The 72,089-nt window shown below is 33.8% G+C and overlaps 1 non-coding gene and 2 pseudogenes across 1 annotated transcript; 1 reads left to right on the top strand and 2 right to left on the bottom strand.

Moving 5' to 3' along the window:
• The first annotated feature begins 19,156 nt into the window (after positions 1 to 19,156).
• On the top strand, positions 19,157 to 21,679 carry LOC105064468 (vasculin-like; annotated as a pseudogene).
• Positions 21,680 to 45,860: 24,181 nt separating this feature from the next.
• On the bottom strand, positions 45,861 to 45,965 carry LOC123615148 (U6 spliceosomal RNA). The gene has a single exon (XR_006722704.1). It is a non-coding gene; the product is annotated as a U6 spliceosomal RNA (small nuclear RNA).
• A 6,169-nt stretch (positions 45,966 to 52,134) lies between these two features.
• Positions 52,135 to 53,046, bottom strand: LOC105064470 (repressor of RNA polymerase III transcription MAF1 homolog pseudogene; annotated as a pseudogene).
• Between the last annotated feature and the right edge of the window lie 19,043 nt (positions 53,047 to 72,089).

Raw genomic sequence — 72,089 nt, 5'->3', positions numbered from 1 at the left:
ATTTAATTTTTACCTTTTAATCAATTACATATGGTTCCATTTTAAGCCCTTTAAATGATTCTTTTAAATATTTTTATTATTGTTTTTAAAAAATCCACCTCATTTCATTTTTATTTCTCTTGGTTTTGATCTCCTGTTATTGATTACACACAGGTTTCAATTTTCTTTTGCTATTTTCTCCTTATTAAAGGTTTTTAAAAGATGTCTCAACCCAATTCCTATTCTTCTTCAACTTGCTCTTCTATTATTGATTATACACTGTTTTGAAACTTTTATTTCCTTTGTTTTTTAAAATTTGTCTTTTTATTTTATCTTTTTTATCTATTCTATTTTCTATTACCTTTTTAAGTTTTACTTTTTAAATGATTGTAAATGCTTCCAGTTTTAATCCTTTTACATTTTTCTTTAAAATATTTTTATTATTATTATTTTTGAAAATCTACCTGATATCATTTTCATTTCTCTTGGCTTTGATCTCCTGTTATTGATTATACACAGGTTTCAAATATTATTTTTTTGTTCTTTTTTCTTTTTTTTTAAGGTTTTGAAAAAGACATCTTGTCGTGAATGCTAGTCTGATTCAAATTGCTCTTCTATTATTGATTATACACTGTTTTAAAACCTTTTTTCCTTCTTTTAAAATTCTCTTTCTCTCTCTTTTTTAAAAGTTTTATCCCTGCAAAAATGTTACATAGGTAAATTAAAAAAAATCCTTAAGACCACAATAGATAACTGATGCTCCATAAGCCACAGTGCCAGAGAGATATGAGCAAGATGAAGAAGCAGAGGAACCACTCCCAATTAAAAGAGTAAGAGAAATCCCCTGAAAGAACAATAAATGAAATAGACATTGATGGTCTACTACATCAAGATTTCAAAAAAGGAGTGATCAAAATACTGAAGGAAATAAGAAATAGTATTTAGATATATAAAATATGTCACAAATGAAATTGAAGCTATAAAGAAAAGCCAAGTAGAATTGGTAAACTCATTGGCTGAGATGAGAGCTGAGCTAAAGGCTGTATAATGCAGACAAGATTATGCAGGGGAACAAATAAGTGATATAAAAGACAGGAGAATAGAAACTACACAATCAGAACAGCTAAGAGAAAACCAAATAAAAACTAATGAAACCAACATAAGGGAACTATGGGATAATATAAAGCATGCCAATCTCCATATAATAGGGGTTCCAGAAGGGGAAGAAAGAATAAAGGAGATTGAAAAGATACTTGAAAAAATCATGACTGAAAACTTCCCAAACCAAAAGAAGGAATCAGATATCCAAGTACAGGAAGCTCAGAGGGTCCTAAACAGGAAGAACTCAAACAAACCCACACCGAGACATATCATAATTAATATGGGCAGAGTGAATGATAAAGAAACGATCCAAAAGGCAGCAAGAGAACAACAAAGAGTGAGTTACAAGGGAATCCCCATAAGGCTCTCAGGTGATTTCTCTGCACAAACACTAGAGGCCAGAAGGTAATGGCAAGAGATATTCTAAGTCCTGAATGAAAAAAAATGCAGCCTAGGATACTATATCCAGCAAGACTATCCTTTAGAAAAGGAGAGATAAAGAATTTCACAGGCAAGCAAAAACTAAAAGGGTTTAGCAACATTAACCCATGCTAAAAGAAATACTGGAAGGTTGACTCTAAATAGTAAAGAAGCTGGATGCTACAGAAATTAGAATCTTATAACTGGAATAGTGATAACTACCATGAATTACAAATAGAACAAACACAAAATTGTAAAAGAAGACATCTAAATCATTAAGAGTGGGAGAGGGAAGCAAGAAAATATAGAGTATTTTTTTCTTTCTTTCAAAAACTTTTTGTTATCAGTAGGAAGGGCTTGAGATTATATTACTATCTGTTTATTAAAGCAGTTATAGTAATGTGCTAATACACTTATAAAAAAAGAGTAACCATAAGCCAAAAACTTACAAGCGAGTCACAAAAACTAAATTAAATCCATGATAATACAAAGGAAAATTACCAAACCACAAAATGAAGAAGAAAGAAACAAAGAGGAAATAACAAATCAATTGCAACAATAAGTTCAAAATGGCAATAAACACACATCTACCATTAATTACTGTAAATGTCAATGGACTAAACTCTCCAGTGAAAAGACATAGAGTGGCAGACTGGATAATAAAGAAAGAACCTTCAATATGCTTCATACAAGAAACACACTTTAAGGAGAAGGACACATACAGATTAGGAGTAAGAGGATGGAAAAAGATATTCCATGCAAATGGAAAAGCCAATAAAGCAGGTGTGGCAGTACTGATTTCAGACAAAATAGACTTTAAAACAAAGGCCATAAAGAAAGATAAAGAAGTACATTTTATAATGATTAAAGGATCAATTCAAGATAAGGATGTTATACTTATTAATATATATGCATCAAATATAGGGACACTGAAGTACATAAAACAATTAACAGAGAAAAATGGGGATATTGATGGGAATACAATCATTGTTGGAGATTTTAACACTGCATTAACATCACTGGACTGATCTTCCAGATAGAAAATAAATAAGGGAACATAGAAATTAAATGATACAATAGAAAAATTATATTTGGTGGATATTTTCAGAGGATTACACTCCCCCAATAGGATATACATTCTTTTCAAGTGCACATGGAACATTTTCTAGGATTGATCATGTACTTGGGCACAAATCAAGCCTTAACAGTTTGAAGAAACTAAAAATTATCTCAAGCATCTTTACTGACCACAATGCCATGAAACTAGAAGTCAAATACAGAGAAACAAAGGAGAAAAAAAAAAGAAAGCATGGAGATTAAACAACATGCTATTAAAAAAATCAATGGGTCAATGATGAAATCAAAGTTGAAGTTAAAAAAAAATACCTTGAGACAAATGAAAATGAAAACACAACCACACAAAATTTATGAGACACAACAAAGGCAGTGATAAAAGGGTACTTTATAGCGATACAGGTCTTCCTCAAAAAGGAAGAGTAATCTCAAATAAACAACCTAACCCACCAGCTAAAAGAATTAGAAAAAGAAGAGCAAAAACTCCAAAAGGCAGCAGAAGTAAGGAAATAATAAAGATCAGGGAGGAAATTAATAAAATAGAGATTTAGAAAACAATAGAAAAAATCAATCAAATCAAAAGCTGTTTTTTTTTTTTTTGAAAGAATAAATAAAATTGACAAACCTCTGGCCAAACTCACAGAGAAGATAAAAGAGAGAGTACAAATCAACAAAATAAGGATGGAAAATGGAGAAATTACAACAAATAACAGAAATACAGAATATCATATGAGAACAGTATGAAAAACTATATGGAAGCAAAGTGGATCACCTAGAGAAAATGGACAAATTTCTGGAAAGATAGAGTCCACCAAGACTGAATCAAGAAGAAACTGACCACTTGAAATAGGCGATCACTAAAAGTGAAATCAAATTAGCAATAAAAAACCTCCTTACAAATAAAAGTCCAGGACCAGATGGCTTCACTGGGGAATTCTACCAAACATACAAAGAATTTATACTAGTTCTTCTCAAATTCCTCCAGTTGATTAAAAAGGAGGGAACACTCTCAAACTTGTTCTATGAAGCACGATCACCCTGATACCAAAACCAGGCAAAGACACTACCAAAAAAGACAATTACAGACAATATCACTAAAGAACATAGATTTAAAAATTCTTACCAAAATATTAGCAAATAGAAGCCAACAGCACATAAAAAAGATTGTACGTTATGATCAAGTGGTGTTCACTCCAGGGACACAAGGGTGGTTCAACATACGCAGATCAATCAATGTAATACATCACATCAACAAGAGAAAGGACAAAAACCACATGATCATATCAATAGATGCAGAAAAAGCATTTGATGAAATTCAACACCTATTTATTATAAAAACTCTCACCAAAGTAGGTATAGAGGGAACATATCTCTACAAAAAAAAAAAAAAAAAAACAAAAAAAAACAACAACAACAAAAAAAAAACCCCAAAAAACCCTATATATGATAAACCCACAGCCAGCATAGTACTTAATGGTGAAAAACTCAAAAGCTTCCTACTAAAATCTGGGACAAGACAAGGCTGCCCACTATCACCATTCCTATTCAACATAGTCTTGGAAGTCCTAGCCACAGCTATCAGGCAAGAGAGAGAAATAAAAGGGATCCAAATTGGAAAAGAAGAGGTAAAAGTGTCACTATTTGCAGATGACATGATACTCTTGAAAAGTCCACACAAAAACTACTAGACCTAACCAAAGAATTCAGGAAGATAGCAGGTTACAAGATTAACATTAAAAATTCATTTGCATTTCCTTACATTAAAAATGAATCAACAGGAAAAGAAGTAAAGAAACAATCTCCTTTAAAATAGCACCCAAACGAATAAAATACCTAGGAATAAATCTAACCAAGGAGGTGAAAGATTTATACATGGAGAAGTTTAAAACACTGATTAAGGAAATTAAAGAAGACTGAAAAAAATGGAGAGATATCTCATTCTCCTGGATTGGAAGAATCAATATTGTTAAAATGATCACACTGTCCAAGGCAATCTACAGATTTAATGCAATCCCTATCAAATTATCCAGGACAGATTTCACAGAACTCGAACAAATCATAATAAAATTTATATGGAACCACAAAAGACCTAGAATTGCCAAAGCATTACTGAAGAAAAATAAAGGCTAGAGGAATAACTCTCTCAGACTTCAGACAACACTATAGAGCTATAGTAATCAAGACAGCAAGGTATTGGTACAAAAACAGACATATGGAATGGAACAGATTAGAGAACCCAGAAATGAACCCACAAACTTTTGGTCAACAAATATTTGACAAAGGAGGCAAGAATATAGAATGGAATAAAGACAGTCTCTTCAGCAAATGATTGGGGAAAAATTGGATAGCATCCCTTACACCATTCACAAAAATAAACTCAAAATGGATCAAAGACTTAAACAGAAGTCAAGGTACAGTAAACCACCTAAAAGAAAACATAGGCAAAACATTATCTCACTTTCATCTCAAAAATGTTCTCCTAGGGTGGTCTAATCAAGCAGTAGAAATAAAAGCAAGAATAAACAAATGGGACCTAAATAAACTTACGAGCTTCTGCACAGCAAAGGAAACTGTAAGTAAAACAAAATGACAACCTTCAGAATGGGAGAAAAATTTTGCAAATGATGAAACCAATAAAGGCTTGATCTCCAGAATATATAAGTGGCCCATATGTCTTTATAAAAAAAAAAAAAAAAAAAAAAAAGCTCAATCCATAAATGGGCAGAAGACCTAAACAAGCAATTCTCTAATGTAGACATACAAATGATCAATAGGCTCATGAAAAAATTCTCATATCACTAATTATCAGAGAAATGCAAATCAAAACTACAATGAGGTATCACTTCACATGAGTCAGAATGTCCATCTTTCAAAAGTCCACAAATGACAAATGTTGGAGAGTCTGTGAAGAAAAGGGAACCTTCCTACACTGCTGGTGGGAATTCAGTTTGGTGCAGGCATTGTGGAAAACAGTATGCAGATTCTCCAAAAGACTATGAGTAGACTCACCATATGACCCAGGAATCCCGCTTCTGGGCATATATCCAGAAGGAACCCTACTTCAAAAAGACACCTGCACCCCAATGTTCATAGCAGCAATATTTATAATAGCCAAGACATGGAACAACCTAAATATCCATTGACAGATGACTGGATAAAGAAATTGTATATTTATACAATGGAATACTACATAATGCCATTTGCTGCAACACTGATGTCCCTTGAGAATGCCATTCTATGTGAAATAAGCCAGAAAGAGAAAGAAAAATTACATACGAGATCGCTCACATGTGGAATCTTAAAAAAAAAAAAAAGAAAAAAAAGAAAAAAGAACATAAATACAAAACAGAAACCGGCTTATAAACATAGAATACAAACTTCTTGTTGCCAAGGGTGGGGTGGGAATGGACAGACTGGGATTTCAAAATTTGTAGATACTAACAGGTATATGCAGAATAGGTAAACAAGATTATATTGTATAGCACAGGGAAATATATACAAGATTTTGTGTTAGCTCACAGTGAAAAAATTGTGACAATGAATATATGCATGTTCTTCTATAACGGAAAAATTGTGCTCTACATTGGAATTTGACACAACATTGTAAAATGACTATAACTCAATTAAAAATATTTAAAAAAAGAAACAAGCTATAAACAGTCCTGATTTAAAGAAGTTATAGGAAATAAGAAAGATAATACTTTAGGCTTTTATACCAGAAAAATAGTCTTATTTTAGTGGCAAATTGGTCATGATTTTGCAACCAGGAAGAAGGAAATATAATCATGTTTTTTTGGGTTTTCAGCCAAGGAAAATTGCATAATACTGCAAATCTATTAATGTTTTGTAACTTTAAACAGTACATATAATGGTAAATGGTATTACCTTATAAAAGTAAAGGTAAAATATAGGCAAAGCCAGAGAAGTAAAGAAGTAGAAATGTTTGAGAAAGAAAGTGTAAAGGAAGTAAATACTCAAATAACCAAAAGAAGAGAGAATTGGAGATTGCTGATGACGTTTGTCAAAAGAAAAAAAAATTAAGTATAATATCAAGTTTACAGAGTCAGGAAAAACATAACACATAAATGCAGGACATTCTACCTTATCACAATGTATACATGCCCCCCCCCAAAAAAAAACCTTTAAGACTGAACACCTTAAAAATAAGCTATAAGGAATAAATTTAATAAGAGGAAATCAAAAGAGGAATGGAATGCTAACAAGAATAATTATTATATCTTAGAAGATAACCCAGGCTGGAGGGTTCCTCAGGGAATGTACAAAGACAATAGATTAGAACTACTTCTTTCATAGTAAGCACACACGAAGATCAAAGTGGAGTTTTGGGCATAAGAAGAGCAACCTGCTAAACTTTGTGAAAGCTGGGAGAGGTCTATGTTATATATAAGATATATAGGTGCTCAAAATTGATTTTCTTAAAATACTGCTGAAAGGATGTCTTGCTTGTATAGCAGAGAGCAAAGTGTTGTTTTTTTGTGTGTTTGTTTTTTTCTCTGTGAAATCATACTTCTACTCCTGCTATTCTGCCTCTCCATTCCTAGGGAAAATGTAAGTACGAACAAGTTTCTTATTAGTACAAACTTTATTCTCCTACGTACCAATATCATGTGAAACAATTGATAGTGCAGGAATATCTGTGCAGCCAACAGATTATAATACAGCTATCACAATTTTTCAAGGAGGTAAAAAACAGATTTAGGGTATTATATGTTATGAAAAATATTATGTTAAGAAGCCAATAGGGATTATCTAATGTAGTGAATTAGTAGATAAAATTTATAAACATATTACTTAAATAAATGAAGGGAACCAAGTCAAAAAAGATGAGTTGAGTAGTTGCCTCTGGGGATTGAGACTGGATTGTAGAAGGCTGCATTTTATTTAGCTTATCTGTTTCATTTTTATTTTAATCATTACATTATTTTCATTAAGAATCAATAAAATTAACAAAAAGATCAAACAACAAATATTCCAATCCTTAAAGCTAAGAATCATTATATCTCTCTGGTATTACTTGAACAAATTGGCTGTTCTAAATATCCTAATTAAATTTTTACCATGAAATGGAAGAATGCATTGATTAGGAATCATCTGTACCAAACTCTTTAATTGCTTCTAACTCCATCCTCTGCCAAAACTGTGATTCAATAAAGATGGCTCAGGATTTTCCTCAGCTTGAAAGAAAAAGTCTTTCCTTACCCAATCCTAATTTTTCCCAAGGGGTGTTGAACAAAGTACTTAACATCTTTTAGCTTTGCATAATAAAATGAGATGATAATAACTACTTTGAAATATTACTGGAAATATAAAATTATATATACATTTAATCAATAAATGTTGATTATCTTCATTTAAATAATTTTATAATGCTTTCATTATGTTCGGAAAGCTTAAGCAAATTTAAAACTGCTTTAGGCTTCTTAGAGTGGCAAAATCATAAAATCATACTTAGTAAACATTCTAATGCACAACTGCCATGGGCAAATGGAAGCTTTGAGATCATTTAACTCTCTGGTTGCTTTATTTAATTCTTCTTTCTGGTTTTATGTTATACAATCTAAGGATCTTTTATATTTTATGTTCAGGGTTCTGATAAATTGTAGTGCATTTTTCCTTCCAGTATTATCCACTTCAAAGTAAACAGATCAATTGTGAATGAATGTTCCTCTTCGATAACAGTTTGTCAGCTATTCATTCACTGTTAAGTCAATAAGGAGACTGACTTAGGCAGTAAAAATTTTTAACAGTACTTTTAATTCTTAAATTGTCTTCTTTTCGAATATTGGCCTTGGCTAGAGAAAAGGGCATGCATTTTGGGAACACCATATTTCTTCCTGTCTCACAGTTAATAAGGCACATGAGGCATTGATGGGGGCTTGATCATGCATACAAAACAGGCAGCCAGAAACAGGCATATTTTTCTCTTGCAGTGAAACCATCTGCAGCCAATCCCAGCAGGTTTTCCTTCAGGGCCATGAACAAAAGGCAAGAATACAGTGTGTTTCTCATTCTCCTTCATACAAGTGAAGCAGAGGCAAGATTGAGGAGGGAAAACTAAGCTAAACATGTGCAGGTGTATTTTCCTGGGTTATTTTCCATTTTTCCAAATCTTGACTTTAAATTGTGCAATTAAGGAGAAAAAGCATTTCAGATGAAATTAAATGCATTTTCATACATTAGAGAAACAAATCATATGTGGAAAGATGTACATCTGCCAGGTCTTGATTTTAATCATTTATTTGATAAATATTTCTGGACAAACAGACCTAGTCATGAACAGATGTATCATGTTTCTGTTAATAATCTGAGCTAAATAAATATCCCTTTGCCTTGCCAATTATTCAGATTTAGAGTTTTTCATTTTTCTTTTTTTCACTAGAAGTTTATAGAAGCATAAACCAATAGTTCAAGAATGATAAGGATCGTCATTATGTTGTTACTGTGGCTGAGAGTGCATGCCAGTGCTTTTCTGAGAGCAGTTGAACAGAAAACAATTCAATAAACTATCCTTGGAAGTTTCACACAGATTGTGGATGGCTTTTAAAACTGTTTCTCCTTTTGACTAAGGGACATGTAGATTTTCATTGCTTTGAGTGAGTGTTTGATAGAAATTTTCACTACATCTAATAATCATTTTCTCACTAGGCTGTAAAAAATTAGGAGATTATGTTACTCATAATCAAGGTGATATTTATCAAGCATATAACTTATGAATTTCATTGTTATTGGTAACTGGCACTTTATTCACTTATAAAACATGCATAAAATGATGTATTCTCACTTAAGAAATGGATAATTCAAGAGCAAATAACAGAGTTTCAGTTATCAGCTAATTATAATCATTCAGCATTGAAAGAGGCAACTGTGGGTGGAGTTATCACTATGAAAGAAATGCACCTAAAAATGTAATATGAACTGACAAACAGAAAAGAGAAATATCTTTTCTTTATAATAAATTCATCAAACCTAAACTGAACAAATTTCTGAAAGTCATGACTTTTAGCAGAGTTTAGTGTTTCAAACATGAGAAATATCATGTAATTGAGCATTATGTACCAGTATTATTGTCCAAGAATGTTAGCAAGTTTGAAAAGACAATAGTATGTCTGAATGATGAACATGATGAATTTATAAATTCTTGAACTGTGTAAATAAGTGAGTTTTTTCCTTAGTCTAAAATGTTTCCCTTTTTGTGATCCTTTTGAAATGTGAGAACAGTGGTTGTACATACAGAGATATGTAATGATTTTAACTTTGTATTAATGATAAAAATAAGGTTTAACAATAGCAAATTAAAATTAATGTCAAAATAGATAAAATATTCTAAAATTAGATAAAATGAAATATATATTGAATTTTTCCAAGTCTGTCTCCAGAATTGAAGAATGTATGCTTTAGTAGCAAAAATATCTAAGCCTCATTTATCTTTGAATTTCTAGATCAAATGTGTAGTGCCTGACACACAGTAGTTGCTAAAAAAATGGTTTACTGGGTAAACTGAATGTATCAATGGTAAATGTGAACAATGATAGGCTCAGTTTTCTCCTTCACATTTGGGAAATGAGCAATACATAAGTAAAAGGAGTAGACAATTAACTAAATAATACCCATCTATTCTGAATTCTTGCCTTAACATAGATTTATACCTTCTTGAAGGGGATATTCAACTTTAATTTGTGACACAAAAGACAAAATGAAAGCAGAAGCTATTGCCCATACATTCTTTAAATGGCAGAGAAAATTCTACTTGAAGCAAGACAGAATCCCTACAGGATGTATCACTGATATTTGTAAATTCTATGTTCTTTTCTTTGATTGACACACAGGAACTTCATTTAAAAAAAAAATACATAACTTCCCTGTCATTTTCTCTCAATTTTTTCCCTATTGTCCACTCCTTTTCTCCTTCCTACATACATCCCTTTCTTTATTCTTTTGTCCTTTTTTGTGCATTTACATATTTACATGAAGTTGGTATGAATTTTTTGAGTGATATATTTTCAAATTAATTATGCAAATATATATTTACATTGCAGAAAGAATATACCATTCATGAGAAAGTAGAAAATTGTTTTATTCAGGCTATTGTAATAGTGATGGCACCAAAAATGCACAGGTGCCTGTAAGATCAGAAGGTATCATCAGTATGGTGGTTTTGCTTTGGACATATTTTTCTTCTTGAGTTATAGTCAGTTACAATGTTGTGTCAGTTTCTGGGGTACAGCACAATTCTTCAGTGATACATGAATATATACAATATATATCCATTTTCATATTATTTTTTGCCATGAACTACTAAAAGATATTGAATATATTTCCCTGTGCTATACAGTAAAAACCAGTTTATTTATTTTATATATACCTGTCAGTATCTGGAATTCTCAAAATCCAAGTTTATCCCTTCCCACCCTTCTTCCCTCCTGGTAACCAAACGTCTGTATTTTATGTCTGTGAGTCTGTTTCTGTTTTATATATAAGTTCATTTGTCTTCTTTTCTAATTTTTATTTTTTTAGATTCCACATATGAGTGATATCATATGGTATTTTTCCTTGTCTTTCTGGCTTATTTCACTTAGAATGACATTCTCCAGGGTCATCAATGTTGCAACAAATGGCATTATGTTGTCATTTTTATGACTGAGTAGTATTCCATTGTATAAATATACAACTTCTTTATCCAGTCATCTGTCAATAGACATTTAGGTTGTTCCATGTCTTGGCTATTATAAATAGTGCTGCTATGAATATTGGGGTGCAAGTGTCTTTTTAAATTTGGATATATACCCAAGAGTGGGATTCCTGGGTCATATGGTAAGTCTATTCCTAGTCTTTTGAGGAATTACCATATTGTTTTTCACAGTGGCTGCACCAAACTGCATTCTCACCAGCAGTGTAGGAGGGTTCCCTTTTCTTCACAGCCTCTCCAGCATTTATCATTTGTGGACTTTTGAATGATGGCCATTCTGACTGCTGTGAGATGATACCTCATTGTAGTTTTGATTTACATTTCTCTGATAATTAGTGATATTGAGCATTTTTTTCATGTGCCTATTGATTATTCATATGTCTTCATTGGAGAATTGCTTGTTTAGGAATTCTGGCTATTTTTGGAATGGGCTGTCTGTTTTTTCCTTCTTAAGCCATATGAGCTGTTTATATATTCTGGAAATCAAGCCCTTGTCAGGTTCAACTTTTGCAAATATTTTCTCTCATTCTGTAGGTTGTCTTTTAGTTTTGCTTATTGTTTCCTTTGCTGTGCAAAAGTTTGTAAGTTTAATTAGGGTCCATTCACTTATTTTTGCTTTTATTTCTATTGCTTGGGTAGACTGCCCTAAGAGAACATTGCTGAAATATATGTGAGATAATATTTTGCCTATGTTTTCTTCTAGGAGTTTTATTTCGTCTTGTCTTCTGTTTAAGTCATTAAGCCATTTTGAGTGTATTTTTGTGTATGGTGTGAGGGAGCATTCTAACTTCATTGATTGACATGCTGCTGTCCAGTTTTCCCAAAACCATTTGCTGAAAAGACTGTCTTTATTACATTGTATGTTCTTGCCTCCTTTGTCAAAGATTAATTGGCCAAAAGTTTGTGGGTTCATTTTTGGTCCCTCTATTGTGTTCCACTGATCCATATATCTATTTTTTGTACTAATACTAAGCTTCTTTGATTACTGTATCTCTGTAGTATTGTCTAAAGTCTCAGAGGATTATGCCTCCAGCCTCATTTTTTTCTTAAGTATTTATTTGGCAATTCTGGGTCTCTTGTGATTCCATATAAATATTACTACAATTTCTTCTAGTTCTGTAAAATATGACGTGGGTAATTTGATAGGGATTGCATTAATTCTGTATCTTTCCTTGGACAGTATGGCTGTTTTAACAATATTGACTATTCCAATCTGGGAGCATGGGATATTTTTCATTTCTTTACATCTTCTTTAATTTCCTTAATCAATGTTTTGTAGTTCTCCATGCATAAATCTTTCACCTCCTTGGTTAGGTTTATTCCTAGTTATTTTATTATTTTGGGTGCTATTTAAAATGGACTGTTTCTTTACTTTCTTTTCCTGTTGATTCATCATTAGTGTAAAGAAAGGAACTGATTTTTGTACATTAATCTTGTAATCTGCTACCTTTCTGAATTCTTTCATTAGTTCTAGTAGTTTTTGTGTGAAACTTTTAGGGTTTTCTATGTATAGTATCATATCCTCTGCATAGAGTGATAATTTTACCTCTTCTTTTCCAATTTGGATCCCTTTTATTTCTTTTTCTTGCCTGATTGTTGTGCCTAGGAGTTCCACGACTATGTTGAATAGAAGTGATGAGAGTGGAAAATCGTGTCTTTTCCCAGATTTTTTTAAGAAGATTTTCAATTTTTCACTGATAAGGACTATGCTGGCTGTAGATTTTTCATAAATAGCTTTTATTATGTTCAGATTTGTTCCCACTACCCACTTTGTTGAGGGTTTTTTATCAAAAATGGGTGTTGAATTTTATCAAGTGCTTTTTCTACATCTATTGATAGAATCATGAGGTTTTTGTCATTTTTTTTCTTGATATGGTGTATTACACTGATTGATTTGCATATGTTGAACCATCCTTTTGTTCCTGGGATAAGCCCAACTTGATCATTGTGTACGAACTTTTTAATGTGTTGTTGGGTTCTATTTGCTAATATTTTGGTGAAGATTTTGCATCTATGTTCATCAGTGATATTGGTCTGTAATTTTCTTTTTTGGTAGTGTTTTCCTATGGTTCTGGTATCAGGGTGATGGTGGCTTCATAGAATGTGATTGGGAGTATTTTCTCCTTTTTAATCTTCTGGAAGAGTTTGAGAAGGATTGGTAAGGGTTCTTCTTTGTATGTTTGGTAGAATTCCCCAGGGAAGCCATCTGGTCCTGGACTTCTGTTTGTAGGGAGGTTTTTTTTTGTTTGTTTTGTTTTGTTTTAATGCTAATTCAATTTCATTTCTAGTGATCAGTTTGTTCAAGTAGTTAATTTCTTCTTGATTGTCTTGGTGGACTGTATATTTCCAGAGGCTTGTCCATTTTTCTGGGTTATCCATTTTGTTTCCATATTGTTGTTCATAGTATTCTCATATGCTCTTTTGTATTTCTGTGGTATCTGTTGTAATTTCTCCATTTTCCTTTCTTATTTTGTTTTTTGCACTCTCTCTTTTCTCTTCTTCATGAACTTGGCCAGAAGTTTGTCATTTTTGTTTAGTCTTTCAAAAAACAGTTCTTGGTTTGATTGTGTTTTTCTATTTTTATCTCTATTTTATTTATTTTCTCATTGATCTTTATTATTTCCTTCTTTCTGTTGACTTTTTTTTTTTTCTCTTCCTTTTCTAATTCCTTTACCTGGAAGGTTAGTTGTTAATTTGAGATTCTTCTTTTTTGAAGAAGGCCTGTATTGCTCTAAACTTCCCTCTTAATATTGCCTTTGTGGCATCCCATAAATTCTGTGTGATTGTGTTTTCATTTTCATTGGTCTTAAATTATTTTTGAATTTCTTCTTTGATTTCATCATTGACCCATTGGTTTTTTAGTAGCATGTCATTTAATCTCCATGCTGTCTTTCTTTCTCCTTTGTTTTTCTGTAGTTGATTTCTAGTTTCATGGTATTGTGGTCAAAAAAGATGCTTGAGATAATTTCCATGCTCTTAAAATTTTTGAGGCTTCTTTTGTGCCCAAGTAGATAATCTATCCTAGAAAATGTTCCATGTGCACTTGAAAAGAATATATATTCTATTTTTGAGTGCTGTAATATTCTGAAAATATCAACCAGTCTAATTGTTCTATTGTATCATTTAATTTCTTTGTCTCCTTATTGGTTTTCTGTCTAGAAGATCAGTCCAGTGATGTTAATGGGGTGTTAAAGTCTCCTAGAATGATTGTATTCTCCCTTTATGTTTGTTAGTATTTTCTTTATGTATTTAGATGCTCCTATATTGTGTGCATGTATGTTAATGAGTGTAATATCCTCATCTTGTATTGCTCCTTTAATCATTGTAAAATGTTCCTTTTATCTTTCTTTATGTCCTTTGTTTTAAAGACTATTTTGTTTGAAATCAGTATTTCTGCTCCTGCTTTCTTGTCATTATCATTTGTATGAAATATCTTTTTCCATCCTCTCATTCTCAATCTAAGTTTGACCTTCTCCCTACTGTGGGTCTCTTGATTGCAGCATATTGTAGGTTCTTGTTTCATTATTCATTCTGCCAGTCTGTATCTTTTGATAGGAGCATTTAGTCCATTGACATTTACAGTAATTATTCATAGACTTGTGTTTATTGTCATTTTCAATTTAGTTTTGCAGTTGATTTGGTATTTTCTCTTTGTTTCTTTCTATTTCTTTTTGCGGATTGATCATTTTTATTTGTATTATCTTGGTTTCTTTTCAGTATTTATGATTCTATTGTAAGTTTTGGTTGGTGATTACCCTCCTTCTTATATGTAACCCATTACTATATCTGTCTGTTTTAAACAGATAGTATGTCTGTTTTAAAAAGATAGTAATATATGCACAAACTCATCCTAACGAGAACAAATAATTAAAGAAAGAAAAATGAAAATAAACTATTTTCTTGCTCCCCTTTCCCACCTTTAATGATTTAGATATCCTGTTTTACAATTTAATGTTTATTCTGTTGTAATTCATTTTACATATCACCTTTCCAATTATGGTTTTCTTCTTTCTGTAGCATCCTGTTTCTTTTCTATTCAGAGTAGATCTTTCAATATTTCTTTAGCATAGATTTAGTGTTGCTAAATTCTTTTAGATTTTACTTCTCTGTGAAGTTTTTTATCTTTCCTTCTGTTCTAAAGGATAGCCTTGTTGGATAAATTATCCTAGTTTGCATCTTTATTTTTTCATTCAGGGCTTTGAATATATCTTGCCACTTCCTTCTGGCCTGTAGTGTTTATGTAGAGAAATCAGCTGAAAGCCTTATGGGGATTCCCTTGTAACCAATTCTTTGTTTTTCTCTTGCTGCCGTTAGAATCATTTCTTTATCCTTCACTCTGTCCATCTTGATTATAATATGCCTTGATATTTGTTTGTGTGTATTCTTCTTGTTTGGGACCCTCTGTGCTTCATGTACTTGGATATCTGATTTCTTCTTTAGGTTTGGGAAATTTTCTGTCATGATTTCTTCAAATACCTTTTCAATCACTTTTCCTCTTTCTTCTCTTTCTGGGACCCTTATTATGCATAGGTTGGAACACTTTATATTATCCCATAGGTCTCTTATTTTATTTTCATTGGTTTTTATTTGTTTTCCTCTCAGCTATTCTGATTGGATGATTTCTGTTGTCCTGCCTGTAAGTCATTCATTTGTTCATCTGCATTATCTAGCCTACTTTTTTACAGCCTTTAGCTCAGTTCTCATCTCAGCAAATGAGTTTTTAAAAAATTTTTTATTGACTCCTCTTCATAGTTTCAGTTTCTTTTTTGACATATTCTCTCTATATATACACATTCTCTTTTAGTTCCTTCAGTACTTTGGTCACTCCTTTTGAAATCATGATCTAGTAGACTATCAATGTTTATTTTATTGATTGTTCTTTCAGGGGATTTCACTTTTTTTTTTTTTAATTGGGAGTGGTTCCTCTGCTTCATTTTACTTATATCTCTCTGGCACTATGGTTTTTCAAGTATTAGTTATCTACTCTAGTCCTTAATGATTTATTTATTTATTTAAAGTGGAAGGGTAAATAAAATTTTAAAAAATTTAAAAGAAGAAAAAAATTTTGAAAACAGTATAATCACTAACAGAAGAACATTTCAGAAAGAAATAAAAATCAAGTTGAGATGAATTTTAAAAAACTGAAAAGTAGAAAAAATACTTGAAAACCATATATAATCAATAACAGAAGAACAAAGCAAAGAGAAACAAAAATCAAATAAAGAGAAATTAAATAAAACTAAAAGAAAAAGAAAAGACTTGAAAACAGTATAATCCTTAACAGAAGAACAAAACAAAGAGGAATAGAAATGAAATTTAGACACATTTTAAAAAATCATCATAATAAAAATATCTTAAATGAAAAATTTTAAAGGGAGTGATAAATAGAAACTTAGAAATTTTTTAAAAGTAAAAAGCAAAAAAGTGAAAAAAAGAAAAGAAAAGAAAGAAACGTGGATGTGTCCCCATGGAGGCTGTGTGTTCTTAATAATTTTGTTGAGAGGTTCTTCTTAAGTATGGGTGGTTACCAAGTCTTCCTTCTGTGCCTTTTTCCTGTTATCCCTTTGGTTTTGGTTGTCATCAGTAACCTGGTAGCCCGAGCCTGCCCTGGCTATTGAACAGTGCCTCCTTTTTGTTTTGTGATGGTCATTGTTTCTCCCTTCACCCTTTTATGTGAACTCCGCTTGCTGTTTCCAGAGGCGCTCTAGTCATGCCCCTGATCTGTGCTGCTCCCAGTGCAGGTAGGCAGGCAAGTTGCACCCCCTCTGACAGCACACTACAGTGCTACAGTAGTGCACTGTATGCAGACGGGTTGTGCCCCTCCTCAGTTGCAGCTCCCCACTCTGACTCTCCTCTGTGCTCCATAGGCAGCCTTGGAGAAAACAGCCACACCAGCCTTCACCCCTGCTCTGTGGCAGAACTCTATTCCTTGTTCATTTGTCTAGAGGTGCAAGTTCACAGAAGCACCAGGGCAGAATGTTCCCATCTGCCTGGGGCCATAAACAAATCTCAGTCCCACCTATGGATTTGTGGAGCCCTTAGGTATGGATTCAGGTTTTGACCCCACCTCTACCTGGTTGCCCAGCAACAGAGGATATGGTAGCTTTGGTTGAGCCCCACCTCTCATCTCCCAAGAACATGCTAGTAATGGTGTTGGGGGTCTGCAGAGACAAAGGCTAGGGCTCCCTTCCCTAAAGGCACACCAGTAATGTTGCTTTGCTTTTTTTTTTTTTTTAACGAGGGAACCATGTTCTGATCTGTATATCCTCCCAGCAATGGTGTACAGCACACTGCAATCCCTCTTGGTTGCCTCTGTACAGTTGTCCTGAGTCCTGTGCCCAGCTCAGGCAGTCTGTCCTGTCCCACACCTGCTCTTTTGCTTTGAGGGCTGGAGTCATGTGGACATTTTGTGTCCATTTATGTTAGTTCTATTGGTCAAGTCCCATTCCATACACATCTAAGCCTCAGAGGCTCCCCGTCCATCCTGCTGACCTCTCCATTGGAGAGGGAGAGACCCAGCAAACAAGTACAATTCCTCCTTTGCAGCTCCCTCCCTAAGGGACTGATCTGGCACATTTTCCTTTTTCTTCCTTCATTTTTCCCTTTCTCCTACCAGATTTGTGGCATATTTTATCTTTTGAAGAAGGCAATGTTCTGTCAAATTTCAACAAGTGTTCTGATTGGATGGGTGGGTCAGTGGATATCAGTTTTGGTGCATTTATGGGAAAGGGTGAGCTGTGAGCCTCCTATTCCAACTTCTTGGCCCTTACCCTGCTTTAGACTTTTATAGGAATTACTTGAACAGAAAGTTATAGGTGGGGTGCTTTTACAGTTTAGATTGTTTTTTAAACAGAGGAAATCTGAGTCAGGTAGGAAAATTTTATCTCTATTTTGTAAAGTTAACAAAGACCACCCAAATAAGAACAGAAAAAAGGTTATTCAGAGCTTGCCATTGCAACTGATTCAGTCACTATCAATCACTTGCATTTGACAGAGGCACAAGGGTAGATAGGGTAATTGTAAAATCTTACTGTGGAAAAAAAAGAAGGCTTCAGTTAGGCCCTGATTTCAGACTACTGGCATTGGAATGCTGTAATCAGAATAACTAGAAATGAGGCATTACATGTCATGGGTTTTGGGTGCATATTTGGCTTTCTCTCTTTGGTTCTATATAGGGAAACTTTCAGTTATTAATCAAGTTCTGGCTGTGTAGGACCAATTGTAACAGGGGATATTGTTTGGCTTTCTGGACTATTTTGTGAGAGATAGTCTGATTTCCCATAAATCTGAGTTATACATAATGAATTGTTTTCCTAGGCTAGTTACTGCAGTTGGCAGACTGTCTTCCTAGACTCATTGCTACAGATTGTTGGTCAGAGATTTATTTTATATATGGTAATTTTATATGTGGTATTACAATTGTCTGTTTCATATATTCTGTCTCACAGTGTCTGGCTAATTTCAGCAAGTGGAGACAAACTATTTAGCTAATTATTTATAAGACAGTGAATGGGAACTCAGAGAGTCTGTACCCTGCCATAACACAGGTAAATAAGATGGTCATCCATGAGTCTCATCTAAGTCATATGGGAAAAGAGAGTTCTTTGCAGTAAGCTATTTCTTACCAGGAAAATTTTAGAAAATAAATGTTGTGGATGTTAATCATCACTGTTTACTGGGGAAATAGGATTCAGGTAAAGTTTATCATTATTAATTCAAGGTATTTTTAGAAAAATATAATCAAAGCAAAATAGGATCAAAGAGATTTAAGAACTGTCATAGAACAAGATAAATGTAATTGTTCTTGACCATATTAGATAGAAAGGAGTCTCTGAAAATGGGAGAATAACAACCATCAAAAATGTGTGTTTGGTGATGATCTCAAGGGACTTAGCCCAGAACATTGCCCATCAGGTCAGCACCATTTTGGGACCAAGACTGGTTGTGGAGGAGGGAAAAGCCATAAAAGGGGATTATTCAAATTATCAAAAACCTCCTCCTGGAACTGAGCACAGTGGCACCTCCAGGCCAGAGGCACCTCTGGTGTTGCAGAATGTGATTGAATTATTCAGATATGAAGGTCATGTTGTAAGTTTTGTGTAAAAGATCCTGGGATATTTCAAGTGGCAATTTTGGAATTACAGAGTTTTTGGATAATTTTGCCCCAGAAGTTTATTAAACTTGACAAGAATCATCTCTGAAGTGAATTGATAGTAATGAACAATTCTACAAACTACTTAAAAAGAAAACCAGGCATTTCTTCAGTATTTTGTTTCAGACAGATATATAACTGGGTAAAGTATTTCAGCTGGTAGTATTTTTTGTTCCCCTACCCCTCCCTTATGGTTGGTGTTCTTCAGCCAGAACTGTAAGATATGTTTGATTGGTGTACTAAGTAGTTTCAGCAGTTTCAAATTACTATTTAAATATTGCTGAAGTTTCATGGCAGTTTATTTTTATTTTTATCAAAAGTTTTAGGAATTTTTGACATCAGCCCTTTTCACGTCAAATTGTGACAACTTATCTAAATGAAGACATTGAATGAATATATAATTTTCCCTTTTATGTTTTATTTACATCAAAGTTTATGATGTTGTAGTTTCCCAGCCCCATGGTAGTACTGAGATGGCTATGTATCTCGGTTTATGCTGATGTTTAGAAATGCTTTTCAGATGTGAAATGTTCTTTTTGTTTTTGCTTTTTGGCTTATAAATTGGATATTTCAACTGGAGTTGATAAGTATAATAGTAGCAAGTACATGAAGTAATAAAGAAGACTTTAAAATTTTAAATTCAAGGAACTTGGCTAATTCTGGAAATAGAACTTTAAAACAGAAGTATGGGTAACTCATTGAAATAACTCTATGTCAAATAGTCATAGACTGAGTATCTTCAGAGAACTTGGATATTATTTCAGAGGATACAACATTTTTTAAAAAACCTGGAAAACAAAGATTACAGAGTAAAACCCAACACCTTCTTGTTCAGTCCTGTTGGAATTTGGACTTGCCATGAGGTGTTGAAGTCTTGTTTCATTGAGTTGGAGAGACCGGACCTAAGCGGCACAGCATGACTTTGCTCCAGACTCATTTAATTTTCCTACCCCACCATCATCAACAGAGTCATCACTGAATTTTGAAAAGTATTCTGAAAATGTTTCAGGGACAGAAAATCATTATGATGTGACTAATCAATGACACAACTCTTCAGATGGCTTTGATTATGGTATTGGATGTCCTGATGGAGGTAACTTTGGAAGGAAAGGAAAAAAATAAAAGAATGGTTTACACATGGAATAAATGGTACTGAAAACATAAATCATCAAGGGAGATACCATGGTGGAAGTTCCTGTTCTCATAACAGTATTTTCCATTCTGGAAAAAGCCAAGGACTACATGCAAACAACATATCTGACAATGAAATGGGAGTAAAGAAGATGAGAGAGAACTCAAACAGTTTGAGGCTGAGTATTTTCTGCCTTTAAATCCTGAATATGAGAGAGAAACAAATCAGAACAAATCTTTAGCTGCAGATATATGGGGGTTGATCTGAGGATTTTGAGCAATAGTTGAAAAGATCTTTCAAAGGAAGATGTGCTCTTTATTGTGTCTTAGGTGAACTAAAAAGTGTGTTTGTATCAGAAAAAATGGTCAATTGTGGCTTGGTTAATTGTTAAATTCCCAGTACTTTCCATAGGAATATGTTGAAACTTTCATTGTATTACACTTCTCTGTTCCTTTCTCAGTTTACACCCTGGGTTCCCAAATATTATTTTCCTCATTGCAATATTTAAAATAGCCATGTTCCTGTGGAAGACATGAGAATTTTAAGATGGACTTCAGTAGAGATTTTCCAGTGCTATTTCTTTCAAGAATATCTCCTGAATCCTGAATCTAGAACTCAAAGAATGCTGGTCATTAAGAAAAGTAATATGAAAGACTTACAGCTATCTGGATTTCCAGTAGTAAGAAATTTTCTATCACAGGCAGTTAAGAATGGGGCTGGTCCAAGTGTTTATAAAGGCTTAGTCCCTAAACCTGTTGCTCTACCTGCAAAACCTACACAATGGAAAAGCCAAACTAAAGAAAATAAAGTTGGGACTTCTTTCCCTCATGAGTCTATGTATGGTGTTAGTGACTTAAATACTTTTAAATCAACTGCCAAGAATTTTAGCCCATCAACAATTTCAATTAAAGAGTGTAATCACTCAAATTCCTCTTCATCTGTTGACAAACTTAATCAGCAGCCTTGCCTAACCAAACTGACATGCATGCACACTGATAAGAAGAGTAAATTTTTGAAAGTTTTGAAAAGGGACAGAGTAGAAGAGGAACATGCAGATGAGAGCCATGCTAGCTCAGAAAAGGTTGTTAAAGGAGATGGACTGTCAAGAAGATAGTGAAAGTGATGAAATATGTGCTCCCGTAATGGAGGATTACTTTACTCTAAATAGAAAAGAACCAGGAAGCTATAGAAATGAGAAAACCATAATTGGAAATGCAAGAACTACAGCGAATTGCAAGAGAATAAACATGAAAATGTAAATAAAAATAAAAATATCAAAATCATAAAAGATGGGAGAGGGGAACAAGAACAAAATGAACTCATACAATTCAATTCTATGCTTCAATTTCAAATATAATATGCAAATCTCTATTCTTCAAAACCTTATAAAATGACTTTCTGGACTCTATTATCCTAAGTTTAATACAGCATTCAGAGTGCATCATCTCATCTACATTGGCAGAAACCATGCCATTTTTCAGTTATCTAATTGTTGATTTATTTCCATTTTGTTTATTTTACTTTCTGTGCTATTATTTTAGTTTTGGCCTCAGATACATTCTTTCATATTAATCCTGCATTTGACTATCTTTCAACTTTCTCAGGCACACATGGTGATGGGGTTTAAATCAATTTATCCTTTGATATTATGGCCTATTTCTTATTCTAATGCAAGTGACCAAATTGCTGTTTATTTGTCTGATGACTGTTATCAAATATTTCAGCATGTGAGTTTCTGTTATTCAAGGGAATTTAAGTCAACAAACATATATAACAAGCATGTTTGAAAAAGAAAAACTATTCATGTCATAACACTTTATAATTTTAATTTGGAAGATTTGTTGCAGATGTTACAGATATAATAAAACATACTGTCAGTGAAATAGAAACCTGATTCCAGATAGATGACTTGACATTTTCAAGGTCTCATAGCTATTTTGAATGAACTAAGTATAAAATATCAAATTCTTTAATATTTCTTTTTTAACACTGAAAACAACTAATCTATTTCTTGCCCCCATTTCTTTAACTTGGATTATCAAAATGAGTTTAATAAAACCCTGCAAACTAAATACCACATTATCCATAATAACACATATCTCAAAGTTTATATTAAATTGAAAGATTGACCCAAAATGCTAAGAGAATAAGAGGTCATGGCTCAATGTAAAATCACCATGGAAACAGCTTTCATGGTCAATTTGTAGGAAGATGACAAAAGGCAGTAAATTGTGACTTCTTTTATCCAAAGCACTGTCTATGAACTTTACAGATTCTATCTCTGCTTTCATTACGGTATTTGTCTAAGTTTTTGTAGATTTCTATTCTGACAAGCACAAAAGTCTGCACTAAGTTGAACCTGTCATTTGTGATGAGGCTGTTGAACAGAAAAGCAGCATAGCAGTCTGTTTATTCTTGAGCCACATTCAGCTAGATGACAACTCCTATCTCTTTGAGATGGTGAACAGGCGAAACTTAGGAAAAGTGGTATCTTTCAGTATCCAAGCTTCCGCTAAGAACCATGAAGTGAAACTTATTGATTAAGGTCATGTGCTTAGCCCATGGCATCAATTTTTCTATAAGTTAAAAGATACCTATCTAAATATATATATAGAGAGAAATAGACAAAATAATATTTCAAGCTAATAAATAATATTTTCAAATCATAAAAAATCTTTAAAAATTGTACAATTCAGATATTAGTTTTTCATTGTTATACAATTTTATATAGCAGCCTTTATGATAAACTTTATCTTTTTTATCTTATGTAAATCAGGGCTATATCAAAAGAATGATTACTTTTTATTACTGTGAGACTACATTTTACTATAAAATATTTCTATCTGTGTTTTACCTATTGAATAGAAGAGTTAAGTATACTAGAAACTGATCTTTAGTCACTGCAAGACATCAGTTTTGGATGTTTTATGAACTTATAAGTATATAAATAAGAGTTTTATTTTCACTAATTATTTATTTATATGAATCTTCATGTATTTACATAGAAATTTATTTCTATATAGTTTCCAAAAGAGTACAATATTTAGTTTTTCAGACTTGGGTGGAAAAGTATATGTTCTCAGATTGGGACTGACATACCAAGATAAGACAGAAATAGTTTTTGATAACATACTGATAAAATAGTAAGATATTATAGTCTTAAAATAAATGCAACTTATTTACCATTATTATTATCTTTTTGGTTCTCAGTCTTAAAAGTTCTACATTTCCAGTTTGCTGATAGATTACTTTAGTCCAGTGATAAATTATAAAACTTGTTGTTTAGGGACTTGCGAAATTTTCTATATTTTTGGATATTCAAGGTTTTCTGTACCTCTATCAGAATTATCTTTCTACTAGATCTAATAAACAAATTGTTTAGTGAATTAATTCTTCTTATCAAACTAATATTGTCTAAATGGGGAAGGTGGTAAAAGCATTCCATACTCTTTACTCATGATCTGTATCTTAAAATATTTTGAGTCTTCAGGATACTTAGATTTTAATTTAAACTTATGGCTAAATATCATGAAGTCAGTACAAGATCACATAACTCTGGGAAAAAAAGAAGTTCTCTTCTAATACTTCACATTTATTTGTTTTAAATATCAAAGATCAATAGTTTGATATTCAGCTGTTTCTAATTTTAAAAATAATTGAAACCTCTAAGAACTTGAAAACATTGATTGGTATTTTAAAAACTGTTAAAAATTAAAGGCCAGATCATTAATTAATTCTAACTCCAACTGCTTTTCATATTTAAAATAATATTTTAGATACTAGAAGAAATTTTTTTTCCCAGTATATGCATTCCCACAGAGACCCAAAATAAATCTCCTATTTTTAAAGAAAAACCTCTTTTAATAGGAAAAAGAAGTACATGTTAGTTTAAAATGCTCTAGTATTCATGATAGAAAAAAAAAGCTAACTCAAAGATCTAACAAATCAATTGCAAATTGATTAGATGTTTAGAATATATATTTAAAACCTAATATAACATAAGGAGATAGATAAACAATTACCTAATGAGAAGATTCCTTGTTAAAGCACAAAGATTCTTCATTTGGTTATGATAGCTTTTGAAAATATTGTGACAATTTCTGATTCACATATATGTTAAGATACATTAGAGAGCATTATCTGTTCTCTAAAAGAGTAACTAATGAGATGATTCTAGTCTATGGATTTTTTTCTTAGATATTTTGTATCCACACAGGTGTCTGAGTAAAAATTTATTTTGAAAGCTATAGTGTGTGTATGTATACACATGTACTTAAATAAAGGCTTTAGTATAAAAATGTTGCTTCCTTGGATGTACTATATTTTATAAAATTGTCTTTAAAAAAATACAGTTCATTTTCCAAAGTTTTAAAAGAAAATTAAAATTTCCAAGAGTAACATCTTTATAAAAGAAAAGTTACACAAATGTATTCCATTAATAGAATAACCACAAATATAGGAAAAAATTCAAGTGACTTTGAAATAAAATTATTAGGCTGTGGTTCTTGGCAAGATTGTCTTAAATGTGTAAGAAAGGGAGGTTAAGACAAATTATAGAGTCACATTGCTAGTAGTCATGTAAAACTATTTTTCTGAGATGCAGATGAGTAATTATGTTGGTGTCTATTTAATATGGGAAGAAAAAGATAATGATTACATATACAGTTATGAATTAAAATTTTACATTTGAACTAATCATGCATTTTAGACTTAATACGTATTTCCTAGTTCTCTTCCTTGAAGAGGCCTAGAATCACTGACAAAACCAAAGGGAAAAAGCACCACTAAGGTCCACACTGTAACCCCTAAATATCATTTCTCATCTGATTAACTTAGCAATTCTTGGATTTCAGACATGAGAAGAAAGTGTACAAAATAATTTGGGAACATTCTCTCATATCAAAAGAAAGATTTTATGGAAAGAAACTGAAAATTTACAAGAGTCATGTCAACAGGATTCAGGAATCAAATTAAATAAGTTTTCATGAGATAAATTTGGCTACGTTTAAGCATCAACAGGGATAAAAAATGTTGGATTTAAACACATAAAATGTTAAAAACCCATGAAATCATAATGGCACTCAAAAACAACAAACAACCTCATCAAGTGATATCAGTTGTGCTCTACACTGGAATTTGACACAACTTTGTAAAATGATTATAACACAATAAAAAATGTTAAAAAAAAGTGATATCAGGAAATGAACTATTATTTAGGAAAATAATAAAGTTTCTTAGTATTCTTTAGAGTAATCAACTAGTTGAGTAGAGATAAATTAGCATTCTTAATCTGGAACTCCCTGTCTGCATGGAGAGGTCAGTGGGGACAGAGAGGGAACCTCTGAGGCTCAGATCTGTGCAGAGCAGCCCTTGAGTAAAAGAACTAAGTGAAATGGGCACAAAAGTTCCCTGAGACACCCAGTGCTAGATGCCAGCCAGCAGGGATAGGCCTGGATGGCTGTCTGAGCCAGGTGGAGGACTGGGGCCTACTGTACACAGGCAACCTCAGGAGATTGGAGTACACAGTGCACCATGGCTGGGAGTGTATACAGAACAGAATAGCCTGGGTCTCTCATTTAAAAAAGAAAGAAATAAAGAAAGAAGGCAATACTGTGAGTGCACATTGAGGGGAGGGACACAAAAGAGCTGGGCCCTAGCCTTTGTCTCCACAGAACTTGTGGCACCATTGCTGGCTCATTCTTGGGTGAAGATGGGTAGGGCTTGACCATAGCCACCATATTCCCATCTCCTAGTCAGAGGTGAGGTTGAAACTTGAATGCATACCAAGGGGCTCTGTAATTTCATAGGCTGGACCTGTGCCTCTAAGATAAATGAGCACGGAGTGGAGTTCTGGCACAGAGCAAGGGTGAGGGCTGGAGTGGCCATTTTCTGTGAGCCCACCTACAGTGATCAGACACTGGGCTGAGAATTGTACTGACCTGATGGGGTGACCTGTGGGACTCTGGACAAGCCAGTGGAGTTTGCACAGCATAGCATATGCAGGAGCAGTGATTGGTACTGGGGAAGGTGTTGACCTGATAGGGCACCATGATCCAGGTGTGAGACCCAGAAGTCAACAGAAATGCACTAGTAGCTCTGAGGGCAGAGAACCTGGGGACACCAGAGCAGCACTATGACATTTCCATAGCTAAAGAGGGGACAAGGGCAGAGTCAATGAAGAGTACTTAAAGCACTCTAACCCCACCTACTATGCGCCAAAGCACAGAAATGGGTCTGGAAGCCTCCATTTCAACAAAAGGGAAAAGGGCCCAGTCCCTTTTAGGGCTGTGACAACCACAGAATGAAAAGGAGACCCCGCTCAACAACCACGGCAGTCTCTAGTCACCACAACTTTGGCTACAACCCCAATCAAAGGGGTAACAGCCATCACACATGGAAGAAAGGCATAGCAACCATCCATACTGAAAACACACCTTGGAACAATATTATTACGGCACAAAGTTTACACAGGAAAGTATCCTTTAAAAAAAAAAAAAACTCTTCAAAACCACAGTAGATGATTGATACTCCATAGTCCATAATGCTAAAGAGATATAAGTAAAATGAAGAAGCAGAAGAGCTACTCCCAATTAACAAAATAAGAGAAATCCCCAGAAAGGACAATCAGTGAAAGAGACCTTGATAGTCTACTAGATCATAACTTTATAAAAAGGAGTGATCAAAGCACTGAAGGAAATAAAAGATACTATGAAAACAGACAGAGAATACTTTGAAAAGGAAATTGAAATTATAAAGAGGAGCCGATTAAAAACAGAAATCTCAAAGACTGAGATAAAGCTGAGATAAAGGCAGTCAAAAGCAGACTAGACAATGCAGAGGAATGAATAAGTGACTTAGAAGACAGGAAAACACAAGTCAAAAGTCTACAAACAATAAATTCTGGAGAGGGTGTGGAGAAAAGGGAACCCTCCTACACTGTTGGTGGGAATGCATTTGGTGCAACCATTGTGGAGAACAGTATGGAGATTTCTCAAAAGACTGAAAATAGACTTACCATATGACCCAGCACCCTAATTCAAAAAGACACCTGCACTCCAATGTTCATAGCAACACTATTTACAATAGCCAAGACATGGAAACAACTTAAAGTACATCAACACATGACTAGATAAAGAAGTTGTGGTATAATTATACAATGGAATACTACTCAGTCATTAAAAACAGTAAAATAATGCTACTTGCAGCAGCATGAATGGAACTGGAGAATGCCATTCTAAGTGAAGTAAACCAGAAAGAGAAAAATATCATATGATATCACTTGTATGTGGAATGTTAAAAAAAAAAAGGACAAACAAACTTGCAAAAGAGAAACAGACTCACAGACATAAAAAACAAACTTATGGTTACCAGGGGAGGAATGGGGTAGGGAAGGATAAATTGGGAATTCAAGATTTGCAGATACTAACTGCTATACATAAAATAGATAAACAATTCTATACTGTATAGCACAGGGAACTATATTCAGTATCTTGTAGTAACTTATGGTCAAAAAATATGAAAATGAATATATGCATGTTCCTATATGACTAAAGTATTTTGCTGCACACCAGAAATGTACACATTGTAAGCTGACTGTACTTCAATAAAAATATATTAAAAAGAAACATTTGAATCAGAAAGCTTTCTTTTGACCCAGAGATATGAAATTGATCCTTCCACAGAATAATGTACATAGAGCTGACCAGAATGTAATGATCTCAAAAGTAAGAGAGTAAAGGACATCAGTGCAAAACAAACTTTATTTCCCTTTAGCTTATAGAATCATACATATGAAAAAGAGAGACTTTTTTAATGAAATATGATCAAGTTTTTATTATATTATGTACCATGTAAAATGTTTGAGAAGTGCTGTTTTGTAGTGCCCCTGACTAATCATGTGTTGCGTATAAAGACTGTTATTTCAGTACAGCATTTAAAATGAACATATTTGTTTGATAATTTGTCCTTCACAAATATTTACATAAAATAATAAATAAAAAATCAGTTTCCAGCTCTTTAAAAAATATATTTTTATTTTCTTTACTATGTAATTCTTTCAGTGCTTAATTGATTACACATATTATTTAGCGCTACATTCATTAAATGAAGACATGCATTATTACCTCCAATAATTCAGAAATGAGACCTGAATGGGAATTTTTGAGTATGAAGGAACTTGATAGCACATATGATTCCCTTTATTCCCATATGAAGCAGTTCATAACATCATACTGATTGATTTAATTGTTCATGCTTATTATTATATTTTTTATTTCAGTGATTTTTCCATTTTTTTATCTGAAGGACTTAGTGTTCTAAAATAGTCAGGAAGTGAAAATATACAACAAAATTGTCATTCCCTGCAACAATTAAATGAACTTTTTTCTCTCTGAAACAAATGCAACTACAAGAATTTCTCTATGCAAATACCACGCTGAACTATGGCCAATTCATTCTTCCCAGCTGTGTTCATGATGGACCCACAGGCTCTGCAATTCTTTTCCTACTAAAATTGGACAATTTGGGTAACTCAAAGAAGAGCTGCTGCTCACTGACATAGTAAGTGACAAGCTTACCTTTGTAGAAACAAATGATAATTCCTCTTCCCCACACTGAAACACACACCTTTACAAATCTGTCAATCACTAGGGTTGAAGGAGCCTGTATTATATTTCAAACTTACCTAGAAAATAAAGTAATAACACAAATATGGCAATCTTTTTTTCAGATATTGGGCATCTTGTCAATTTGAGTACTACTGTCAAAAATTAAGACCTAAAAAAATTAAGAATTAAGACCTGATTTAAAGGTACAAAAAGAAAAGTTAAAATTATGAATTCCCCCCAAAAGATGTAATTGATAGACATTTAGATTTATATAGACAATCTAAGTAGTAATTTTTTATGCCTTCTGAACAAATGTTTTGTTGCATATTTTTTGAGGAAAAGTGTACTATCAACAATGGAATTGTCCAACTCCATTGTCTTTTTAAAAGATAACAGCAGTGTTCTCACTCTGATATTGAATGCTTTGAAAAGCCAGACCTCATCAGTTCTAACAATCGTTCTGTGGCTTACACCTTGCACACTGAATACACTGCACTTAAAGGTTTCCCTCATATTTCTTCAGAATGATATGCTTCTTTCCATTTATTCATAAATTTATAACTTTATTCTCTATTTTTCTGCAATCATTTCACTGTCACAAAACAGTTTAGATTTTTCCCCTTTTCTCTATTTTTCTCTTATACACTTTAGCTGTTTTCCATAAACTTAAAACATTCAAAATTATCATTGTATAACTCTAGGTAATACTTTTAATAGTGTGATGAAAAATAAGTATCATGGATAATGATGTATATAACTAAGATTTACAGTCTACTATTCACTATTATATGAGTAAATATTATAAAGATGAAAGGTACTAAAAATTTATTAAATCAATATATATTCTTTATTTCACCTGATTTTAAATTCTAAATTGTTATTATATAATGTATTTTGATTATTAAAATAGCAACTCTTTCCAGCTTAACTTTATATTAAGGAGTAACACAGAATTTGTAATAAGTTCCCGCAATCTAGGTCCATATGAACAGTAGCAAGGATTGGAAATTTGGTACCATATAACACAGTAAAAAGCACCTGAACTAGAAATGGCTGAGAAGACTGGCTTGTGTGTATTTCAGTTGTTACCAAACATTAAGAAATATAGAATCTGGATGGTCAGTCTTTTGGGGATATTTCACCTATCTTGTGACTGTTATATTTCACTTATAGTCTTTAACTGTTTTAGCTATATGAGAATACCAGTTCTATGATGGTAGTATTCTAATTGTGCATTTTCTATGTTGTCAGTATTTCAGTAAGGGCATCTTGGGTCCAGAGTAGGAAGATTATAGACATATATCCAACTTTTAAATTATGGAAATCTTGGTAGAAACATGATAGATTTTGAATAAATAATTTAAAATTGTTTGTTGACAATGTATCTATTCATTTTCTTTTAAATGAACTGTTTCTGAAAGGAACATACAGACTAACCATTTTAGAGTGTGGATATTTTCTTTAAGAATACTAATTTCCTAGAAAGGAATTTTAAGTAATTTCTATGTAAATATGGATTCATATGCTTTGAATAATTCAAGTAAGATCTAATTGTTCTGATTTAAATTTTCTGTCTCTACAAACACTATGATTCCCTAAGTGGGAACATTCCACTTATATTTCATAAATTATAGTAACAATGAATAATATAACTGTGAGTTTAAAAATAAGAATTAAACCATTATGTCTCTAAAATGCATACAATATTGTCAAATTGAAAAAATAAATCTGCACAAATTAAAATATGCTAAAATATGGCACATGTTTAATTTATATTTTTACTATTCTATATAGTAGATGTCATTCATATATATAATTGGCTTTTATGAGTTATTCTGTTTGTTTTCTCATAAAATATTTTGTCAGTAGTAAGCATGGCAATTCAAATATAACAGAGCAAGATATATTAGAATTTTTTAATACTGTAGCTATTCTTCTTCTCAAAAGCCCACAGAGTGTTAAGATATTTTCAATACAACAGGTCAAAAATTGACATATCCTTGTATGAAATGTCATTCAACTAAATGTCTCTACTTTCACATGATGGACTTTTCAAATCAAAGTAAAATCAAATGAATGTAAATACACTAAATACTTAACTAAGTCTTGGAGTTACTCTATACATTCTTTGGAAATATCATAGGCAGTTCATTGGAATGAATCCACTACTATGCATTTTTATATAAAGAATGTGGTTTTTGAAATGTCTAGTTAATATCCATCACATCATAATTATAAATATTTCTTTACTTGTGATGAGAATTTTCATATCTACTCTCTTAGGAATTTTCAAACATGCAATACCATATCGTTAAGTGTAGTCACCATGCTGTACATTATATTCCATGACATTTATTTTATAACTAGAAGTTTGTACCTTTTGATCCCCATAGCACATTTTCCTCACACTGCCTCCATCTCTAACAATGACCAATGTGTTCTTTGTATTATGAGCTTCGTTTGTTTGTTTACATTCTTCATGTACATGAGATTGTACAGCATTTGCTTTCTTTTCCTGACTTATTTAACTGAGCGTAATGCCCTCAGAATCTACCCATGTTGTCACAAATGGCAAGATTTCCCTTTTTATGGCACCAACAGTGCACAGGGGTTCCCTTTTCTCCACATTCACACCAGCACTTGGTATTCCTTGACACTTTGACAATAGCCATTTTAACAGATGTGAGGTAATATCTTATTGTGGTTTTGATTTGCATTTCCCTGGTGATTAGTGATGTTAAATACTTTTTAATATCTTTTGACTATTTCTTTGTCTTAGGAAAAATGTTTATTCAGCTATTCCACCCATTTTCTAAATTGGATTTCTTTTTGCTATTGAGATAGATGAATTCTTTATATATTTTGGATATTAACTTAGTTACAATTTGCAAGTTCTTTCTATTTTGTAGGTTGCCTTTTCATTTCGTTGATGGTTTTCTTTCCTGTGCAGAAATATTTTACTTTGACGTAGTCTCAATTGCTGACTTTTGCTTTATTGTCTTTACTTGTGGTGTCAAATCATAAAAAATATCATCACCCAGACTGACGTCAAGGAGCTTACTGCCAATGTTTTTGTCTAAGAATTTTATTGTTTTGTATCTTATGTTCAAGTCTAATTTCTGATTAGAGGAGTTTGTAGCCATATAATTTTTTTAAAAAGCCCCTTTCTTCTCTCTTCTCCTTTTAGAACTCCTATAATGCAAATGCTGATTTGCCCAATGATGTCCCATAAGTCCCTTATCCCCTCCTGCTGCCTATTTTTGCTGTTAATTGGATGATTTCCATTGCCTTGTCTTTGATTTCACTGATTCTTTGGTCTGTTTAATATAGTCTGTTGAACCTGTGTAGTGTATTTTTCAGTTCAGTTTTTGTGTTCTTCAGCTGTGACTTCTATTTTGCAATTTCTTATTTTCTTTATCTTTGCTGACATTTTCACATGTGTTTATACCTTCTTGTTTTTTCTTCCAAGATTGGTAATCATCTTTATGACCAATAACTTGAACTCTTTATCAGAAATATCACTTGCCTTTGTTTCATGGAGAATTTTTTGAGGTTTTATCTTTTTAAAAACATATCCCTCTGTTTCTTACTTTCCTTAATTATATGGTTTGGTTATGTGTATTAAGATAAAAGAGTTACCTCTTAGTCTTGAGGGATGACCTCATGTAGGAGATAAACTTATAGTTCAATTCTACCCTAACTTTTGATTGTTTTCAGAATGTTGTTATTGTCTAGGTAGCTTATTTTATTTTTAGTGGCTCCCAGGAGTTGAGAGTATGTCAAGACCTGTCAGTGTCCCAGAGGGGAGAATCTCAGTCAACACCTAGATTCAAGCTGAATGAAAGCCAGAACCCCTCAGGCAGCAGCTCTTAAAAATATATAAGTATGTGTAATCCCATGAGACCATAAGCCTAAATTCCACTGGCCAGAATTAGATAATGTAGACTTGTCCCCTGGAAAAGAGTTCCAGTAATTGCCTTGCCAAATGAGTGTTAAAGATTCTTCCTTGGGAGAAACCAGCAACCTAGAGTGAAACAGAGAGAGAGCGAGCAAAAAGATAGTACCTACCAGCCTACATCCTTGGGAAACCTTCAGAAGGCCTCTAGATCTATGTCAAACCAGATGCCTTCATCTTAGGTCAAATATCTAGGCAAGCAAATATTCGTCTTTCACAGAAAGAATGAGGTGTTTCAGCCTGCTGTTTGCACTGTTCCCTGGGGACTGTTGCCAGTCAAAATCTGTTTCTCTGTTATTTACAGTACTAAGGGACCCAGAGGTGCAAGCCCCATTGGCCACCAAAACAGGTGAAGAATGGGCTTTCCTTAGGCAGCAGCCACATAAGTCAGGGAACCAGATATAAAATCCTGGGCAAATACACCTGTGAACAAGCTCTTCCCTGGGAGATAATGGCACTTTTGAGGCAGTCGAGGAATAATGTGAATATTGTGCCTGACTTTCAAGGTCTCTGGAGAGGGTTACAGTAGGCTTTTGATTATGTGTTTAAGTAGAAGCCTGCCCCTCAGGCCACAGCTATGAAGATAAGCTAATAGGCCTCTTTCAGAGAAAGAGTGTATACTCTTGTGTACCCTGATGATGGTAGCCAGCCAAGAACTCCCTTTTTGTTACAATTCCATGGAACCCAGGAACACACACCTCATTGATCACCAAAGCCAGTAATCTAGAGATGTCCACTTGATGCAGGAAAAATGGATCTGGGGTGTGAGAAAAGCCATGTCCCAGGTCTCAGTTGAGTCCCTGGGCATGTGCCCCATCAATTGTGGATCCTTGCCTTTATGCAGGAAATAATTCAAGAGCAAGCCACAGTTGAGTAAAGGTAGATTTATTTAGAGAGATACATACTGCATAGAGTGTAGGCTGTTTCAAAAGGCAAGAGAAAGGCCACAAGGTATTGGGTGCTCAGATTAGAGTAAAAGTAGTTACAGACTCCACAGATAGTGTGTGGGCCATCTCTGAAAATGAAGGAGTGAGAGGCAGCCACAAATCCCCATGTTGCCTGTTTTTATGTGCTCTGTAGCTTCATATGCTAACAAGTGGGCAGACCATTTTAACTACCCTGGGGAAGTGGCTGGGATTCCCAGGAAGGTGGCCATTGCCCACTCTTTGACCTTTTATGGTTAGCCTCAGAACTGTTATGGTGCCTTTGGGCATGTCATTCACCATGTTAATATATTACAATGGGCATATAATGAAGCTCAAGTTCTACTAGAAATAAAATATCTCACCATCTTATGCCTCAAGGCCTAATGCAAGTTGAATCTTCTACCAGTTTAATCTTAATTGCTGCACCATTCCTTGAATGGCTGTGCCCTGTCCCTTTGCCTCCTATCTCACATAGACAGCAGCCACTCAATTTGGGTGGTATAAGATCCTCTGTAGGAGATACTAGTGTGCTGGAGTGAGGTAGAGGGAGATTTCTAAAATGACATCCACCATCCTTTATTCCCTGAGAACAGCTCAGTAGGCCCCTAAATATGTACCATAACAGAAGGCCTCCCCTTAGATGGAAACTCCAGGATAAGGAAATACGCCGGTTTCACAGAGGAGTGTGTTTCAGTCTGTTATCTGTAGGGATAGCAGAAAGCTAGGAACTATCTCAGATTGTTACAGTTCCATAAGATCCAGAATCACAAGCCCTGCTGGCCAACAGAGCTAGGCTAATGAGGGGGCATCCCCTGGGTGTCAGCTGCAAAAGATTTGTCATCAATGCTAGTAAAATATCCCTCCAGAAGATACTGGAGCTCTGGAAATCAGCACAAGGGAAATGCAAAGATGGCGCTTGTCAGCAGGAGCAAGTCAGAGAGAGAATAAAAAGGTGCTTGACAGCCTCTGTCCCTGGAGAGTATTTCAGTAAGTCCCTCAATTTAAGGCCATCACTTTAAATAAGAAAATGAGCCTCTTTCACAGAAAGTCTGGGCACCTTTAAATTGGCTTCTGCTGCACTGAACCTTGGGGTGGGTAAGTCCACACAATGTTCCTTTAACTGTTTCTCACTATAGCCATGTGGGTCTTGTGGACATCAAACCCCATTGTTTTTGAAAGTTACAATTTTTGTGGGCTAGTCTCTCAGGTGGAGATCTTAAAATTTGGGGTGCCTGATGTAGTATTTATACCTTTCATTCCTCAGGGAGAAGCTCAGGGTTTTCAGTTTCCTTCTGATTATAGGTCACTACTTTGGGAATGGGGTTTATGATGAGACTCAGCTTCTTCAATCAGCTTTGATAATGTGTTTGTTTGTTTGTTTTGTATTTATCCAGTTTACTGGAGTTTCTTAATTAGTCTTGTTACCCCAAAAGGTAAAGATGCCAGTTCTTGTTTTGCCTCAAAGATAAGATTTATATATGGAAGATGGAAATCATTGTGTAGCAAAAATATTTTTAAAAGATTTATTTAAGAAAGGAAAAGTACACCTCCAGGAATGAGAAGTGGGCTGATTCAAGGAAGGAAAATTGGTGGCTTTTGTCTTCTCTTTCTTTTATATCCTCACTTAGAGGTTTTTTTTTAGTCAATTGACAGCTCTTATCTTTGGAATGCTTAGTCACATTTGGTCTCTTTTGCATATGTCCTTACCATGATGTATGCAGAAAAACCCATGGGGGACCCTAAATTACAATGTTAATTATAACACAGTGAACATTGGGTGATGTCCGGTCAAGTCCTTTCTGCTACCTCACAGTCATAGCTGTAGGGTTTTAACTGGTTTCTTGTGGGCACTTATTTAGAAGAAGTAAAGTCTTTTTATGCTGGAGGTGGGACATACTTCCATCTTCTGGACCATCCTCCCTCTTTTCCACCTATCTGCCTTGTGCCTCCACTTATCTAACTACCTAATAGTCTTACGGTTTTTTCTAGAAGAAATTATTTCACATATAACTGTAGATTCAGTGTATCTTTAGGAGTAGATAAATTCAGTATCTTCCTACATCAACATCTTACACTGAAAACTTTAGAAACTTCAGATATTATGGTGTACTACTTCATTCTCACAGCATTATTCCAACAGGTTGTAGATTTGGGAAACAAACACTAAGATGGAAATTTGTGTAGATAAGTTGAATGGATAGTGTTCTCAGAAAGAACCCACTGAGAAGGACAGGAAAGGGCAAATAGAGAAGTTGAGTTCTATTTTTTTTTCAAATAATTCTTCTCAGTTGGCGTCAGCTGGTCTCCCAGAGACCACTTCAGATTTAAATGAAAGAAAGGGATACATAATTTGTACCTCTTTATATAGATCAACCATTTTTACAGCTGCTCACTGAAGGGACCATGTCTTTGATCAAAGAAGTACCTTAGACTGGGGTAACTGCTGGGGAAATATTCTGCCGTGAACCATCAGCATGTCATGCTGCTGGCCCTGGGGAATCAATGCCTTTATTTTAAAAAGGGAGGATCTGGATGATGCACCCAGTGCAACTCCTACAGTTAACACCTTACAGCATTTTTGAAGTATATTTAAGCTATGTTAGTTACAAGTGTACAACATAGTGACTTGATTATTCTATGCATTACAACATGATGATCAAGGTAAGTTTGGTATTTCCATACTTTTTTCCACAGAGACTGTGACAATTTACATTCCAACCAACAGTATACAAAGATTCCCTTTTCTCCACATCCTCTCCAACACTTTTTTCTTTTTAGACTTTTTGTCTTCTTCCTGAATTTAGAGAAAAGGCTTTCAGATTTTCACCACTGAATACTATGTTGGCTGTGGATATATCATAAATGACCTTTATTATATTCAAATATATTCCCTTAATGCCCGTTTAGTGAGAGCTTTTATTTAAATTATGAATGGATGTTGAATTCTGTCAAAAGCTTATTCTGCATATATTGAGATAATTATGTGATGTATATCCTTCCTTTTGTTAATGTGGTGTATCACATTGATTGATTTGTGAACTATCCTTGTGACACTAGAGTAAATCCAACTTGATCACAGTGTATGATCCTTTTTATATATTGTTGGATTTGATTTGCTAATGTTTTGTTGAGGATTTTTGCATTTATATTATCAAGGATATTGGCCTGTATTTTTCCCTTTTTTTTTTTTTTTGGTGTTTTTTTCTGGTTTTGATATCAGTGTAACAATGGTGGCTTCACATAATAAATTTGGGAGTGTTCTCTCTTCTTCAGTTTTTTTTTTTTTTTTTGAATTGTTTGAGAAAGATGGGCATTAGTTCTTTTTTATGATTGGTGGGATTCCCCTATGAAGCCAGTTGGCCCTGGACTTTCACTTCCTGGTAATGTTTTGATTCCAAATTCAATTTCACTACCAGTAACTTGTTTGTTCACATTGTTTTTTCTTCTTGATTCAGTTTTAGAAGGTTGTATGATTCTAGAAATTTGTCCATTACTCCTAAGTTGTCCATTTTTTGGGCATATAACTGTAATATTCTTTTAAGACTTTTTGAATCTCTGTGTTATTATTTTTTATTTTATTTGTTTTTAGTTTTCTTAGTAACCTCCATAATGATTAGCAAAGAGGCTTCCTCTTCTTCACATGTTTGCTAACAATGTTTTGATGTCTTCTTGATAATAACCATTGTAAGAGGTGTGAGGTGGTTTGATTTGCTTTTCCCTGATGATTAGTGATGTTGACAGTCTTTTAATGTGTGTGTTGGCTATACGTACATATCCTTTGCAAAAATGTCTATTCAGACCCTCTGCCCATTTTTCAACTGGGTTGTTTTATGTGTGTGTGTGTGTGTGTGTGTGTTGATTTGTGTAAATTCATTTTATATTTTGGATAATAATTATCAATTATCTTCACCAATATCTTTTCCTATCCAGTAAGCTGTCTTTTCATTTTTGTTTGTTAATAGTTTCCTTCTGTGTGGAAAAGCTTTTTAGTTAAATGTAGTTTCATTTGTTTATTTTTACTTTTGCTTCCCTTGATTGGGGAGAGAGATCCAGAATTCCCATTTCTGTGACACCTAGAACTCTGATCACCATAGCCTCTCAGGTTGTGACTGCTGTATGTTTATTTATTTTTCAATTGAGCAGAGAAGTTCCAAGATAAGTTCAAGAGGATTACCTGAGTTCCAGATACATTTTTTCTTGATCACATTAAACTACAACAATCTCATATTAGTTACTCCTTCCAGGATCATAACTTATTTTCTTGCCTGTTATTCTCTTGACATAGGAAACCTATATCCTCTTATCAACTGGCTCAGAGAATTAAGTTGAAATAAGACAACAGATTAACAGGAGAAAAACATAGAAAGTAATATATGCTTTAAATGATATGGAAGCTTTTATAAGGAAATGAAGACCTAAAGAAATGGTAAAACCTAAATGCTTTATAATATGTTGAACACAAAGAAGCAATTGTGGAAAAGTAACTAAACTAAATGAGGAATGCTAAAATAAGATAGGAATTATTTTAACAAGAATATTTTAAAATAAGTGTTGTACAATTATTTTGTACACAATTATCTCATCTGTGAGTGGCTCCCTTTCAAAGAATGTTTCTTTTTTTCCTAGTTTAGGGAGGGCATCTTTCACACTGGAGTTTTTATCTCATTTTCATAATGAAAAGATTAGATTAGAATACCTTGCTTATATTTACTTTTTTCCAAGTGCCTTTAGCCAAATGTGCCACCCTTCACAGTTTAATAGAGCACTTCAATTCTTAGATTCAGAACCACTAAGTTCATAGTAACAAACTGGGTTTCAAATATAGGATCTCAAAGACCCAGACTAGAGCACTCACTACAACTACTTTGACTAGCATTGATTGTGCTGAGAGTGAGGAACACATCCTGTGCTGTGCCTACCAGAATTGGTTTGGCTTATTTTTAAAATTTACTGTTTACACAAAAGGAAACAGCGATAAAAGCCAGTTAGAAAAAAAAATAATAACCTCTTATTTGTTCATAACCTAGGACCCCTTGTCTGGCTATTTTCTGAGTCCAATCCTGATTGACTATGGTTTTTATTACCCTAACTCTTTATATTAATTTATCTTTGATCTTAAACTTACTCAACTGATCTTTTCTGAGAAAACTGAATTACTTTTTCATAGCAACCTGCCCTTTCACCTTTAAGTCATTATGAAATGAGACTTAACATTCAAGATACTTTGAAAAATTCAAATGAATGTTGAAATTGGCATTTGATATGACTGGTGAGCTATTTTTAAACTGCACATTCACTTATTACTAGCTCTAGTGGGAAAGAAGCAGCACTTAGAGCCAAAAATGTTCTACTTAATAACTTGCTATAAACATAAATATTAACAAGAAAAAGAAACGTTTTTATTTCATTTCCCTCTTTAGTCATGACTCTATCTGGCCACTTTAAAAGAGTAGAAAATTATGTAATAGTTTTACACTCAAATAAAATAATTTTATTAAGACTTTTTAAATGTCTTTGCTTTGGGAATAAGAGTTCTGAGAAAAACAATCTATTCCACAGTCTGCATTTTTCACTTCCTCTTTTGAAAAATACAGTGTACATTAAGAAGCTATAATTTGGATAAAGCCTTATCATTACCCACTATTTTGCAAAGAGTTCAACTGTATTCATAAGAACTTGAAACTCTCAGAATAACAGTTCAGAGTGTAGGTGGCAAGGTTGCTATAAAACATAAAATTGGTATTACACTCTTAGTTTTGTGCTCTCCTTTAAATATATGATTTTATTACTATATAATTTATTTAACTAATGGTTTAAGTAGAAGAAAATTAGTAACAATATTGTAGTTTTCCCTAGGAACCTGCATTGAAGTAGAGTAGCACATATTTGCTTCTGTATTACTCAGCAGTATGATGGATGATGGCAATTACTGGAAAGAACAATATTAGTTTTACAGTTATTGCTATTAACTTAAAATGCTAAGAATAAAATCCCATATTTCACTAAATACTCCAATCACCACTAAAATATGTGGCAGAGGAACATTTTATAATCCCTATATTTTACACTCACTGAACAACTAGAAATTGGCAGAGTCAAATCATTTATATCTCCTTATTACCAGCTTGCAGAAGCCATTGAGTCTATGGAGACAGTGATGGATATTTTTGTGGCAAATGTTTTATTCTCTCCCACTGTATTAAATTTACCATATGTTGGTTTTACTGCAGTTTACTGAAGTTTCACAAAGGGATTAGCAATAGAAAAGCAAGACATATAACTTGCTTACTCCTGTTTCCCATTGGCAAAACATATTTACTTATTTATAAATTATGAATATTATAAATATGGGATATATATGTACCAGTAAATGTTTAAGGCAACAATCTGAGTAAAGCTTTTCCTAAATTCTAGATATTAGCAAAGTGTTACAAAAATTTCTTCTATAAATATGATAAATGCCTAAAAAGTGTTATTCATACAGTCCAGATAAAAGTAATAAATAAGGCATTAAAATATTTTCTTTTTTTAAAATACCATCTTTCCTGTTATAGATCAGCAGAATTGTAGAGTATGAACATTGATCATGGAGCAGATTTCCTCAGTTTAACTCCAGCCTGCCAATTACTATGTGGCTTTGGGAAATTTTCTTAACTTTCCTGTGCCTCAGTTTCCTAATTTATAAAATGGGGAAAATAATGGTTACTACTTCACACAATTGTTAGGAGAATTAAATGAGTTTATATAAGTACTGCACATAGAACAATACCTGGTATAACATTTGTACAATTTAAATGTTAGCTACAATGTTGAGTAATCAAGAACACTAGAACCAAAGATACTTGAGCCTATTAAATAACAAGAACATTTATGGACTAAAATCTTTTAAATATATTAAGCTCCAATTTCAACCTAAGGTATTTTAAATAAATTAACTACCCCAGGATAAAATAGATTTTCCCTAAGCTAGGTATACACACTTAACTGGTCACAAGATCATTATTAAAGAACATTTAAAAATGCTATCTGATCTTTCAGTATGTTTGTATATTCATTTTGATCTATAATTGGTAATTGAATAAACTAGATATAGATGCTCAGAATATTTTTATTTATTCTGGAATCCTTTTCCTATTAAAACCATTTTGCACATTCATTTTTAGTAACCACCATATAAGGCATCAATTTATTATAAAAAATATATTTGTAACTGAAATTATATGAAATAATCTGAAAGCTATTATCACTTGCAATGATATTTCTCTCTGAAAATGTATAGGACAAAGTAATCAAATAATATATACAAAACTAATAATAATTATAAAATAGAGCATGTGAGAAGAGGTTACACATGCTAGCACATCAACTTTTTATCTAGAAGGAAAGCAAATGAATGCATACAATTCAATGTCCAACACCATTTTAAAAGCTATATCTAGCTGGAAATTTGCTAGAGGAGAAGTATTTAACTTTCCACACTCTACAGCAGAGGAAAGCAAGATTATAAGTAGTTTGGTTTCAGTGATGAATAAGCCAAATTATAATTTATTTCACAATGAGTGTACTCAAAGTGGATTGAAGAGGAATATGTGTCTCATTTTTCCCCAAAATCATTTATAAAGCTTCCCAGTATCCCACCCAAAAAGCTATTATAAAAAGTTGAATGCTTGCAATAATAAAGCATGTGACCCTTCTTTCTGCTTCCTGGATTGAATGGGAACATGAGACTGGAGTCAACCATTCTGTAGCCATGAGTATATAAACACGAGGATGAAAGTTTGAATGGTGAAGTCAAGTACCAGGATGATATCCTTTAATGGATTCACCAAACCTAGTAGGGCTTAACCCCAGACTTTCTGTTAAATTAAAAATAAATGTCTTCTTTATTTAAACTACTGTTTGTGAGGGTCCAATTGTATCTTTAACTTTTATACCTAGATTTATCAAGCCCTTTCATATCTTTTCTGTCTACTTACACATCCTAAAATACTGGGTAGGAGGGAAAAATCATTCTAGTTAAAGTGTTGCCAGTAGATGTTACTGGTGTCCAGGTTCTTGTCCTGTCCCAGAAAGAATTCAGAGATGAGACAGGGAGGTTAAGAAAGTAAAGTGAGGATTTATTAAGGGATAAATAGTATACTCTCAAGGGGAGAGTGAGCAGGCTCAAGTGAGTGGCTGCTCTGAGTTTCTTTGGCAAGTTGGTTACATAGATTGTAAAAATGAATGGGCAGAATATTAATTGGGGAAGGAAGGGTTTGGGGTCTTATTTGCTGATTATCACCCCAACTCCAGCTTCCCAAAGGAAGGAGGGATTTTTGTTCTTATTTAGTCTGGATCAGAAGTGCCATGTCATCGGTGCATGATGGGTATTTCTATTCTACTAGGCTAATTTTATTGAAATAAGGGTATATGAGCAAAAGGTTACATTTGGACACTGGAGATCCCTGCCTTTTCCCACCTATCTTTGGTAGCCTCCAGGCCACTTATCAACCCAAAAGGTGTGACCATTTGTCAGCCCAGATATTTCTGCTTTTTTTTCTCTGCCCAGGGATTCCTGATGCTTACATGATGCATGATTTCCTACATTTGGCCTATGTCTCTCCATTCTGCCCAATTCCTGCCTTTTGGCCTGCACCCCCTTTCTCTGCTCATGTCTAGCTATCTGCCATTTCTAATACAAGCATTCAGTTCTCCTAAAAAATTACAATAGACTAATATGGCATCTGGCTGTTTTTAATGATCACCAGCTTTAAATATTTATAGTATGTCCACAGAGTGGAAAGAAAAACATTTAGAATAGGATTTTTCAGGTTTTAATGCTTTCTGAGTTTTTAGTATACAATTTATTTCCCTGGAGGTTTTGTTTTTGATTCTTTTTGAAAAAATAGAAAATTATTTTGATTAATTGAAGAATCACTCATGTTTTATCTTTTCAATTAAATTGCAGGCCACTTAGAGACTGAAAATTTTGTTTTTCCTCACAGATTTTAGTATAGAATTGTGAACAAAGTACACGTTCAATAAATTATTTATGGATTAACACACTGAATAAATCAATATATCAACATTTTAGTTCTATGAAAAATTTTAATAAAATACTCACAATGTACACATGAAATGAACATATTTTAAACTATTATCTATATTGTACTTTTGTTGTCTAAACAGGATATTAAGTCACCAAGTGAAACCAATGGTATTATTCAATACTTGCTTATAAACTTGCACTGCTTTATTTGTCATGTCTGGTTACAAAGATGGCAGAAATAACTGGAATCATTTTTTCACATAATTTTATTATTCATTAATCAACTGGTAGGTGGTAATCCAGTCAGCTATTTAAATTAAAAAAAAAATACACTGTCTACAATTTAACTGTATTATCAGTTTTTGCCCTATAGAAATTTATGAGCAATGTGAACACATTAATTATTTTTAAAAAGGCTTAGTCATAAAGTATGGCTTATATAAATGATTCCTTCAACTTCCTTGAAATCCAAGAATCTATAACTTCACCTGAAAATGAAAAAAAAAAATCAGTAGTTCAACAATATTTTTGTCTATTATTTACCCAAAAGCAGGTCTCAGTTTTGTAAGGCTTAAAGCTTATGCAATATATACAAAATATATAAATTTCCTGTACTGTAAACCAATGAATTTTATATACATATTTTATAGAAACATATGACCCCTGTGAACAGTTTAATTAATTACCTCCCACTGAGGGGCCTTGAATTTTATTACTTTAACCTTAAATGTATAAGTAATATTACTATGACTATAATATTTTGTGTTAGCCATTTTTCTGAGATAATTGAGTTACCTGCATATTTTTATACTGAACAGAGAAAATGTAATTGACTACTAGAAATATAAACTGTTTTCAATGAAGAGGAATACATTTATTGAGCATCATGATATATGTATCACATATCTATATAACCATCAATAGAGAATTACTGTCTTTATGACTAACTAAAGTTAAAAAATTTGAGAAACTTATACAAAATACTAGGAATTGTTTTCCACACCCAATTTTGATTTCTGCTCTAACTGGTATCAAATTAGCACAAAATACTATCTTATGGGTGCTAAAAATTGTACATATAAAATACCTATGAAAGTTGTCTTATCCCAAGAAGTCATATATTTCCTTTAAAAAATAGGAAAAATACTATTTCTAGCTTTGTTCAATTCAACTGACTTTAAAAAACACCATCTTTTCCAAATAATAGTAAAACATAAAATACAAAGATAAAATATTCCTCACCTTTGACCTGAGTTAATTTGGAATGAGAATTAAACTCATCAAACTGCAATGGCATTGAATCTTGTTTACTGTAATCTTTTATTGTGATTTAATTTAAAATAAAATGTATATATCTTAACTCCTGCATATTCTGGAAGTGAATATATTTATTGTATTTTTATTTGGTATAATCAGTTAAACCTGTCAGTTTACCCACTTCTGCTTCTTATCTGTATCTTATGATAAATTACACTGCAAATTCATGTCATGGGGCACTTAGTGAAATCAGTGAGCATTAGATCCTATTTAACTTAGATGTTTTCTGTGTTGTTAACATATTATCATTAAGAACTTCAAATCTGAAGCTAAAAACCAATTGAGTTAGCTATTTTCAGTGGAATCTTTTAACATATATTTCACACTTAGCCCCTAAAAAATAATTGCAAGTAAGCATTTATTGCTACTCTAAGTCAATTTCTAATTAATTCCACAAGGTGCAGATGGATTTCTCTTTAGCATTAAGCTTACTACAGAAGTTTTACAAGCTAAAAACTGTCATGGTGTTTATAGGAGTATATTCCTCTGTATATTATTCTATCACCTTCTTGTTCTCCTAAGCCCTGATCATGAATTCTATGTAAAGTCAGTGAGTGGCAAAAGTTATTTTAATAAGAGCTTAACAATATTATTAAGGACAAAAAAAAATATTCCTGATTTTTCCTTTACAAATATTATTTATTGTACTTTTTGTTATTTTGGAAGGTAGTTGGATAGTCTTGAAATATTTACATTTATTGGATTTACTACTTACTTATGAGACTAATTATGAAATCTATCTGGTTACATGAAACTGAAAAAAAATCACAAAAAGTGATTATGTATAGAATAAATATAAGACAAGATTGTTTTTTAATATACAGACTACATTTATATTTCTCATAAAATTATGGTCCTATAAGCTAGTTAATAAACCCTCTAATTTTTAAATTCTTAATTTTAAACATTACTTAATTCCCACTCTTACATTCCACAAAAAAAATAAAGATTAAAACTTTTAACATTTGTCTGTTTTTTATATCAAAGACTATCTTGAGGTATTATTAAAAAAAAAAAAAAAAAAGAGAGAGAATGACCAAAGAATGACCAATTATTAGAGATGGCATTTCCTTGATTTTATGTCTTTGGATTGTTTAATCCTTTTAGAATTTGCCTTATACTTTTAAGGAAAGATTTTTTCTGTCTCCACTTGCTTTTAGCACTCATATGCATTTCTAGAGAAATGTTATCATTTAAAAGATGGTCCTTTAAAAAGTGAAAACTTAAAATCTGAAAAAAGCTAAAAATCTGAAACAATTTTGTCTCATAATCCATTCTTATAATTACATTTAGAATCCAGATGCTCAAAAAATAAATATTAAAGTGTGCAATACATTTTAATTAATGACTACACTTAATGACATAAAGGGAAATTACATCATGGTTGGCCATATTATATTTATTTTGAAATATTTTTTATTCCCAAATTATGTCAATATAAAAGCAGTCTTTCCTCCCTAATTTCTTAAATGGAATGCTTCATGAATTTTCATGCCATCCTTACATGGGAGCCATACTAATTTCTGTATCATTCCAATTTTTAGTACATATGCTGTTGAAGTAAGCATTCCTTTCTCAAATCTTAATAATAGTCACCACCAGTAATTTGGTATGTATCTTTCAAGATATAATTTTCCAAATTGGCCAAAATATAGAATATTGCTTTATCCCATTTAAAATTTAAATAGTGATTACAAAGTGATTCATTCATTTATCATCATTGAGAAGCTTTCAGTTCTTATGTAGTCAGTAGGTGGTAGGATTGTATTACATATAATCTGAATTTAGTTTTGAATGCTTATTTGTTCTAATATGAATTCCCACCTATATGCTTTTTGTTGTTTCTCTGTAAAAAGAGACACAAGAAATAGTTTATAATTTTTCTATAACCAAATAAAATTATTTGTTGAGTGAGCTTAAGAATTATATAACTTGAAGTTATATTTGTTATTGTTCTTATAATTTGTTGGTGTATATTTTAAAAATAGCTATCATGGGAACATTAAGAATTACCACAAAAAACTGGTAAGATTTTATGGTAATCATCAATGCTCAAAAGAAAAAAAATAAAGTTTTTTTTTAATTGCACAATAAAAGCAAATATATATGGAGCATTTAAGTTCTTCAAATTTAATATCAAATGCATACAAAACAACTTACTTGAAGAGAAAACACAAATTGATGCTCAAAAATTTTGAGAGATCGATTTAAAACTGAAATGGGAGGAAAAGGGGAAGGGCACAACCATTGAATGAATGACACAGCCATTGAGGACAGGACAAACTTGTTAGAACCAAGATGGTGGAAGATTCAACTTCCAGTAGACCTTGAGCCTTATGGCACACCCACAGGGACCATGACAGTTCCCAGGCTGACCATAAAAGGTCAAACAGTGGGTAGGTGGGGCATTTCCTGGAAATACTCACTTCTTCCCCAAAGTAGTTGGAATAATCCTGCTCATTAGCATATGAAATTACCAAGCCTATAAAACCTAACAACCCTACACCTTGTGGTCACTCTCACTCTTGCTCTGTCACTCTCACTCTATAGCTCTCTGCTTCTCAGGTGGCCCACACTCTGTTTATGGAGTGTGTATCTCCTAAGCCATTTTACCTTCTCAGTGAGACAGACTGCACTCTGTCTATGGAATGTATATCTCTCGAAATAGACTTACTTTCACTTTACCATGCTTTGCCCTTGAATTCTTCTCTGCATGAAGCAGTAACCTATTCTCCCCAAACAAAACTTGTATGTTGCTAGTGTTCATTTGTTTAGCTTCAAACACTTGGGGTGTTTTGACAGAAGGTGTTATTTGATGTTTGTGTCATACAATAACATCACTTAATATGATATAGCAAATCACATGGGATGTCCTTTACCAGCATGTCAAAAATAATCTATTTTGCCAACTGCAGCATATATGGAAGACAGCAAATCACATAGGCCAAGATTAAATGCCTCTATATAGTATCCTACTGAAAATAAATTTAATTATCCAAAAGTCATCATAGGTTATGTTACCATAGAAAGATAAACTTGGTAACATCATTATGCACTAGCTGTACCAGAGGAAGTAGCATTACCATGCATTTTTTTCTCATTTCCAAACAGAATGAATTTGAAAGAAAGTTAGATGGATTCCTGAGGGCATGGGAACAGCCAGACAGATTTACTGTAGACAACATTATGGTGCTCTAGTACATTCCTTTTAGTGATTATTCTGAGTCAAAGTTGTGGCCAAAGGGGACATTATTCTTAGGAGAATTCCTAGTATGCTTTATATCTCTAATAATGTTAGGCAGTTAGATAGAAATGAGCACCAGGCAAGAGGAGAGGAAGGGGGAGTGAGCAACCCAGAAAATAGCAGTACACCTGAACTCAGGATAAGGAGCTCCAAAAAAACATTTACTTTCTCTAAATTAAGGTCAGCAAAAAAGCTGACTAGAACTGAATGCTGTGGCTGCACAGTAGAGAGAAGAACCTGGCTTAAGTTGACCCAATGCTCATTATAATTAATTAACATTAAATTTTGAACCCCTCCCATAGGTATATCTTTATGCATCATGAGTAAAAACATACATTAAAGAGATAGGCAAGCCTGAGCACTAGGAACATGAGATGTCAATCAGCCTGAGCACACAAAGAACCTGAGCCATGAATCAATCAATCAATCAATCACAAAAATGTCCCTAAGCGAGGGTATTAAAAACAGGAAAGACAAAAGAGTGGTGTAATTTTTTTCTCTCTTGAATTGGCTAGCCCCCAATTCTCAAGGGTGTACTATATTGTACTATCTTTTTGTTTCACTAATGAAATCTGCTGTTTATATCATTCTGTCTCCCATTAGAAATTCTTTTTTTTTTTTTTTTCGGGTGACTAAGAACCAAGGTAATCTTTGTTCCCCTCTTCCTGGTAACAGTTAAACCTGGTAAACTTATATTCTCCTCTCTGTTTTCAGTTATGGTGTCTGAGATTAGCTACCTCTGCATTGACTTTGAGACTTTGAGGAAAAACGTGTCTTTGAATTGGAAACTGAGATAACAATTATTAGCAAAGAGTAAAAAAGAAAGGGTTCCTTCCACATTACTGGATATTATTTATTACCTTTTTTGTTTATTCGCTTTGTGTGCTCTTCTGAAAAACTGCTAGCTAGGAAGGGTTACATCCATTCTCAGCAGACAGGGTCACAGGATTCAAAAATCTTGGTATACTAATCATTTTTGCCCTCTATTCACACAATGCATTTTATTATTGCTATTACTGTTTTTGTTGATGTTTAAACTTTTTAGTTTATAAAAGTAAAATTCATGTTCACTTTTCTGAAAGCTAGAAAAGATAATAACCCACTTTTCCAGTGACAATCTCCAGTGAATATTTTTTTGACCTATGGCCTGAAAAGCTCTACATTTTGCCTAGTCTGTTTACTGGGTAATTTGATAAGATATGGGCAATGTGCAATGGGAAGCATTACAAAGGGAAAAATTAGTAAGAGCAAAAGTCCTGTGAATGAGGAAGCATGGTACACTTGAGCTACTGAAAGAAGTTTGTGCATCCTGAGAGAAGAAAAAATGGAGGGAGAACTTTTGCATAACTTTTGCAAAAAGTGTGGTTATTAAGTTGAAAGGAAAAAATGAGATGATTCTGGACAAGAACTTGTAATCACATGTATGAAGGTAGAATTTTACTTTTATTTTTCACATAAACTTGAAGAGTAATGAGTATTTGAAGGTCAGTGGAACAGATAGTGTAGAGAGCCTGATGGAATACATAAGAAAGATGAATGTGATTGATAACACAAATTTTCCAGAACTAAGTTAAAAATAGAATTCAAAGAACAGATGAAAGTCATGACATAAAATAGGAAAGGGCCAATTCTTCATACATAACAGCAAGGATGGTGGCCTAGTGGATTCATGTCTATAGTTCTTTCATGTCAGTGAGCACCAAGAATAATGGCTTGAGGTCCTGGCTCACCCATCCTGGGTGACCATCGGTCTAGAAATCTGGTCACCTGAACTAGATTTTGGTGAAAAGATAGCTGTTTTATGATATGTTTGGATATTTTCTATAAGAATAAACATATTTGTCCTTATAAATTTTACCTCTCTCCAATTCCTAATTATGTCTGGCTTCTCATGGAAGGATATTTCCAAGGAATTAAGAGTTAATAAGATGCAAAAATAAAATACTGCTTTTTAAAAAGCAATTATCTGTTTTTTTTTTAAAGTCCATTCATTCCTGAACTAAAATTTTAGTTATTAAATATCTGAAATAATAATCAGTGCTGCTTCTGTGGCAGTTTTGATTTATGCTAAGGTACTAAAATTATGTTCCTTCAGGGTTTGTCACTAAAATATAGTTCTGCTTCAAATGTATATGTAAAAATAGATTTAATTACTTTTTGGTAAAATTCAAGGTATAATTGGAGATTAGAATTAAGAATGACATAGGCATGATTAGAAACTAAATTACAGGACAACAACTGTTTTAATAACATTTTCAAAGTAAAAGTATTTAGTAATTGCAGATTTATGATATTGATCATTTTGTAACTTATTTTCTAATTAATAGTGAAATTCATACTAAAATTAAACATATGTATTTTTCTTAGTAAAATAAAATGGCTTTACTTCTAAATTAGTGTTTCATCAAATAGTGTTACTTCCTCTTTGAATCTTTGTCAGTATAGCATAGAAGTTATTTAACTTCTCCATTATACTAGCATCAATATAAAAACTGCCAACTTTTACAGAAGCCAGCGATCCAATTTTTATGCAATTTGACAATACATTTTTAAAACTTTGTCAGAGAATATCACATTTTGAGCAACTAACACAGAGACTCTAATTCTTACCAGGACTTCTAATTGAGATGTATAAATAAAACCAGTTAAAACGTTGTTTTTAAACTGACATTTCAAAATATTACATTTACATTGTTTTACTATTTTCTCCTGAATTAGTTGAGTCCCTGCAGCCTGACTTTTCAGAAGAAGACTGGTCTTATTTTATACTCTGCTGGAATGAGTTCTTCATCAATACTTGGGCAACTGATCATGATCAACTGCAGGACTTGGATCCTTGGCCCTCAATCACATCATGTTGCTTCCTTAGCAACAATTGTTGATATGGTGAATCTTCAATGGGCTTATTATTATTTCAGGCCCTCTGTCATGCTAAAGGAAGACCAATTACTACCACTAACCACAAATACAAAGCTGGCAGTGAGTTACAGTACAGCATACCAACTCGTGGTCATATCAAGGAGTAGATAAGTGCTTCCCTAGACTCATGTAGCTTAAAACCTCCTCAGATCCTCGATCCTGATATCCAGTCCTTCTGGTTGCTGTGAGCAACCCCAGAGTGGAATGGCCATTGGGTTGGGGCAGGGTGACCTGTTCCTCATCCTGTTACCCTAGTGAGTAGTGCCCCAGCAGGTCTACTATATGTGCTACCTTCTGTATGTGCTCTCCATTTGCCTCATAAGATCAATAGTCTCTATCAATCACCTTTCAATTCACCAAGATATGTTAATATGCTCTATGAGGCAAAATCTAGATCAGACTATAAAGGGGGTCAAAATAGTGCAATTATGCTGAAAGGTGAAAGACATCTTTTATTACAAAAGTGAGAAAATTTGCTAGATGGAAGAAAACCATTGTTACATTAATAAGGCCAACCATGACTTTAGCAGAGACCTACAATTCTTACCAAGGTTTATGTATATGGTTTCAGAAAAGGACACAGAACACGTGTTCCTTTGAAAAAAGTACACAATAGACAATGACAAGAAATACTTAAATGGTGTTCTTGTCCCCATCCCTGCTTATACAAACCAGATAATTCCCCTTTTCTAGAAGTGTTAAACAAGGCATATAATTTGCAATCATTCAATCATATAGAGATGAATATAATATTATACATTTGCTTTCCTCTCTCCAGTGCCTATTTTTTATATATAAGCATGGAAATTCAAATACTTTCTTTCCTTATCTCCTTTCCATCTAACTATTGCCTGAGAAACAATTATTGTCAACGAAATACTTCAGGACATCTGCGGACCCTCAAGAGGATTTCATTTTCTCACTTAAATAATCAGATGCCACCATTCTATTCTTACCAGTTTATTCTGTTCCTGAAATGAATATATTGTCTGCAGCTAGACAAGATCATGTTATCACAAAGGAAATAATTGAGTCTGACTTTTGAACTAGAGAACTGATTGAAGAATTCAGCTTCTTTTGAATTTCTTGCATAAGTGAGGATACGATGCCTATATTTTTAGGTCACTATTGGTTGTATTATCTATTTCTTCCTGCTAAACTATGTCCTGATTGACATAATTATAAATGTAAAATTTTGTAGTTTTTTGAATATCTTCATATTTATTCTTTTTTTCCCTAAGTCACAGAAACTTATTGGAAACAAACAAGCTGCAGCAAAGTGACACTCAGCACACATTGCCCAATTGGCAAAAAGGGGGGTACAAGTGGGCAGATGACCACTGGGAACCTCCTGCTGGGTCTCTGGCCCTTTGGGCTGGAGTGTGCAGGCCCAGGCCTGACCCAGAACAAAATATAAAAATAAAATCTGTGGTCCAGCTGTCCCTGCCTATGTCAGTTCATCTGGGCAGGGCACTGGCTCTTCTCACCAAGCCCTGTGTTGTCCAGTCCAGCCATAGTGCAGGTGGCAGGAGTCCATGGGAGTGAGCAGACATCCACAGGCTAGAGCCAAAGGGCTAGGCAGGCGTGGCCTTCGGCAGCACTGGTACTGTGGCAGCGTCAGGATCTGGCCAGCAGCTGTGGACGCCCTGGGGCCTCTCAGGTGAGAAGGTCCAGGCAGTCTTTGAAGCTGGGTGAAGCTGGGGTCTCTGTTCCTCTTCTTCACATTGGATCACCAGGACACTGTCCTCTTCCATGGTGCTGGTCCCCTCGTTGCCTCCACCACTGCTGTCTTCCTTCTCTTCCTCCTCCCTAGCTCCATGTCCAGTTCGTTGCCTGCCTCCGAGGAAGTGTAGGTGGACCCACTGATAATTGAGCAGCACTAGAAGAAAATAATCCTTTTCAGGCACTTGTTGACGTAGTTGAAGGACCAGTGGCTGCCATCTTCCCCAAAGGAGTCTGAATCTAAGTCTGGGTTGTAGCTGTAGATGTCACATTCCGTCAGGCAGATCTCCTCATCGACTGCGTTCACAGCGGTGGCTTCAGGGCCTTGAACGCCTCTCATATGGCTGAGAACAGACTGCAGTTGACTGCGTTCACCACCCACCTGAGGCAGGGTTCCTGGCTAAAGACGTGGCTTGGAGCTGTGCTGAAGTCATAGTCTGGCCAGAAGGACAAATTGAGCATGGCAGTTAGGTAGAAGAGGGTCTTGCAGCTGCGCTTGTCACTGAGGGGGGCCTCGTCCTTGCCAGCTTGGCTCTTACTCAGCCTGCTGGGGCTGAGGCCCAAGGTCTCAGGTGGGACAGTGCCTCCAGCATGTGTGGCTCACCCTCCTGACAGAAGTGCTTGTACATGTGCTTGTCATCTCCGGCCATCTTGCATGAGTAGCTCTCAATCCTGCCGATGATGTGCGCATCTCCGGTCTCCACCGTCAGCTGCGAGTTGATGGCCTCGAAGCTGGAGTTCTCCAACAGCTTCATGTTCTTGGGGTAGGGTCTTGTGCTTCAAGGGTCTAGTATTGCCTGCTTGCTCAGCGCTCAGTCAGGCCTGGCCAGCTGGCAGAATCAGGTCATTGGCGTTGGTGCGGGTGAGAAGGCATGCGGGTCCCGAGCAGCGCAGGCTCCTCAGGACTGGATGGCAGTGTTGCCGCCTCCGCTCTGGCCACTCTGTATCTAGGGGAAGAAGCTCTGCAGCGACGTCCTGTTACTCCTAACCCTGCTGGCCCATCCTGGCTGCCACCACCACATAGCCTCACCTCTAATCAGTGCCCGACTATCGTGACCGACCTGCCCACCAACTGCCACAGAAGGGTTAATATTTATTCTTGACAATGTATGTTTTATCCTTTGTCAATTTATTTTGTGGTACACTTATTTTATTGTTGGATTGTTAGACTGTTCACTAAATTATTTAAAATTAATTTTTGAAATTAGTATTTATGATATATAAATATAAACTGCATATACATAATTTTACATACACTCACATATATACAATAAGTATGTATAAATTTAATCTGAAATCTAGCAAAAACCAAAATGTCAAATTTTAGATACCTTAACCAAAGTAATATTACAAAACAAAATCACTTGTATATTAAAAGAGATCAAGAACCTAGTAAAAATTGCTATGCAGCTGCTAGAGTTTTTATAACAGTACTCCAATTATATAGAGAACTTACATAAGCGATTTTTTTTTCTGCAGTATGCTTGTAAACAATCCACTGGACTATCTCACAGACAATAGTTATTTTTTCAAGCAGTCCATTTTCCTCAATCTATGTATGAATTCATGAGGAATTGATAGGTCAACATTTGTTTTTTTCATTTTAAAATCCACCTGTGCTTATCATTGATTCAGATAGTCCTAAATTAAATTATTGTCATATGAATTGTAAGGAATTTGATATTTCTACAAGAAATGTATTTTGAAAAATACAAGTGTTAAGTCATGCTTTCTTTCCTATTTGTGTTGAAGCAAACAGAAACCTTATTAATAAAATTATTCAGAATATGATTCTGTACTAGCAGATTTTTCTCAAGAACTAAAGACATAGTAGTTCACAATGACAAATTTCTGTGTAAGAAAATATAACTCAAACTCAATACTAATTTGAAAAATATTTACTGAGCTCCAAATGTGAGTCAAATGCTGGTTCCCTTCAAAACCTCTATCATCTGTTGGAAGATAGGGAAAAGAAAATAGGCCATTGTACACACTCTAGAAGTATAGATGATACTTTGGGAATAAATAAGAGGGATACTGAATCCAGTTTTGGAAATGGAGACTAGCAGAAGTAAGAATTTGGTGTATGAAAAGGAGTGAAAGGGATAGATACATGCTGGGGTGAGGAAACAAAAAGATATAACAATTCTAGCAACCATACACTAGTTAATTGAATGTGTTACCTCACCACAGAGAAGATGGTAAAAGATGAAGAAAGGGTCAGGAATAATTCATGAAATACTTTGTATGCTATGCTAAAAGATTGGGCTGTATCTGTAGGACACTGAAAAACTATGAAAATATTTTAAGATTAGAATGATAGAATCAGGTTTATATTTTGAAATACTACTTTGATTACAGTACAAAGCTTGGATTTTTGAGGGGCTGGAATTTGGAGAGAATAGGCTAGGGGCATAGTTAACAGACTATTACATTGATTCCAGTGATATACAGTGGTCACCTAAATTAAATGAGTGTCAAAATAAAGATTTGTGAATGGATTTGCAAGCTAAAAAGAAAGTAAAATACCTGAAGACTTATTTTCTCTGTGATATAGATCACAAATTTAGTATGATGGGAGATAATAGACTAGAAAGACTGAAACATAGCTGTGTGGGAGAATGGAGAGATAATTGAGTAGTCTGTAGTGTTCCAATTCCTGTCATAAAATGTGACTTTTTAGATGAGAATTTCCAGTACACTTGCCCCTAAATACTAATTTATATCAAAAGGTCATCATTTTTATTTTTGTTTGTCTGTCTGTTTTAAACATATCTCAATTTGGAAACCTATCTGTGTCAGGCATTTAGCCTTTCATATATATTTTCTCATTTAATCCTCTTAACAACTCTGTTTTATTGTTATTATTATTATTATTACTATATAAGTTTCAGGTGTACAGAAATGTAGTTCAACATCTGTATACAGTACAGAGTGATCACTACAATAAGTCTAGTTACCATCTATCACAGTGCAGTTTATACTTCACCTATTTCCCACTCCCCCCAACACTTTTCTGGTAACTACTAATCTCGTTTACATATCTATGAGGTGTTTTGTTTTATTTTATTTGTTTGTTAAAAATTATGCTTTTTAAGAGTCATTTTTCCACTAAAACAGAGCAGAGTCTTGGTCAAATATGTATACTTAGCAAATGCCACAGGAGGAACTTCTACACAATGTTTTTATTCTAAATTATTGGTGTCTATAAAAACTTTGGAGTTACTGAAGTAAAAGTTTTTTCTTTGTTTTGAACTCACACACACACACACAGGTGTATACACACATACACACACAAGCCAGGATCCATGACAAGATACAGTAAAGAAATAAGGATCCTTTTCACAGCTGGTCTGTCATGCTTATCAAGTATTTTGTTGATGTCAAAGAATTTTTCATTAATTAAGAAATCTATGTGAGAACCTCTAAAATGCATAAATAAAGCAAAAATCTGGAAATCTGTGGTAAATTAGCAGCATATGGATCATAATATTTTTAAATGAATTACAGCAAAGAAACATTGTTATAACTCCATTCAGTTATCAATTGCTTGCTATACATTTAATTTTCAAAAATGTTACCAAAATCATCAATTATGATTTGGAATAACAAGAAGGGAAATTATGAGATACTTTCTTTTCTATAAAATGATCAACAGTTTACTTAACATTCATTCTTTAATTCAGTGTGCACTGAATGTGGAAGATAAGATTCCTGTACAAAGACTCCTGCTTTTCTTTCTGATGTAGAAGGAAAGATACACAGGCAATTTTACACATGCTGAGAGTAACTCATACTTGGTGGTGATGTTGGGGTGGGGACTGGATCAGGATTGAGAGGTTTTGTTACCATTAGCAGGTACTGGGTACTCAAAACACAAGCAAAAGCTAGGCAAAAAATGCTTTCCTTATTTGTATCATTTTGATTATCCAGGTTTATTTTGCTAATGACTAGGTCATTAGTGGTAATTAACTATCTGACTTACCCATAAGGTAAGTTTAATTTTGATTCTTGCCCTGTTAGTGTTTGAAAATATTAGAAAGGAGACAGGTGGAGAGAAACAGTCATAGAAGGAGAATTATATCTTGACAACATTGTAGTTATAAAATTCTAAATTTAGGCAACAGATATGGGATGGCACTTAAAATTTTCCTCTTTATATTCCTATTTGGTATCATTCATAATTAAGATAATTAAACTTCCCAGAAAAGAAAGTTTTTGAGATTTGTTTGTGTTCTAGAGTGGATGTGAGGCTTTTGGATCTGGCGAGGGCAGTGTTAAGCAAACATGAAGTTGGTATGATGATTCCAACACTGTGGGATTTTAAGCAGTTTTACCAAAAACACTTTCCCTACAGACTTCCAAGAGCACCTGGTATATCTGTCAACAATTTGTTAAGGCATCTATGTACCATTCAAATAAATCATCATTTTCCATAGCCCTAGCATTATAAGGAACTTAGAATCTATAAAATAAAACCTATTCCAGTGTAGATGGATGATTCAAAAATTCCTTAAATATATTTACCTGGTATCTGAATAGCCCAAGACAAAAGTACTATCACAAAACTAATTTCTTAATTGCAAAATATTTCTAATAATTAGAAAAATGATTCTTTTTTTCTTTTTCAGTTTCATTATGTAGAATTATTACAATTCAACTGCACATCCACATTATATTGAATGTAAATACATATATATATACTGCACTGTTTTTTAGTTTTCATATATGTACTAATTATTGTTTTTAAGAACAGATTAGATCTTTGGCTTTTTAAACTTACATATTTATCAAAGGAATAAAGCCAACTACAAAGTAAGAATCAACAGAATGCAGTAATCCAATCATAAACAGTCTAATATGCTTACACATATTCAAGAAATCAAAATAATAATTAGTTCATTTGTGTCATTATTATTATTATTACAGTCTTTATAGAAATGATATAATACGGCATTTTTCTTTCTCTTTCCAGCCCACTGCACTTACAATGACAATCTTCAGGTCCATCCATATTGCTGCAAATGGCATTATTTTATTCTTTTTTATGGCTAAGTAGTGTTCCATTGTATATATGTGCCACATCATCCCTATGCAGTCATCTGCCAATAGACATTCAGGCTGCTTCTATGTCTTGGCCATTGCAAATAGTGCCATTATAAATATTGGGGAACATATGTCTTTTTTAATTTATTAGAAAAATGATTCTGGCACAGAGCAAATATATCTTTTATAGTTTCTAAAAATTTATCTTGAGTCTTTTTATTATACCTACTTAAAATGTTAGCATATATAGACTTTTTTTTTTTCTTTTCTCTATGGAAGTAGGGGAAAGAGAAAAATATATTCAATTTGAGAAGTAGAGATTACACTTAAAGATATACTAAATTATATCCATGAGTCCTAACACTCTCCATCCATTAAAAGTGAGAAAATTATATCACAAAGTACCAGAAAGTAAGAACCATTAAAAAATACTATTTTATCTATTCATTTAATGTTTTTGATTGTTTAATATTTTTCAGGTGAATGAATAATGAGAATATTAATTTTTCTTCGTGACACTGATCTATATTCATTAAAATATTTAAATATTGAAGAAATGCTAAATTTTAAATTTGCTCTTTCCAAAGTTCCATAGTCCCATATTGATGTACAGAAGTTTTCAATTTCAAAAGTACTGCCTTGAGGGTGATCGGGCAAGATGGTGGAGTAGAAGGACACTCATAACTCACCCTTTACCACAAATACACCAAAACTCACATCCACGGGCCCACCCAGCCAACCAGAGCACCTGCTGAACACTGACAGAACAACCCTTTTTCAAAAGACAAAGACACAACAAATCTGGTAGGAGAAAAGAAAGAAGAAAAAGCAAAACAATACCTGACCAGTCCTTTGGGGAGGGAGCAGCAAAGGAGGAATATCACTCATTCACTGGGTCTCTCCCCCTCCATTAGAGAGATCAGTGGGATGGAGGGGGAACCTCAAAGCCTCATATTTGTATGGAACAGCCCTTGACAGACAGAACTATGTTAAATGGGCACAGAGGGTCTCTGCAACCCCCAGTCCTAGAGGCAAAGAGGCAGGTGGAGGACAGGACAGGCTGCCCTAACCAGGCAGAGGACTGGGGCAAGCTGCATAGAGACAACCCCAGGAAACTGCAGGGTGTTGTGCACTTTGGCTGGGAGGGTCTACAGAGTAGAAACACTTGAGTCCTCCATAAAATATGAAAAAAAGAAAAAAAAAGCAACACAGCTGGTGTGCCATGGGGGGAAGGGTGCCATAGACTTCATCTCCAAAAACCCACCTAACCAGCTTTCAGTCACCATATCCACTGGTGCTTAGCACCCAAGTGGGGGCAGAGGCAAAACCTGAATCTGTACCTAGGAGCTTAGTGACCTCATAGCCAAGCCAGACTTGTTTACAGCCCAAAGGAAATAGGATCTTTCTGCCCTGGTACCTCTGAGAACTCAACCCACTAAGACAAACGAAAAAGGAGCTGAGATCTGGCAGGGGAGCAGAGGCGAGTGCTGTTCTGCTGTCTTCCCTGAGCCTAAGGAGTGTGGTCCCAAGGCAAAGCAGGCAGCTGCACAGAGAAGGGGAGCTACTGGCATTGGGAGGGGACCCACCAACCTTCCATGTAGCAGTGCAGCACCTGACCCTGCTGTTGGGAGGGGCCACAACCTGCCCGCCTACCGTGCATGAGCTCAACATCTGACCACGGTATCCAGAGGGGAAATGACACGCTGAACTACCATGCAGCATTACCATGGCATCAGGAGGGGGCATGACCCACCAACCCATGTGTAAGATCACAGAACATGACCACAGTGTCAGGAGGGGGTGTGATCTGCTTGCTGACAGCCCTGGGAGAAGCACAGAACAGGGCAGCCAATGGAGGGGCTCTGGAAGCAGCAAGCTGAGTTCCCACAGCAGGGTGAGGAAAGAAAGATTTCTGGATAAAATATTTTAGGAGTCTCCACAGGAACACATCCAGTTTTTCTTTTTTCTCAGTTCTTACACTTTAGATAGAAAAATGAATAAACTCTTTAAGGACCAAAATGGATAACTAATACTCCATAAGCCACAGTGCCAGAGAGATATGAGCAAGATGAAAAAGCAGAGGAACTCTCCCAATTAAAGAACAAGAGAAATTCCCTGAAAGAATGATCAATGAAATAGACATTGATAGCCTATTAGATCAAGATTTCAAAAAAGGAGTTAACAAAGTACTGAAGGAACTAAAAAAGATAGTGTTTAGAGACATAGGATATGTCAAAAATGAAATTGAAGCTATAAAGAGGAGCCAAGTGAAATTGGAAAACATATTTGCTGAGATGAGAGCTGATCTAAAGGCTGTACAAAGCAGGCTAGATAATGCAGAGGAACATATAAGTGACCTAGAAGACAGGACAAGAGAAACCACCCACAGAAAAATGAAAACAATATAAAGGACCTATGGAATAATATAAAGCATGCCAATGTACACATAACAGAGGTTCCAAAAGAAGAAAAAAGAGCAAAGGGGATTGAAAAGGCATTTGAAGAAGTCGTGACTGAAAACTTCCCAAAACTAAAGATTGAATAAGGTATCCAAGTACAGGAAGCTCAAAGTGTTCCAAACAGGAAGAACCCAAACAGACCCATACCAAGACATATTACAACCAAGATGGCCAGGGTTAATGATAAAGAAATGATCCTAAAGGCAGCAGAGAAAAACAAAGAGTCAGTTACAGGGAAACCCCATAAGGCTTTCAGCTGATTTCTCTACACAAACACTAGAGGTCAGAAGGGAGTGGCAAGATATAGTCAAAGTCCTGAATGAAGAAAAGATGCAGCCTAGGATACTTTATCCAGCAAGGTTATACTTTAGAATAGAAGGAGAGCTAAAGAACTTCACAGACAAGCAAAAACTAGAAGTGTTTAGCAACATTAAACTCATACTAAAAGAAGTATAGAATGGTCTACTCTAAAAAGAAAAGAAGCAGGATGCTACAGAAACAAGAAAACCATAAATGGTAAGGTGGCAACTACCATGAATAACAAATGGAAAAAACATGAAATTGTAAAAGAAGACATCTAAATAATTAAGGGTGGGAGAGGGAAGCAAGAAAATACAGTGTTTTTTGTTTTTTTTTTCTCTCTCTCTTTTAAAACTTTTTTGTTCTCTGTAGGATGAACTATCTGTTTAATACAAACTGTCATAGTAATGGGTTAATAGACTGACAAAAAAGGGTAATGACAAGCCAAAATCTTACAGATGAGTCAGAAAAACTAAATAAAATCCAAGATAATACAAAGGAAAATTATCAAACCACAAAAGGAAGAAGAAAGGAACAAAGAGGAAATACCAAATCAACTGCAAATACAAGTTCAAAATGGCAATAAACACACATCTTTCATTGATTACTGTAAATGTCAATGGACTAAATGTTCCAATCAAAAGACATAAAGTGGCAGACTGGATAATAAAGCAATAACCTTCAATATGTTTCATGCAAGAAACCCACTTTAGGGAGAAGGACACATATAGATTGAGAGTGAGAGTATGGAAAAGGATATTCCATGCAAATGGAAAAGCCAAAAAAGCAGGTGTAGCAATACTGATTTCAGTAAAAATAGATGCCATAAAAGAAAGATAAAGAAGGACATTTTATAATGATTAAAGGAGTAATAAAAGATGAGAATATTACACACATTAATATATATGCTTCCAATATAGGATCACTTAAGTATATAAAGTAACTACTAACAGAGATAAAGGGGGAAATTTATGGGAATACAATCATTTTGGGAGACTTTAACACTGCATTAACATCACTGGACAGATCTTCCAGACAGAAAATAAGTAAGGCAACAGAGAAATTAAATGAGACAATAGAAAATTTAGATTTGGCATATATTTTCAGAACATTACACCCCTCAAAAATAGAATATACATTTTTTTTCAAGTGCACATGGAACATTTTCTAGGATTGATCATGTACTTAGGCACGAAAGAAGCCTTAACAATTTTAAGAAGATAGAAATTATCTCAAGCATCTTTTCAAACCACAATGCCATGAAACTAGAAATCAACTACAGAAAAACAAAGGATAAGAAACTGACAGCATGGGGATTAAATGGCATGCTACTAAAAAAAAAAAAAAAAAAAAAGGTCAATGATGAAATCAAAGTGAAATTAAAAATTTCCTTTAGACAAATGACAATGAAAACACAACCAAACAAAATTTATGGGACACAGCAAAGACAAGGCCAAGAGGGAAGTTTATAGTGATACAGGCATTCCTCAAAAAAGAAGAACAATCTCAAATAAACAATCTAACCCACCAGCTAAAAGAATTAGAAAAAAAAAAAGAGCAAAAAAAAAAAAAATCAGCAGAAGGAAATAACAATGATCAGGCAGGAAATAAATGAAATAGAGATTAAAAAAAAATAGAAAAAATGAATCAAACCAGGAACTAGTTTTATGAAAGAGTAAATAAAATCCAAAAACCTTTGGCCAAGCTCACAAAGGAGAGAAAAGAGAGAGGACAAATGAGCAAAATAAGAAAGGAAAATGGAGAAATTACAATCATTAACAGAAATACAGAATATCATACAAAAACATTATGAATATAATAAAAACAAAATGAATATATGGAAGCAAAATGGATAACCTAGAGGAGATGGACAAGTTTTTGGAAACATACAGTCTACCAAGACTGAATAAAGAAGAACTAAACTGACCACTTCAACAAACCAATCACTAGAAATAAAATCAAATTAGCAATAAAAAACCTCCCTAGAAATAAAAGTCCAGGACTGGACGGCTTCATTGGGGAATTCTACCAAACATACAAAGAAGAACTCATACCAGTCCTTCTCAAACTCCTCCAGAAGATTGAAAAGGAGGGAATACTCCCAAACTCATTCTACATAACCACCATCACCCTGATACCAAAACCAGGCAAAGATACTACCAAAAAAGAGAATTACAAACCAATATCACTGATGAACATAGATGCAAAAATCCTTACCAAAATATTATCAAATAGAATCCAACAGCACATAAAAAAGATTATACACCATAATCAAGTAGGATTCATCCCAGGGACACAAGGATGTTTCAACATATGTAAATCAATCAATGTAATACATCACATCAACAAAAGAAAGGACAAAAATCACATGATCATCTCAAAAGATGCAGAAAAAGCATTTGATAAGTTTCAACACACATTTATGGTAAAAACTCTCACCAAAGTGTGTATAGAGGGAACATATCTCAACATAATAAAAGCTATATATGACAAACCTACAGCCAGCATAGTACTCAACGGTGAAAAACTCAAAAGCTTCCCACTAAAATCTAGGACTAGACAAGGCTCTCCACTTTCACCACTTTTATTCAACATAGTCCTGGAAGTTCTAGACACAGCAATCAGGCAAGAGAGAGAAATAAAAGGAATCCAAATTGGAAAAGAAGAGGTAAAATGTCCCTATATGCAGATGACATGATACTATGCATAGAAAACCCTAAAAGGTCCCCACAATATTCTAGAAATAATTGAAGTATTCAGCAGGGTAGCAAGTTACAAGATTAATGTACAAAAATCACCTGCATTTATTTACACTAATCATGAGTCCACAGGAAAAGAGGTAAAGAAACAATCCTCTTTAAAATAGCACCCAAAGTAATAAAATGACTAGGAATAAATCTAACTAAGGAGATGAAAGAATTATACACAGAAAACTATAAATGTTTAAGAAAATTAAAGAAGACTTTAAAAAATGGAAAGATATCCCATGCTCCAGATTGAAAGAATCAATATTGTTAAATGTTCACACTGCCCAAGGCATTCTACAGATTTAATGCAGTCCCTATCAAATTATCCAGGACTGATTTCACAGAACTAGAACAAATCACAATAAAAATTATATGGAATCACAAAAGACCTAGAATTGCCAAGACATTAATAAGGAAAAAGAAAGAGGCTGAAGGAATAATGCTCCCAGTCTTCAAACAATACTGCAGAGCTACAGTAATCAAAACAGCATGATATTGGTACTAAAATAGATATACAGACCAATGGAACCAAATAGAGAGCCCAGAAATGAACCCACAAACTTTTGGTCAACTAGTCTTTGACAAAGGAGGCAAGAATATACAATGAAATAAAGACAGTCTCTTCAGCAAGTGTTGTTGGGAAAACTGGACAGCAGCATATAAATCAATGAAGCTAGAACAGTCCCTTACAGAATACACAAAAATAAACTCAAAATGGATAAAAGACTTAAACATAAGACAAGATACAATAAAACTCCAAGAAGAAAACATAGGCAAAACATCACCTCATATACATCTCAAAAATATTCTCCTAGGGCAATCTAGCGAAGCAATAGAAATAAAAGCAAGAATAAACACATGGGACCTAATGAAACTTACAAGCTTTTTCACAGCAAAGGAAACTATAGTCAAAACAAAATGACAATCTATAGAATGGGAGAAAATTTTTGTAAAAGATGAAACTGACAGAGGCTTGATCTCCAGAATAGATAAGCAGCTCATATGACTTAATAAAGAAAAAACAAACAACCCAATCCAAAAATGGGCAGAAGACCTAAACAAGCAATTCTCCAAGGAAGAATTATGAATGATCAATAGGCACATGAAAAAATGTCCAATATCACTAATAATCAGGGAAATGCAAATCAAAACTACAAAGAGGTATCGCCTCACATCAGTCAGAATGACCTTCATTCAAAAATCCACAAATGACAAATGCTGGCGAGGCTGTGGAGAAAAGAGAACCTTCCTACACTGTTGGTGGGAATGCAGTTTGGTGCAGCCACTGTGGAAAACAATATGGCGATTCCTCAAAAGACTAGGAATAGACTTACCATATGACCCAGTAATCCCACTCCTGGGCATATATCAAGAAGAAATCCTATGTCAAAAAGACCTGCACCCCAATGTTCATAGCAGCACTATTTACAATAGGCAAGACATGGAAAAATCCTAAATGTCCATTGACAGATGACTGGATAAAGAAGAGGTGGTATATTTATACAATGGAATACTATTAAGCCATAAATAATGACAACCTAACGCCATTTGTAGCAACATGAATGTCCCTGGAGAATGTCATTCTAAGTGAATTAAGTCAGAAAGAGAAAGAAGAATACCATATGAGGTTGCTCATATATGGAATCTAAAAAAAAAAAAAAAAAAAAAGAAAAAGAAAAAGACAAATGAACATAAATAGAAAACAGAAACAGACTGATAGACATAGAATATAAACTTGTGATTTTCAGGGGGAGGGGTTTGGGAAGGGATAGACTAGATGTTCAAAATTTGTAGATATGGATAGTTATATATAGAATAGATAAACAAGATTATACTGTATAGCACAGGGGAATATATACAATATCTTGTGGTAGCTCATGGTGGAAAAGTGTGTGACTATGAATATATGTATATTCATGTAAAACTGAAAATTGTGTTCTACACTGGAAATTGACAAGATTTTAAACCAACTATAACTCAATAAAATAAAATTTAAAAATAAGAAAATAGTGCAGACCTACCCCTTAAAAATAAGGCTAATCTATTCCTTGTTCAATCCTTCTCTCTGTTATAAAACAATGTAAATTCTTTAGTTTAAATTTCAGTGTGACCTTTCAGAGAGATAGATTTGGAGTTACTGTGCTAAGCAATCCTTGACTCTTTCTTGACCTTCCTTGTATCCAAGTTGTACAGTGTTAAGTATTAATGATACTATTTTAACTATAATCATGGTGGATACCTATATAGATTTACAGATAGGTGTATATCTATCTATTTATCTTTCTATCTATCTATCTATACCTCAAATAATCTATATTTTGGATTCTTTAAGCCAATATATAGGGCCATTTAACACAAGCTAAACAAAATATGTTTTGTCATTTAAGCATTCCTGTAGAAGAGTCTATATTTAAACTCAATATGACATTCTTCTGCTTAAAATACTTCTGTTGCATATGTTTCTTTTAGGATAAAATCAAGCTCCTTTGACTAGTTTAACAAGGATAGCCTTAAATATCTTCACCCTGTTTATTTTTTCCCTCCTTAATTCTTGCTACTAGGTTTGTTACAAACGATAGGCTATATCTGCATGCAATTATCTTCACGTCCCTTAATGGGTTATACTCTATCTCAACTCAAAGATTTTGAACACACTCAGTCTGGACTATTAATTTTTTGTCCTTGAGATCTCAACCAAGTCATCTCTTTACATAGGAAATTTTCTCTTAATGTATCTCCTCATGACTCCTTACCCCAATCTTAATTTTGTACCCAACTTTTATGCATATCTCTATTGTAGCCCTTAATGCAGTGTATTTTAAGTCCACCTATTACTCAAAGATATTTTAATTTCCATTACCCTTTTGTTAGTTAGTTATATAAGCTGGGGCACTAGGCAGATAAGTGGAGGAGAAGGAAATTCTCTGGGAGATGATATTATGCTCACCTCCAGCATAAAGATACTTTACTTCTTCTAAATAAGTGCCAGCAAACATAATGTGACAATGAATATATGTATGTTCATGTATAACTGAAAAATTGTGCTCTACACTGGAATTTGACAAAATTGTAGAATGACTATAACTCAATAAAAAAAAAGTTTAAAAAAAACATAATGGTTAAAACCTGACAGCCATGACTGCACAGTAGCAGAAAGGACTTAACTGGACACAATGAATATTCATTGAATTATAATTAACATTGCACTTTAGCACCCCCACCATGGGTTTTCCTTTGTACACCATGGATAAGAACATGTCCAAAGGGGCCAAACATGACTAAGCATTCCAGGGACAAGAACCATCAATCAATCAAGAGACCACCTCAAAGCAAGGGTATAAGAGAAAGGGGAGGGAAAAAACACCACTTTTCCTCCCTTGGATCAGCCTGCCTCCTGTTCTTAAGGGTACAATTTTTTCTTTATTTTTAAATAAATCTTTAAAAATCTTTTGCTACACAATGCACCATCTCCCAAGTATAAACTTGACTTTTGGGTATAAGAAGAATCAATGTCTTTACACTTTGAGGGGAACCCTTTTAGGGGTGTTTGTTTTATGTTAGTATTTCACAATATCCAATAGCAAGAAAATGAATATTAAATGGTTTTGTGAAAATATATTGAACATGATTTTCACTAAGTTAAATATATGTGCAGAACAGAGGTGAGTAAATATAGTTGTCAACTTCAGTCATTGATAAAAAAAAGTTGTATGATTTGGAAAATAGCTCTCCACACAACCACTAAAATGGCACTGTCAAGTATGCAAATGACTTTCATATTGCAATAATCATTTGCCATATCTTAGTCCTAACCTTATTTCAGTGGTCACTTACATTTGAACCAGAATTCTAGGCTCTAATGTCCAAATTCTTACTCTTGTTGACAATTTCCATTGGGGATCAATTAGGAATTGTAAAATTAACTTATCTAAAACATATTTTGAATTTTTCCCTAAACCTTTTTATTCTGCAGATATTCTTCCAAATCAGATAATGGTAATCCTATTCCTCCTATTCTTCTCAGGCAAAAATTATTGAGGTCAGTCTTTGTTGACTCCTTTCTCTCTCTTGGCCCAGCCATTTATCAGAAATGTTCTTGGCACCATTTTTAAAAACATTCATAATTTTATCATGTCTTGGCCCCTCAAAAGTTATCCTCCAGTTTGAACCCCTTATGTCCCTTTCCTAGATTACTGTAAGAGACTTAAAAAAGTCTCTTAAACTTCTGTCATTGACAAATTACTGCATGATTTGCTGTCATATTTTCTTCAGTTCTTTACTCAAAATCTATCATGATGGTGATGTCTTTTCTGGTAACTTTATTGAAATTTTCATCAAAGTACTCCATATCAGACATACAAATACAAATACATATATAGCACTTTCTATCACTTTTTCTGAATTGATTGTTTCCTGTAGCACTAATTAGTATCAATAGGCAGAAGATGAAAAATCTGTTGCACATCTGCCAGCAAAGGAGGAGGGATAAGTCACCTCTTCTATATTAATTCTACATTAATTATAATAATAAATGTTATCTGTTAGTAAGTTTGGTTCTTAGGTTACAAATACAATATCACTTTAGGTTTGGGTTCACTGCATTCATGGAACAACCCAACAGAGCCTTATCTGCATCTAATAACATTTAAATGAACTTCACATTGGAAACAGTCTACTAAAATTTGGGAGAAAATTAAATATACTTTACATGTGAGATGAGCATAAATAAGAATAAGTAATTTTAACCAGAGAGGGCTGTGTTCAGTTAGAGATGCCTAAAAATCCTTTGCTCTTTCCTCATTGAAATGTGAGGCTTTTTTCTCTTCCCTTGAATCTGGCCTTGCCCAGTGATTTATTTTGACTAATAAAATAAGAAGTATCATTAAATTATGAGATAGGGTCTTAAGTGTTCTGCATGTTCTGTCTTTACCATTTGAAATTCTCCTTTTTGGAACTCAAACACCAATGCTGAAAGAAAGTCTAAGTACTCATGTGCAAAGGCCTTTGTGGAGGAGAAATGAGGCTCCTGGCCTGCAGGCCCATCTGAGGTCCTAGCTACCAGTCAGTGAATTAAGATATTTTGGAGTGTTTAGCCATGCCAGTCCTTCAAGTAATACCATATAAAGCAAAATCACTGTCAAGTCAATCCATTAAATATGAAATATAATAAACATTTGTTATTTTGAGGCACTTTTATTACACCATAATACATAAGGCAAAACACATTATTTCAAGGACCCAGGCTTCCTTCCATTTTGTTGCTCTGCTATCCTCTAGAAATGTGGTGTCCTTTTAAGAGTTTCCTATACCTAGGTAAGAGATGAGGGAATAAAGATATGGGAAATCATAAGGGAAATATTTTAAGAACCATATATGAATGTAGCATAGATCTTTTGCCCATATCCATTGGACAGAATTTGATCAATAAGGTTACAAACAACTACTAAGAAGCTCAGAAAATAGTCTAACAGTGCACCTGAAGAAGAGAAAAAAATTATCACTTTCCACAATAAGGTAGAAACATAAGCACTATAGTATTTTCCATAGTAGAGGAAGCAAGGGTATATACACACTGTAATTGTATAGATATCAAAGTAAAAGTTATGGGGAAAAGATTATTAATTTGAAATAAATCTTTGGTAGAATGAATGAAAACTAAATTTGGAGACTTTTCTGGAATTCAGTTGTAATTGTAGATTACAATTTTATAATGGCAACAAACAGTTCTCTCAGGAAAAATTCTGTTTAAGCCATGGACACTTTAAGAAAAAAAAAAAAAGATTATGTCATTGAACCAAAGTTGTGTTTTTGGAAAATTATGTGGAATATTCAAGGAACAAGTGAGAGAACTGCATTTCCTAGAGAATTAGGAGATCATGTCTATGATGGCATGACTTGTCATAGAAAAAATAATAAAAACAAGGAGCACAGAGATTAGTAACAAGGAGTAATAAAGTTATAAAATTATCAGTGAGGTAAAGTATCATGTCCAATGGGATTAATCAAGTGGAAAAAATAGAAGAGATAAGTATTTGAGGCCACAAAATTATTTTAGTGGTGGTAAAATTGTAGATGATGATAAGTTCTTCCAACTATCCCTATCACTAAGTAAGTGAATTGGGCTGAAGTGGAGTGCCAGGAAAGATTTTATATATATGTATATATATAAGAATATATGTATATATAAAAATGACAAGACAGTGTAGGTCAGACCTATACATATTGAAATAATTCAAGGTTATTCTAAGACTTGAATAGGAAGTTTTTTTACATATAGAATGCCCAATTTTAATAAAGGTAGGAAATGATAAGACTAAAAGTACATATTTCTAATGATGTGAAAAAGTGATTAAGAAAGAGAAATTTGTTATGAGCCTCAAAGAAGAAATTGTTCACTTTAAGTTGATTGATGATCTCTGAATTATAGTGGAAAATCATGGAATGGTGACCTAATAAAGAATTTCTACTTCCAAAGCCTGGAGGAAAAACAAAAGTTGTGGAATTGTGAATTGTATGTGTGTTTCTGCCATGTTAAGGCTTTCTGAAAGATATTTACTGACACGTGGGACCAGAACTAAAAATTGTAAGTCTCAGAATGTACTTTATGACTGATTAAACAGGAAGAAAACTCCATAAAGATTTACTTCTCAGAGATACACTTTCATTTCAAAGGGAGGAGAGCTGATACTCAAGACTTATCTTTCCCCTGGAGATATTTATTTACATTATCAATTAGAGCACAAACATGGGACTTCTTTGGAGCAAAGGTTTTTCTTCTTTCTTTCAAGAGGGGAAGGATGAAGCATATATATAAGTAGTTAACATTCTGTTTCTTTGATCCTTATGTCTAGTACAGACCATAGTATGTGCAGGGTAACATGGTTCTCAGCAAATTGCCCCTGGAATAAGATCTGAGGAAAGGTAAGATGGCATAATTATTATGTAAGTACTAATAATTTATCTGCCCAATAGAGAAAACTCATGTGAGCATTGCATATATTATATTAAGTATATATTAAGAAACTTACATTAGTATAACTGGGGAATGCCAGGCTTTACTTATGATCTGTTAGATATGGGAGAACAATATCAAATCAAAGATAAGTAAGAATATAACTTAGTGACTGTGAAGGTCAGAATGAAATGCTTTGGTTAAGAATAGAGGAAACACAAAAGAGTATGGGAGTGAGACTATAAGATGGAATAAATGACCTTGGGAGGAGGTTAAATGTAGATGGTTACTGAAAGTGTCCCAGATATGAGATGCCATCAAATAAGCTACATTCAAATTTTCAACAGGAACTGATACAGAAAGTTTCTATGACATAATTAATCATGGCAAATGGAATGTTACTGAGAAATTACTGTGACCTTAAATATGTCTCAGACAGTTTCATATTCTATCTGAATCCTGACTTTGTAGTGAAAACAGACACCGATTTCTAAGGTAAAAGAGCTCAGAACTGGTCTTGCCTATAATTGTCTATAATTCAAAGGAAATCCTAGCCAGATCCTACTGTACTCTGAGAAAATGAGATTCCTTTTTAAGACTGGATGATGAGGTTTTGTGACAGTGAAGACTAACAAGAGCAGTATCCTAGGCAGGAAACTTAATGGATAAAAGTGTGTTGCTGTATTATGCACACAACTTAGAGCACTTAATTATTATTGTATATATAGGAAATAACTTCAAAGTCAGCTCATGAGTTATTTTCAGAATGTTTATTTTTGTAAAGAGTAAGATTTCTTCACATGATTTCACTTAACCAAATCCTTCTACTCTGCCAATAAACTAAGTGCATACTAATCCAAAATCAGACAAAGCTAAAGAGAACGATTTTTCCAACTTTAGTTCCAACTGCATTATGATCATTGATAAATATGGGCAGATTCTTTAAAAATCAATAAAAATTACATTTAATTAAAAAAATTTCCCACATATCTGTTAATCTTTGACAAAGGAACCAATAATATACAATGGGGAAAAGACAGTCTTTTCAGCAAGTGCTGTGTTAGGAAAGCTGCACAGCCATATGTAAATCAAAGCACTTAGGACACTCCCTCACACCATACACAAAATTAAATTTATAGTGGTTTAAAGACTTAAAAATAAGATTGGACACTATAAATCTCCTAGAGGAAAACATAGGCAAACCATTATCTGATATAAATTGTAGCAATGTTCTACTAAGTCATCTATCAAGATAATAGATAAAAAAGGAAAAATAAACAAATCGGACCTAATTAAGCTTAAAAGTTTGTGCACAGCAAAGGAAAGCACAAACAAAATGAAAAGACAACCTATGGAATGGGAGAAAATGTTTACAAATGATGTAACTAAAAATGACATAATTTCTAGAATATACAATTAGCTCATACAACTCAATAACAACAATAAAAAAAAATTTTTAAATGGGCAGATCTAAACAGACATTCCTCCGGTGAAGACATACAGATGGCCTTTAGGCACATGAAATGATGCTCAGAGAAATGCAAATGAAAATTATATCATTAAAAATTCCACAAATGATAAATGTTGGAGAGGGAATGAAAAACATGAACCATCTTACACTGTTGGTGGGAATTTAATTTGGTGCAGTCACTATGGAAAAAATATGGAGACTCCTTAAAAAGCTAAACATAGACTTAGCGTATGATCCAGCAATCACAGTTTTGGGCATATATCTGTAGGAAACTATTTCAAAAAGGTATAAGCACACCAATGTTCATAGCGGCATTATTTACAAATAGCCAAGATATGGAAGCAACCTAAGTGTCCATTGACAGATGATTGGATAAAGACGTTGTGTTATATTTATACAATGGAATATTACTCCACCATAAAAAAGTAAAACAATGCCATTTGCAGCAACATGGAAGAACCTAGAGATTATCATACCAAGTGAAGTAACTCATAGAAATAAAGACAAATATCATATGACATCAGTTTATATATGGGATCTGAAAAATGATACAGTTGAACTTATTTACAAAACAGAAACAGTCTCATAGACATAGAAAATAAACTCATAATTACCAAGGGGAAAGGGTGAGAGGAGGGATAAGTTAGAAGTTTGGGGTTTGCAGATACACACTATTATACATAAAATAGATTTAAAAAAACAGGGCCTTACTGTTTAGCACAGGTAGTTATATTCAGTATCTTGGAATAACCCATAATGACAAATAATTCAAAAAAGAATACACACACACACACACACACACACACACACACACACACACACATATACATAC

This window comes from Camelus bactrianus, chromosome 14 (assembly GCF_048773025.1).
Source record: "Camelus bactrianus isolate YW-2024 breed Bactrian camel chromosome 14, ASM4877302v1, whole genome shotgun sequence".
Classification (NCBI taxonomy): Eukaryota; Metazoa; Chordata; class Mammalia; order Artiodactyla; family Camelidae; genus Camelus; species Camelus bactrianus.
The sequence above is the reverse complement of the archived record's forward strand: the minus strand, read 5'-3'. Positions and strand labels throughout refer to the sequence as shown.